Here is a 72,089-nt window from a genome sequence, read left to right as displayed (position 1 = left end):
ACATTTTGTTTTCTATCTCCAACATGCTCAAAGATGTCATTTGGCGTCTGAATAACACAAATACGGTCAACAGAATTATCGGAACCAAAAGTGATAGAAAGTTCAGATATGTCTCAGAACGGCGTATAACGTCATAATATCACGTTTTGGGCACATTTTGTTTTTTATCTCCATCATGCTCCAACATGTCATTTGGCGCCTGAATATCACAAATATGGTCAACAGAATTATCGGAACCAAAAGTGATAGAAAGTTCAAACATGTCTCAGAACGGCGTATAACGTCATAATATAACGTTTTGGGCACATTTTGTTTTTTATCTCCAACATGCTCCAACATGTCATTTGGCGCCTGAATATCACAAATATGGTCAACAGAATTATCGGAACCAAAAGTGATAGAAAGTTCAAACATGTCTCAGAACGGCGTATAACGTCATAATATAACGTTTTGGGCACATTTTGTTTTTTATCTCCAACATGCTCCAACATGTCATTTGGCGCCTGAATATCACAAATATGGTCAACAGAATTATCGGAACCAAAAGTGATAGAAAGTTCAAACATGTCTCAGAACGGCGTATAACGTCATAATATAACGTTTTGGGCACATTTTGTTTTTTATCTCCAACATGCTCCAACATGTCATTTGGCGCCTGAATATCACAAATATGGTCAACAGAATTATCGGAACCAAAAGTGATAGAAAGTTCAAACATGTCTCAGAACGGCGTATAACGTCATAATATAACGTTTTGGGCACATTTTGTTTTTTATCTCCAACATGCTCAAAGATGTCATTTGGCGTCTGAATATCACAAATATGGTCAACAGAATTATCGGAACCAAAAGTGATAGAAACTTCAAACATGTCTCAGAACGGCGTATAACGTCATAATATAACGTTTTGGGCACATTTTGTTTTTTATCTCCAACATGCTCAAAGATGTCATTTGGCGTCTGAATATCACAAATATGGTCAACAGAATTATCGGAACCAAAAGTGATAGAAAGTTCAAACATGTCTCAGAACGGCGTATAACGTCATAATATCACGTTTTGGGCACATTTTGTTTTTTATCTCCAACATGCTCCAACATGTCATTTGGCGCCTGAATATCACAAATATGGTCAACAGAATTATCGGAACCAAAAGTGATAGAAAGTTCAAACATGTCTCAGAACGGCGTATAACGTCGTAATATCACGTTTTGGGCACATTTTGTTTTTTATCTCCAACATGCTCAAAGATGTTATTTGGCGTCTGAATATCACAAATATGGTCAACAGAATTATCGGAACCAAAAGTGATAGAAAGTACAAACATGTCTCAGAACGGCGTATAACGTCATAATATCACGTTTTGGGCACATTTTGTTTTTTATCTCCAACATGCTCCAACATGTCATTTGGCGCCTGAATATCACAAATATGGTCAACAGAATTATCGGAACCAAAAGTGATAGAAAGTTCAAACATGTCTCAGAACGCGTATAACGTCATAATATAACGTTTTGGGCACATTTTGTTTTTTATCTCCAACATGCTCCAACATGTCATTTGGCGCCTGAATATCACAAATATGGTCAACAGAATTATCGGAACCAAAAGTGATAGAAAGTTCAAACATGTCTCAGAACGGCGTATAACGTCATAATATAACGTTTTGGGCACATTTTGTTTTTTATCTCCAACATGCTCCAACATGTCATTTGGCGCCTGAATATCACAAATATGGTCAACAGAATTATCGGAACCAAAAGTGATAGAAAGTTCAAACATGTCTCAGAACGGCGTATAACGACATAATATCACGTTTTGGGCACATTTTGTTTTTTATCTCCAACATGCTCAAAGATGTCATTTGGCGTCTGAATATCACAAATATGGTCAACTGAATTATCGGAACCAAAAGTGATAGAAAATTCAAACATGTCTCAGAACGGCGTATAACGTCATAATATCACGTTTTGGGCACATTTTGTTTTCTATCTCCAACATGCTCAAAGATGTCATTTGGCGTCTGAATAACACAAATACGGTCAACAGAATTATCGGAACCAAAAGTGATAGAAAGTTCAAATATGTCTCAGAACGGCGTATAACGTCATAATATAACGTTTTGGGTACATTTTGTTTTTTATCTCCAACATGCTCAAAGATGTCATTTGGCGTCTGAATATCACAAATATGGTCAACAGAATTATCGGAACCAAAAGTGATAGAAAATTCAAACATGTCTCAGAACGGCGTATAACGTCATAATATAACGTTTTGGGCACATTTTGTTTTTTATCTCCAACATGCTCCAACATGTCATTTGGCGCCTGAATATCACAAATATGGTCAACAGAATTATCGGAACCAAAAGTGATAGAAAGTTCAAACATGTCTCAGAACGGCGTATAACGTCATAATATAACGTTTTGGGCACATTTTGTTTTTTATCTCCAACATGCTCAAAGATGTCATTTGGCGTCTGAATATCACAAATATGGTCAACAGAATTATCGGAACCAAAAGTGATAGAAACTTCAAACATGTCTCAGAACGGCGTATAACGTCATAATATAACGTTTTGGGCACATTTTGTTTTTTATCTCCAACATGCTCAAAGATGTCATTTGGCGTCTGAATATCACAAATATGGTCAACAGAATTATCGGAACCAAAAGTGATAGAAAGTTCAAACATGTCTCAGAACGGCGTATAACGTCATAATATTACGTTTTGGGCACATTTTGTTTTTTATCTCCAACATGCTCCAACATGTCATTTGGCGTCTGAATATCACAAATATGGTCAACAGAATTATCGGAACCAAAAGTGATAGAAAGTTCAAACATGTCTCAGAACGGCGTATAACGTCATAATATCACGTTTTGGACACATTTTGTTTTTTATCTCCAACATGCTCAAAGATGTCATTTGGCGTCTGAATATCACAAATATGGTCAACAGAATTATCGGAACCAAAAGTGATAGAAAGTTCAAACATGTCTCAGAACGGCGTATAACGTCATAATATCACGTTTTGGGCACATTTTGTTTTTTATCTCCAACATGCTCCAACATGTCATTTGGCGCCTGAATATCACAAATATGGTCAACAGAATTATCGGAACCAAAAGTGATAGAAAGTTCAAACATGTCTCAGAACGGCGTATAACGTCATAATATCACGTTTTGGGCACATTTTGTTTTTTATCTCCAACATGCTCCAACATGTCATTTGGCGCCTGAATATCACAAATATGGGCAAGAGAATCATCGGAACCAAAAGTGATAGAAAATTCAAACATGTCTCAGAACGGCGTATAACGTCATAATATCACGTTTTGGGCACATTTTGTTTTCTATCTCCAACATGCTCAAAGATGTCATTTGGCGTCTGAATAACACAAATACGGTCAACAGAATTATCGGAACCAAAAGTGATAGAAAGTTCAAATATGTCTCAGAACGGCGTATAACGTCATAATATAACGTTTTGGGTACATTTTGTTTTTTATCTCCAACATGCTCAAAGATGTCATTTGGCGTCTGAATATCACAAATATGGTCAACAGAATTATCGGAACCAAAAGTGATAGAAAATTCAAACATGTCTCAGAACGGCGTATAACGTCATAATATAACGTTTTGGGCACATTTTGTTTTTTATCTCCAACATGCTCCAACATGTCATTTGGCGCCTGAATATCACAAATATGGTCAACAGAATTATCGGAACCAAAAGTGATAGAAAGTTCAAACATGTCTCAGAACGGCGTATAACGTCATAATATAACGTTTTGGGCACATTTTGTTTTTTATCTCCAACATGCTCAAAGATGTCATTTGGCGTCTGAATATCACAAATATGGTCAACAGAATTATCGGAACCAAAAGTGATAGAAACTTCAAACATGTCTCAGAACGGCGTATAACGTCATAATATAACGTTTTGGGCACATTTTGTTTTTTATCTCCAACATGCTCAAAGATGTCATTTGGCGTCTGAATATCACAAATATGGTCAACAGAATTATCGGAACCAAAAGTGATAGAAAGTTCAAACATGTCTCAGAACGGCGTATAACGTCATAATATTACGTTTTGGGCACATTTTGTTTTTTATCTCCAACATGCTCCAACATGTCATTTGGCGTCTGAATATCACAAATATGGTCAACAGAATTATCGGAACCAAAAGTGATAGAAAGTTCAAACATGTCTCAGAACGGCGTATAACGTCATAATATCACGTTTTGGACACATTTTGTTTTTTATCTCCAACATGCTCAAAGATGTCATTTGGCGTCTGAATATCACAAATATGGTCAACAGAATTATCGGAACCAAAAGTGATAGAAAGTTCAAACATGTCTCAGAACGGCGTATAACGTCATAATATCACGTTTTGGGCACATTTTGTTTTTTATCTCCAACATGCTCCAACATGTCATTTGGCGCCTGAATATCACAAATATGGTCAACAGAATTATCGGAACCAAAAGTGATAGAAAGTTCAAACATGTCTCAGAACGGCGTATAACGTCATAATATCACGTTTTGGGCACATTTTGTTTTTTATCTCCAACATGCTCCAACATGTCATTTGGCGCCTGAATATCACAAATATGGGCAAGAGAATCATCGGAACCAAAAGTGATAGAAAATTCAAACATGTCTCAGAACGGCGTATAACGTCATAATATCACGTTTTGGGCACATTTTGTTTTCTATCTCCAACATGCTCAAAGATGTCATTTGGCGTCTGAATAACACAAATACGGTCAACAGAATTATCGGAACCAAAAGTGATAGAAAGTTCAAATATGTCTCAGAACGGCGTATAACGTCATAATATAACGTTTTGGGTACATTTTGTTTTTTATCTCCAACATGCTCAAAGATGTCATTTGGCGTCTGAATATCACAAATATGGTCAACAGAATTATCGGAACCAAAAGTGATAGAAAATTCAAACATGTCTCAGAACGGCGTATAACGTCATAATATCACGTTTTGGGCACATTTTGTTTTCTATCTCCAACATGCTCAAAGATGTCATTTGGCGTCTGAATAACACAAATACGGTCAACAGAATTATCGGAACCAAAAGTGATAGAAAGTTCAAATATGTCTCAGAACGGCGTATAACGTCATAATATCACGTTTTGGGCACATTTTGTTTTTTATCTCCATCATGCTCCAACATGTCATTTGGCGCCTGAATATCACAAATATGGTCAACAGAATTATCGGAACCAAAAGTGATAGAAAGTTCAAACATGTCTCAGAACGGCGTATAACGTCATAATATAACGTTTTGGGCACATTTTGTTTTTTATCTCCAACATGCTCCAACATGTCATTTGGCGCCTGAATATCACAAATATGGTCAACAGAATTATCGGAACCAAAAGTGATAGAAAGTTCAAACATGTCTCAGAACGGCGTATAACGTCATAATATAACGTTTTGGGCACATTTTGTTTTTTATCTCCAACATGCTCCAACATGTCATTTGGCGCCTGAATATCACAAATATGGTCAACAGAATTATCGGAACCAAAAGTGATAGAAAGTTCAAACATGTCTCAGAACGGCGTATAACGTCATAATATAACGTTTTGGGCACATTTTGTTTTTTATCTCCAACATGCTCCAACATGTCATTTGGCGCCTGAATATCACAAATATGGTCAACAGAATTATCGGAACCAAAAGTGATAGAAAGTTCAAACATGTCTCAGAACGGCGTATAACGTCATAATATAACGTTTTGGGCACATTTTGTTTTTTATCTCCAACATGCTCAAAGATGTCATTTGGCGTCTGAATATCACAAATATGGTCAACAGAATTATCGGAACCAAAAGTGATAGAAACTTCAAACATGTCTCAGAACGGCGTATAACGTCATAATATAACGTTTTGGGCACATTTTGTTTTTTATCTCCAACATGCTCAAAGATGTCATTTGGCGTCTGAATATCACAAATATGGTCAACAGAATTATCGGAACCAAAAGTGATAGAAAGTTCAAACATGTCTCAGAACGGCGTATAACGTCATAATATCACGTTTTGGGCACATTTTGTTTTTTATCTCCAACATGCTCCAACATGTCATTTGGCGCCTGAATATCACAAATATGGTCAACAGAATTATCGGAACCAAAAGTGATAGAAAGTTCAAACATGTCTCAGAACGGCGTATAACGTCGTAATATCACGTTTTGGGCACATTTTGTTTTTTATCTCCAACATGCTCAAAGATGTTATTTGGCGTCTGAATATCACAAATATGGTCAACAGAATTATCGGAACCAAAAGTGATAGAAAGTACAAACATGTCTCAGAACGGCGTATAACGTCATAATATCACGTTTTGGGCACATTTTGTTTTTTATCTCCAACATGCTCCAACATGTCATTTGGCGCCTGAATATCACAAATATGGTCAACAGAATTATCGGAACCAAAAGTGATAGAAAGTTCAAACATGTCTCAGAACGCGTATAACGTCATAATATAACGTTTTGGGCACATTTTGTTTTTTATCTCCAACATGCTCCAACATGTCATTTGGCGCCTGAATATCACAAATATGGTCAACAGAATTATCGGAACCAAAAGTGATAGAAAGTTCAAACATGTCTCAGGACGGCGTATAACGTCATAATATCACGTTTTGGGCACATTTTGTTTTTTATCTCCAACATGCTCAAAGATGTCATTTGGCGTCTGAATATCACAAATATGGTCAACAGAATTATCGGAACCAAAAGTGATAGAAAGTTCAAACATGTCTCAGAACGGCGTATAACGACATAATATCACGTTTTGGGCACATTTTGTTTTTTATCTCCAACATGCTCAAAGATGTCATTTGGCGTCTGAATATCACAAATATGGTCAACTGAATTATCGGAACCAAAAGTGATAGAAAGTTCAAACATGTCTCAGAACGGCGTATAACGTCATAATATAACGTTTTGGGCACATTTTGTTTTTTATCTCCAACATGCTCCAACATGTCATTTGGCGCCTGAATATCACAAATATGGTCAACAGAATTATCGGAACCAAAAGTGATAGAAAGTTCAAACATGTCTCAGAACGGCGTATAACGTCATAATATCACGTTTTGGGCACATTTTGTTTTTTATCTCCAACATGCTCAAAGATGTCATTTGGCGTCTGAATATCACAAATATGGTCAACAGAATTATAGGAACCAAAAGTGATAGAAAGTTCTAGCATGTCTCAAAACGGCGTAAAACGTCATAATATAACGTTTTGGGCACATTTTGTTTTTTATCTCCAACATGCTCAAAGATGTCATTTGGCGTCTGAATATCACCAATATGGTCAACACAATTATCGGAACCAAAAGTGATAGAAAGTTCAAACATGTCTCAGAACGGCGTATAACGTCATAATATCACGTTTTGGGCACATTTTGTTTTTTATCTCCAACATGCTCCAACATGTCATTTGGCGCCTGAATATCACAAATATGGTCAACAGAATTATCGGAACCAAAAGTGATAGAAAGTTCAAACATGTCTCAGAACGGCGTATAACGACATAATATCACGTTTTGGGCACATTTTGTTTTTTATCTCCAACATGCTCAAAGATGTCATTTGGCGTCTGAATATCACAAATATGGTCAACTGAATTATCGGAACCAAAAGTGATAGAAAGTTCAAACATGTCTCAGAACGGCGTATAACGTCATAATATAACGTTTTGGGCACATTTTGTTTTTTATCTCCAACACGCTCAAAGATGTCATTTGGCGTCTGAATAACACAAATACGGTCAACAGAATTATCGGAACCAAAAGTGATAGAAATTTCAAAGATGTCTCAGAACGGCGTATAACGTCATAATATCACGTTTTTGACACATTTTGTTTTTTATCTCCAACATGCTCAAAGATGTCATTTGGCGTCTGAATATCACAAATATGGTCAACAGAATTATCGGAACCAAAAGTGATAGAAAGTTCAAACATGTCTCAGAACGGCGTATAACTTCATAATATAACGTTTTGGGCACATTTTGTTTTTTATCTCCAACATGCTCAAAGATGTCCTTTGGCGTCTGAATATCAAAAATATGGTCAACAGAATTATCGGAACCAAAAGTGATAGAAAGTTCAAACATGTCTCAGAACGGCGTATAACTTCATAATATAACGTTTTGGGCACATTTTGTTTTTTATCTCCAACATGCTCAAAGATGTCCTTTGGCGTCTGAATATCAAAAATATGGTCAACAGAATTATCGGAACCAAAAGTGATAGAAAGTTCAAACATGTCTCAGAACGGCGTATAACGTCATAATATCACGTTTTGGACACATTTTGTTTTTTATCTCCAACATGCTCAAAGATGTCATTTGGCGTCTGAATATCACAAATATGGTCAACAGAATTATCGGAACCAAAAGTGATAGAAAGTTCAAACATGTCTCAGAACGGCGTATAACGTCATAATATCACGTTTTGGGCACATTTTGTTTTTTATCTCCAACATGCTCATAGATGTCATTTGGCGTCTGAATATCACAAATATGGTCAACAGAATTATCGGAACCAAAAGTGATAGAAAGTTCAAACATGTCTCAGAACGGCGTATAACGTCATAATATAACGTTTTGGGCACATTTTGTTTTTTATCTCCAACATGCTCAAAGATGTCATTTGGCGTCTGAATAACACAAATACGGTCAACAGAATTATCGGAACCAAAAGTGATACAAAGTTCAAACATGTCTCAGAACGGCGTATAACGTCATAATATAACGTTTTGGGCACATTTTGTTTTTTATCTCCAACATGCTCCAACATGTCATTTGGCGCCTGAATATCACAAATATGGTCAACAGAATTATCGGAACCAAAAGTGATAGAAAGTTCAAACATGTCTCAGAACGGCGTATAACGTCATAATATCACGTTTTGGGCACATTTTGTTTTTTATCTCCAACATGCTCCAACATGTCATTTGGCGCCTGAATATCACAAATATGGTCAACAGAATTATCGGAACCAAAAGTGATAGAAAGTTCAAACATGTCTCAGAACGGCGAATAACGTCATAATATCACGTTTTGGGCACATTTTGTTTTTTATCTCCAACATGCTCCAACATGTCATTTGGCGCCTGAATATCACAAATATGGTCAACAGAATTATCGGAACCAAAAGTGATAGAAAGTTCAAACATGTCTCAGAACGGCGTATAACGTCATAATATCACGTTTTGGGCACATTTTGTTTTTTATCTCCAACATGCTCCAACATGTCATTTGGCGCCTGAATATCACAAATATGGGCAAGAGAATTATCGGAACCAAAAGTGATAGAAAATTCAAACATGTCTCAGAACGGCGTATAACGTCATAATATCACGTTTTGGGCACATTTTGTTTTCTATCTCCAACATGCTCAAAGATGTCATTTGGCGTCTGAATAACACAAATACGGTCAACAGAATTATCGGAACCAAAAGTGATAGAAAGTTCAAATATGTCTCAGAACGGCGTATAACGTCATAATATAACGTTTTGGGTACATTTTGTTTTTTATCTCCAACATGCTCAAAGATGTCATTTGGCGTCTGAATATCACAAATATGGTCAACAGAATTATCGGAACCAAAAGTGATAGAAAATTCAAACATGTCTCAGAACGGCGTATAACGTCATAATATCACGTTTTGGGCACATTTTGTTTTCTATCTCCAACATGCTCAAAGATGTCATTTGGCGTCTGAATAACACAAATACGGTCAACAGAATTATCGGAACCAAAAGTGATAGAAAGTTCAAATATGTCTCAGAACGGCGTATAACGTCATAATATCACGTTTTGGGCACATTTTGTTTTTTATCTCCATCATGCTCCAACATGTCATTTGGCGCCTGAATATCACAAATATGGTCAACAGAATTATCGGAACCAAAAGTGATAGAAAGTTCAAACATGTCTCAGAACGGCGTATAACGTCATAATATAACGTTTTGGGCACATTTTGTTTTTTATCTCCAACATGCTCCAACATGTCATTTGGCGCCTGAATATCACAAATATGGTCAACAGAATTATCGGAACCAAAAGTGATAGAAAGTTCAAACATGTCTCAGAACGGCGTATAACGTCATAATATAACGTTTTGGGCACATTTTGTTTTTTATCTCCAACATGCTCCAACATGTCATTTGGCGCCTGAATATCACAAATATGGTCAACAGAATTATCGGAACCAAAAGTGATAGAAAGTTCAAACATGTCTCAGAACGGCGTATAACGTCATAATATCACGTTTTGGACACATTTTGTTTTTTATCTCCAACATGCTCAAAGATGTCATTTGGCGTCTGAATATCACAAATATGGTCAACAGAATTATCGGAACCAAAAGTGATAGAAAGTTCAAACATGTCTCAGAACGGCGTATAACGTCATAATATCACGTTTTGGGCACATTTTGTTTTTTATCTCCAACATGTCATTTGGCGCCTGAATATCACAAATATGGTCAACAGAATTATCGGAACCAAAAGTGATAGAAAGTTCAAACATGTCTCAGAACGGCGTATAACGTCATAATATAACGTTTTGGGCACATTTTTTTTTTTATCTCCAACATGCTCCAACATGTCATTTGGCGCCTGAATATCACAAATATGGTCAACAGAATTATCGGAACCAAAAGTGATAGAAAGTTCAAACATGTCTCAGAACGGCGTATAACGTCATAATATAACGTTTTGGACACATTTTGTTTTTTATCTCCAACATGCTCAAAGATGTCATTTGGCGTCTGAATATCACAAATATGGTCAACAGAATTATCCGAACCAAAAGTGATAGAAAGTTCAAACATGTCTCAGAACAGCGTATAACGTCATAATATCACGTTTTGGGCACACTTTGTTTTTTATCTCCAACATGCTCCAACATGTCATTTAGCGCCTGAATATCACAAATATGGTCAACAGAATTATCGGAACAAAGTGATAGAAAGTTCAAACATGTCTCAGAACGGCGTATAACGTCATAATATAACGTTTTGGGCACATTTTGTTTTTTATCTCCAACATGTCATTTGGCGCCTGAATATCACAAATATGGTCAACAGAATTATCGGAACCAAAAGTGATAGAAAGTTCAAACATGTCTCAGAACGGCGTATAACGTTATAATATAACGTTTTGGGCACATTTTGTTTTTTATCTCCAACATGCTCCAACATGTCATTTGGCGCCTGAATATCACAAATATGGTCAACAGAATTATCGGAACAAAGTGATAGAAAGTTCAAACATGTCTCAGAACGGCGTATAACGTCATAATATAACGTTTTGGGCACATTTTGTTTTTTATCTCCAACATGTCATTTGGCGCCTGAATATCACAAATATGGTCAACAGAATTATCGGAACCAAAAGTGATAGAAAGTTCAAACATGTCTCGGAACGGCGTATAACGTCATAATATAACGTTTTGGGCACATTTTGTTTTTTATCTCCAACACGCTCCAACATGTCATTTGGCGCCTGAATATCACAAATATGGTCAACAGAATTATCGGAACCAAAAGTGATAGAAAGTTCAAACATGTCTCAGAACGGCGTATAACGTCATAATATCACGTTTTGGGCACATTTTGTTTTTTATCTCCAACATGCTCCAACATGTCATTTAGCGCCTGAATATCACAAATATGGTCAACAGAATTATCGGAACCAAAAGTGATAGAAAGTTCAAACATGTCTCAGAACGGCGTATAACGTCATAATATCACGTTTTGGACACATTTTGTTTTTTATCTCCAACATGCTCAAAGATGTCATTTAGCGTCTGAATATCACAAATATGGTCAACAGAATTATCGGAACCAAAAGTGATAGAAAGTTCAAACATGTCTCAGAACGGCGTATAACGTCATAATATCACGTTTTGGGCACATTTTGTTTTTTATCTCCAACATGCTCCAACGTGTCATTTGGCGCCTGAATATCACAAATATGGTCAACAGAATTATCGGAACCAAAAGTGATAGAAAGTTCAAACATGTCTCAGAACGGCGTATAACGTCATAATATCACGTTTTGGGCACATTTTGTTTTTTATCTCCAACATGTCATTTGGCGCCTGAATATCACAAATATGGTCAACAGAATTATCGGAACCAAAAGTGATAGAAAGTTCAAACATGTCTCAGAACGGCGTATAACGTCATAATATAACGTTTTGGGCACATTTTTTTTTTTATCTCCAACATGCTCCAACATGTCATTTGGCGCCTGAATATCACAAATATGGTCAACAGAATTATCGGAACCAAAAGTGATAGAAAGTTCAAACATGTCTCAAAACGGCGTATAACGTCATAATATAACGTTTTGGGCACATTTTTTTTTTATCTCCAACATGCTCCAACATGTCATTTGGCGCCTGAATATCACAAATATGGTCAACAGAATTATCGGAACCAAAAGTGATAGAAAGTTCAAACATGTCTCAGAACGGCGTATAACGTCATAATATAACGTTTTGGGCACATTTTGTTTTTTATCTCCAACACGCTCCAACATGTCATTTGGCGCCTGAATATCACAAATATGGTCAACAGAATTATCGGAACCAAAAGTGATAGAAAGTTCAAACATGTCTCAGAACGGCGTATAACGTCATAATATCACGTTTTGGGCACATTTTGTTTTTTATCTCCAACATGCGTCAACATGTCATTTGGCGCCTGAATATCACAAATATGGTCAACAGAATTATCGGAACCAAAAGTGATAGAAAGTTCAAACATGTCTCAGAACGGCGTATAACGTCATAATATCACGTTTTGGGCACATTTTGTTTTTTATCTCCAACATGCTCCAACATGTAATTTGGCGTCTGAATATCACAAATATGGTCAACAGAATTATCGGAACCAAAAGTGATAGAAAGTTCAAACATGTCTCAGAACGCCGTATAACGTCATAATATCACGTTTTGGGCACATTTTGTTTTTTATCTCCAACATGCTCAAACATGTCATTTGGCGCCTGAATATCACAAATATGGTCAACAGAATAATCGGAACCAAAAGTGATAGAAAGTTCAAACATGTTTCAGAACGGCGTATAACGTCAAAATATAACGTTTTGGGCACATTTTGTTTTTTATCTCCAACATGCTCAAAGATGTCATTTGGCGTCTGAATATCACAAATATGGTCAACAGAATTATCGGAACCAAAAGTGATAGAAAGTTGAAACATGTCTCAGAACGGCGTATAACGTCAGAATATCACGTTTTGGGCACATTTTGTTTTTTATCTCCAACAGGCTCCAACATGTCATTTGGCGCCTGAATATCACAAATATGGTCAACAGAATTATCGGAACCAAAAGTGATAGAAAGTTCAAGCATGTCTCAGAACGCCGTATAACGTCATAATACCACGTTTTGGGCACATTTTGTTTTTTATCTCCAACATGCTCAAAGATGTCATTTGGCGTCTGAATATCACAAATATGGTCAACAGAATTATCGGAACCAAAAGTGGTAGAAAGTTCAAACATGTCTCAGAACGGCGTATAACGTCATAATATAACGTTTTGGGCACATTTTGTTTTTTATCTCCAACATGCTCCAACATGTCATTTGGCGCCTGAATATCACAAATATGGTCAACAGAATTATCGGAACCAAAAGTGATAGAAAGTTCAAACATGTCTCAGAACGGCGTATAACGTCATAATATCACGTTTTGGGCACATTTTGTTTTTTATCTCCAACACGCTCCAACATGTCATTTGGCGCCTGAATATCACAAATATGGTCAACAGAATTATCGGAACCAAAAGTGATAGAAAGTTCAAACATGTCTCAGAACGGCGTATAACGTCATAATATAACGTTTTGGGCACATTTTGTTTTTTATCTCCAACATGCTCCAATATGTCATTTGGCGCCTGAATATCACAAATATGGTCAACAGAATTATCGGAACCAAAAGTGATAGAAAGTTCAAACATGTCTCAGAACGGCGTATAACGTCATAATATCACGATTTGGGCACATTTTGTTATTTATCTCCAACATGCTCCAACATGTCATTTATCGCCTGAATATCACAAATATGGTCAACAGAATTATCGGAACCAAAAGTGATAGAAAGTTCAAACATGTCTCAGAACGGCGTATAACGTCATAATATCACGTTTTGGGCACATTTTGTTTTTTATCTCCAACATGCTCAAAGATGTCATTTGGCGTCTGAATATCACAAATATGGTCAACAGAATTATCGGAAGCAAAAGTGATAGAAAGTTCAAACATGTCTCAGAACGGCGTATAACGTCATAATATAACGTTTTGGGCACATTTTTTTTTTTATCTCCAACATGCTCCAACATGTCATTTGGCGCCTGAATATCACAAATATGGTCAACAGAATTATCGGAACCAAAAGTGATAGAAAGTTCAAACATGTCTCAAAACGGCGTATAACGTCATAATATAACGTTTTGGGCACATTTTTTTTTTATCTCCAACATGCTCCAACATGTCATTTGGCGCCTGAATATCACAAATATGGTCAACAGAATTATCGGAACCAAAAGTGATAGAAAGTTCAAACATGTCTCAGAACGGCGTATAACGTCATAATATAACGTTTTGGGCACATTTTGTTTTTTATCTCCAACACGCTCCAACATGTCATTTGGCGCCTGAATATCACAAATATGGTCAACAGAATTATCGGAACCAAAAGTGATAGAAAGTTCAAACATGTCTCAGAACGGCGTATAACGTCATAATATCACGTTTTGGGCACATTTTGTTTTTTATCTCCAACATGCGTCAACATGTCATTTGGCGCCTGAATATCACAAATATGGTCAACAGAATTATCGGAACCAAAAGTGATAGAAAGTTCAAACATGTCTCAGAACGGCGTATAACGTCATAATATCACGTTTTGGGCACATTTTGTTTTTTATCTCCAACATGCTCCAACATGTAATTTGGCGTCTGAATATCACAAATATGGTCAACAGAATTATCGGAACCAAAAGTGATAGAAAGTTCAAACATGTCTCAGAACGCCGTATAACGTCATAATATCACGTTTTGGGCACATTTTGTTTTTTATCTCCAACATGCTCAAACATGTCATTTGGCGCCTGAATATCACAAATATGGTCAACAGAATAATCGGAACCAAAAGTGATAGAAAGTTCAAACATGTTTCAGAACGGCGTATAACGTCAAAATATAACGTTTTGGGCACATTTTGTTTTTTATCTCCAACATGCTCAAAGATGTCATTTGGCGTCTGAATATCACAAATATGGTCAACAGAATTATCGGAACCAAAAGTGATAGAAAGTTGAAACATGTCTCAGAACGGCGTATAACGTCAGAATATCACGTTTTGGGCACATTTTGTTTTTTATCTCCAACAGGCTCCAACATGTCATTTGGCGCCTGAATATCACAAATATGGTCAACAGAATTATCGGAACCAAAAGTGATAGAAAGTTCAAGCATGTCTCAGAACGCCGTATAACGTCATAATACCACGTTTTGGGCACATTTTGTTTTTTATCTCCAACATGCTCAAAGATGTCATTTGGCGTCTGAATATCACAAATATGGTCAACAGAATTATCGGAACCAAAAGTGGTAGAAAGTTCAAACATGTCTCAGAACGGCGTATAACGTCATAATATAACGTTTTGGGCACATTTTGTTTTTTATCTCCAACATGCTCCAACATGTCATTTGGCGCCTGAATATCACAAATATGGTCAACAGAATTATCGGAACCAAAAGTGATAGAAAGTTCAAACATGTCTCAGAACGGCGTATAACGTCATAATATCACGTTTTGGGCACATTTTGTTTTTTATCTCCAACACGCTCCAACATGTCATTTGGCGCCTGAATATCACAAATATGGTCAACAGAATTATCGGAACCAAAAGTGATAGAAAGTTCAAACATGTCTCAGAACGGCGTATAACGTCATAATATAACGTTTTGGGCACATTTTGTTTTTTATCTCCAACATGCTCCAATATGTCATTTGGCGCCTGAATATCACAAATATGGTCAACAGAATTATCGGAACCAAAAGTGATAGAAAGTTCAAACATGTCTCAGAACGGCGTATAACGTCATAATATCACGATTTGGGCACATTTTGTTATTTATCTCCAACATGCTCCAACATGTCATTTATCGCCTGAATATCACAAATATGGTCAACAGAATTATCGGAACCAAAAGTGATAGAAAGTTCAAACATGTCTCAGAACGGCGTATAACGTCATAATATCACGTTTTGGGCACATTTTGTTTTTTATCTCCAACATGCTCAAAGATGTCATTTGGCGTCTGAATATCACAAATATGGTCAACAGAATTATCGGAAGCAAAAGTGATAGAAAGTTCAAACATGTCTCAGAACGGCGTATAACGTCATAATATCACGTTTTGGGCACATTTTGTTTTTTATCTCCAACATGCTCAAAGATGTCATTTGGCGTCTGAATATCACAAATATGGTCAACAGAATTATCGGAAGCAAAAGTGATAGAAAGTTCAAACATGTCTCAGAACGGCGTATAACGTCATAATATAACGTTTTGGGCACATTTTGTTTTCTATCTCCAACATGCTCAAAGATGTCATTTGGCGTCTGAATATCAAAAATATGGTCAACAGAATTATCGGAACCAAAAGTGATAGAAAGTTCAAACATGTCTCAGAACGGCGTATAACGTCATAATATCACGTTTTGGGCACATTTTGTTTTTTATCTCCAACATGCTCCAACATGTCATTTGGCGCCTGAATATCACAATTATGGTCAACAGAATTATCGGAACCAAAAGTGATAGAAAGTTCAAACATGTCTCAGAACGGCGTATAACGTCATAATATAACGTTTTGGGCACATTTTGTTTTTTATCTCCAACATGCTCCAACATGTCATTTGGCGCCTGAATATCACAAATATGGTCAACAGAATTATCGGAACCAAAAGTGATAGAAAGTTCAAACATGTCTCAGAACGGCGTATAACGTCATAATATCACGTTTTGGGCACATTTTGTTTTTTATCTCCAACATGCTCAAAGATGTCATTTGGCGTCTGAATATCACAAATATGGTCAACAGAATTATCGGAAGCAAAAGTGATAGAAAGTTCAAACATGTCTCAGAACGGCGTATAACGTCATAATATCACGTTTTGGGCACATTTTGTTTTTTATCTCCAACATGCTCAAAGATGTCATTTGGCGTCTGTATGTCACAAATATGGTCAACAGAATTATCGGAACCAAAAGTGATAGAAAGTTCAAACATGTCTCAGAACGGCGTATAACGTCATAATATAACGTTTTGGGCACATTTTGTTTTTTATCTCCAACATGCTCAAAGATGTCATTTGGCGTCTGAATATCACAAATATGGTCAACAGAATTATCGGAACCAAAAGTGATAGAAAGTTCAAACATGTCTCAGAACGGCGTATAACGTCATAATATCACGTTTTGGGCACATTTTGTTTTTTATCTCCAACATGCTCCAACATGTCATTTGGCGCCTGAATATCACAAATATGGTCAACAGAATTATCGGAACCAAAAGTGATAGAAAGTTCAAACATGTCTCAGAACGGCGTATAACGTCATAATATCACGTTTTGGGCACATTTTGTTTTTTATCTCCAACATGCTCAAAGATGTCATTTGGCGTCTGTATGTCACAAATATGGTCAACAGAATTATCGGAACCAAAAGTGATAGAAAGTTCAAACATGTCTCAGAACGGCGTATAACGTCATAATATCACGTTTTGGGCACATTTTGTTTTTTATCTCCAACATGCTCAAAGATGTCATTTGGCGCCTGAATATCACAAATATGGTCAACAGAATTATCGGAACCAAAAGTGATAGAAAGTTCAAACATGTCTCAGAACGGCGTATAACGTCATAATATAACGTTTTGGGCACATTTTGTTTTTTATCTCCAACATGCTCCAATATGTCATTTGGCGCCTGAATATCACAAATATGGTCAACAGAATTATCGGAACCAAAAGTGATAGAAAGTTCAAACATGTCTCAGAACGGCGTATAACGTCATAATATCACGATTTGGGCACATTTTGTTATTTATCTCCAACATGCTCCAACATGTCATTTATCGCCTGAATATCACAAATATGGTCAACAGAATTATCGGAACCAAAAGTGATAGAAAGTTCAAACATGTCTCAGAACGGCGTATAACGTCATAATATCACGTTTTGGGCACATTTTGTTTTTTATCTCCAACATGCTCCAATATGTCATTTGGCGCCTGAATATCACAAATATGGTCAACAGAATTATCGGAACCAAAAGTGATAGAAAGTTCAAACATGTCTCAGAACGGCGTATAACGTCATAATATCACGATTTGGGCACATTTTGTTTTTTATCTCCAACATGCTCCAACATGTCATTTGGCGCCTGAATATCACAAATATGGTCAACAGAATTATCGGAACCAAAAGTGATAGAAAGTTCAAACATGTCTCAGAACGGCGTATAACGTCATAATATCACGTTTTGGGCACATTTTGTTTTTTATCTCCAACATGCTCAAAGATGTCATTTGGCGTCTGTATGTCACAAATATGGTCAACAGAATTATCGGAACCAAAAGTGATAGAAAGTTCAAACATGTCTCAGAACGGCGTATAACGTCATAATATAACGTTTTGGGCACATTTTGTTTTTTATCTCCAACATGCTCAAAGATGTCATTTGGCGTCTGAATATCACAAATATGGTCAACAGAATTATCGGAACCAAAAGTGATAGAAAGTTCAAACATGTCTCAGAACGGCGTATAACGTCATAATATCACGTTTTGGGCACATTTTGTTTTTTATCTCCAACATGCTCCAACATGTCATTTGGCGCCTGAATATCACAAATATGGTCAACAGAATTATCGGAACCAAAAGTGATAGAAAGTTCAAACATGTCTCAGAACGGCGTATAACGTCATAATATCACGTTTTGGGCACATTTTGTTTTTTATCTCCAACATGCTCAAAGATGTCATTTGGCGTCTGTATGTCACAAATATGGTCAACAGAATTATCGGAACCAAAAGTGATAGAAAGTTCAAACATGTCTCAGAACGGCGTATAACGTCATAATATCACGTTTTGGGCACATTTTGTTTTTTATCTCCAACATGCTCAAAGATGTCATTTGGCGCCTGAATATCACAAATATGGTCAACAGAATTATCGGAACCAAAAGTGATAGAAAGTTCAAACATGTCTCAGAACGGCGTATAACGTCATAATATAACGTTTTGGGCACATTTTGTTTTTTATCTCCAACATGCTCCAATATGTCATTTGGCGCCTGAATATCACAAATATGGTCAACAGAATTATCGGAACCAAAAGTGATAGAAAGTTCAAACATGTCTCAGAACGGCGTATAACGTCATAATATCACGATTTGGGCACATTTTGTTATTTATCTCCAACATGCTCCAACATGTCATTTATCGCCTGAATATCACAAATATGGTCAACAGAATTATCGGAACCAAAAGTGATAGAAAGTTCAAACATGTCTCAGAACGGCGTATAACGTCATAATATCACGTTTTGGGCACATTTTGTTTTTTATCTCCAACATGCTCCAATATGTCATTTGGCGCCTGAATATCACAAATATGGTCAACAGAATTATCGGAACCAAAAGTGATAGAAAGTTCAAACATGTCTCAGAACGGCGTATAACGTCATAATATCACGATTTGGGCACATTTTGTTTTTTATCTCCAACATGCTCCAACATGTCATTTGGCGCCTGAATATCACAAATATGGTCAACAGAATTATCGGAACCAAAAGTGATAGAAAGTTCAAACATGTCTCAGAACGGCGTATAACGTCATAATATCACGTTTTGGGCACATTTTGTTTTTTATCTCCAACATGCTCCAACATGTCATTTGGCGCCTGAATATCACAAATATGGTCAACAGAATTATCGGAACCAAAAGTGATAGAAAGTTCAAACATGTCTCAGAACGGCGTATAACGTCATAATATCACGTTTTGGGCACATTTTGTTTTTTATCTCCAACATGCTCAAAGATGTCATTTGGCGTCTGTATGTCACAAATATGGTCAACAGAATTATCGGAACCAAAAGTGATAGAAAGTTCAAACATGTCTCAGAACGGCGTATAACGTCATAATATCACGTTTTGGGCACATTTTGTTTTTTATCTCCAACATGCTCAAAGATGTCATTTGGCGCCTGAATATCACAAATATGGTCAACAGAATTATCGGAACCAAAAGTGATAGAAAGTTCAAACATGTCTCAGAACGGCGTATAACGTCATAATATAACGTTTTGGGCACATTTTGTTTTTTATCTCCAACATGCTCCAATATGTCATTTGGCGCCTGAATATCACAAATATGGTCAACAGAATTATCGGAACCAAAAGTGATAGAAAGTTCAAACATGTCTCAGAACGGCGTATAACGTCATAATATCACGATTTGGGCACATTTTGTTATTTATCTCCAACATGCTCCAACATGTCATTTATCGCCTGAATATCACAAATATGGTCAACAGAATTATCGGAACCAAAAGTGATAGAAAGTTCAAACATGTCTCAGAACGGCGTATAACGTCATAATATCACGTTTTGGGCACATTTTGTTTTTTATCTCCAACATGCTCCAATATGTCATTTGGCGCCTGAATATCACAAATATGGTCAACAGAATTATCGGAACCAAAAGTGATAGAAAGTTCAAACATGTCTCAGAACGGCGTATAACGTCATAATATCACGATTTGGGCACATTTTGTTTTTTATCTCCAACATGCTCCAACATGTCATTTGGCGCCTGAATATCACAAATATGGTCAACAGAATTATCGGAACCAAAAGTGATAGAAAGTTCAAACATGTCTCAGAACGGCGTATAACGTCATAATATCACGTTTTGGGCACATTTTGTTTTTTATCTCCAACATGCTCAAAGATGTCATTTGGCGTCTGTATGTCACAAATATGGTCAACAGAATTATCGGAACCAAAAGTGATAGAAAGTTCAAACATGTCTCAGAACGGCGTATAACGTCATAATATAACGTTTTGGGCACATTTTGTTTTTTATCTCCAACATGCTCAAAGATGTCATTTGGCGTCTGAATATCACAAATATGGTCAACAGAATTATCGGAACCAAAAGTGATAGAAAGTTCAAACATGTCTCAGAACGGCGTATAACGTCATAATATCACGTTTTGGGCACATTTTGTTTTTTATCTCCAACATGCTCCAACATGTCATTTGGCGCCTGAATATCACAAATATGGTCAACAGAATTATCGGAACCAAAAGTGATAGAAAGTTCAAACATGTCTCAGAACGGCGTATAACGTCATAATATCACGTTTTGGGCACATTTTGTTTTTTATCTCCAACATGCTCAAAGATGTCATTTGGCGTCTGTATGTCACAAATATGGTCAACAGAATTATCGGAACCAAAAGTGATAGAAAGTTCAAACATGTCTCAGAACGGCGTATAACGTCATAATATCACGTTTTGGGCACATTTTGTTTTTTATCTCCAACATGCTCAAAGATGTCATTTGGCGCCTGAATATCACAAATATGGTCAACAGAATTATCGGAACCAAAAGTGATAGAAAGTTCAAACATGTCTCAGAACGGCGTATAACGTCATAATATAACGTTTTGGGCACATTTTGTTTTTTATCTCCAACATGCTCCAATATGTCATTTGGCGCCTGAATATCACAAATATGGTCAACAGAATTATCGGAACCAAAAGTGATAGAAAGTTCAAACATGTCTCAGAACGGCGTATAACGTCATAATATCACGATTTGGGCACATTTTGTTATTTATCTCCAACATGCTCCAACATGTCATTTATCGCCTGAATATCACAAATATGGTCAACAGAATTATCGGAACCAAAAGTGATAGAAAGTTCAAACATGTCTCAGAACGGCGTATAACGTCATAATATCACGTTTTGGGCACATTTTGTTTTTTATCTCCAACATGCTCCAATATGTCATTTGGCGCCTGAATATCACAAATATGGTCAACAGAATTATCGGAACCAAAAGTGATAGAAAGTTCAAACATGTCTCAGAACGGCGTATAACGTCATAATATCACGATTTGGGCACATTTTGTTTTTTATCTCCAACATGCTCCAACATGTCATTTGGCGCCTGAATATCACAAATATGGTCAACAGAATTATCGGAACCAAAAGTGATAGAAAGTTCAAACATGTCTCAGAACGGCGTATAACGTCATAATATCACGTTTTGGGCACATTTTGTTTTTTATCTCCAACATGCTCCAACATGTCATTTGGCGCCTGAATATCACAAATATGGTCAACAGAATTATCGGAACCAATAGTGATAGAAAGTTCAAACATGTCTCAGAACGGCGTATAACGTCATAATATCACGTTTTGGGCACATTTTGTTTTTTATCTCCAACATGCTCCAACATGTCATTTGGCGCCTGAATATCACAAATATGGTCAACAGAATTATCGGAACCAAAAGTGATAGAAAGTTCAAACATGTCTCAGAACGGCGTATAACGTCATAATATCACGTTTTGGGCACATTTTGTTTTTTATCTCCAACATGCTCAAAGATGTCATTTGGCGTCTGAATATCACAAATATGGTCAACAGAATTATCGGAACCAAAAGTGATAGAAAGTTCAAACATGTCTCAGAACGGCGTATAACGTCATAATATAACGTTTTGGGCACATTTTGTTTTTTATCTCCAACATGCTCAAAGATGTCATTTGGCGCCTGAATATCACAAATATGGTCAACAGAATAATCGGAACCAAAAGTGATAGAAAGTTCAAACATGTCTCAGAACGGCGTATAACGTCATAATATCACGTTTTGGGCACATTTTGTTTTTTATCTCCAACATGCTCAAACATGTCATTTGGCGCCTGAATATCACAAATATGGTCAACAGAATAATCGGAACCAAAAGTGATAGAAAGTTCAAACATGTCTCAGAACGGCGTATAACGTCATAATATAACGTTTTGGGCACATTTTGTTTTTTATCTCCAACATGCTCCAACATGTCATTTGGCGCCTGAATATCACAAATATGGTCAACAGAATTATCGGAACCAAAAGTGATAGAAAGTTCAAACATGTCTCAGAACGGCGTATAACGTCATAATATAACGTTTTGGGCACATTTTGTTTTTTATCTCCAACATGCTCAAAGATGTCATTTGGCGTCTGAATATCAAAATTATGGTCAACAGAATTATCGGAACCAAAAGTGATAGGAAGTTCAAACATGTCTCAGAACGGCGTATAACGTCATAATATAACGTTTTGGGCACATTTTGTTTTTTATCTCCAACATGCTCAAAGATGTCATTTGGCGTCTGAATATCACAAATATGGTCAACTGAATTATCGGAACCAAAAGTAATAGAAAGTTCAAACATGTCTCAGAACGGCGTATAACGTCATAATATCACGTTTTGGGCACATTTTGTTTTTTATCTCCAACATGCTCAAAGATGTCATTTGGCGTCTGAATATCACAAGTATGATCAACAGAATTATCGGTAGCAAAAGTGATAGAATGTTCAAACATGTCTCAGAACGGCGTATAACGTCATAATATAACGTTTTGGGCACATTTTGTTTTTTATCTCCAACATGCTCAAAGATGTCATTTGGCGTCTGAATATCACAAATATGGTCAACAGAATTATCGGAACCAAAAGTGATGGAAAGTTCAAACATGTCTCAGAACGGCGTATAACGTCATAATATAACGTTTTGGGCACATTTTGTTTTTTATCTCCAACATGCTCAAAGATGTCATTTGGCGTCTGAATATCACAAATATGGTCAACTGAATTATCGGAACCAAAAGTGATAGAAAGTTCAAACATGTCTCAGAACGGCGTATAACGTCATAATATCACGTTTTGGGCACATTTTGTTTTTTATCTCCAACATGCTCAAAGATGTCATTTGGCGTCTGAATATCACAAATATGGTCAACTGAATTATCGGAACCAAAAGTGATAGAAAGTTCAAACATGTCTCAGAACGGCGTATAACGTCATAATATCACGTTTTGGGCACATTTTGTTTTTTATCTCCAACATGCTCCAACATGTCATTTGGCGCCTGAATATCACAAATATGGTCAACAGAATTATCGGAACGAAAAGTGATAGAAAGTTCAAACATGTCTCAGAACGGCGTATAACGTCATAATATCACGTTTTGGGCACATTTTGTTTTTTATCTCCAACATGCTCCAACATGTCATTTGGCGCCTGAATATCACTAATATGGTCAACAGAATTATCGGAACCAAAAGTGATAGAAAGTTCAAACATGTCTCAGAACGGCGTATAACGTCATAATATAACGTTTTGGGCACATTTTGTTTTTTATCTCCAACATGCTCAAAGATGTCATTTGGCGTCTGAATATCACAAATATGGTCAACTGAATTATCGGAACCAAAAGTGATAGAAAGTTCAAACATGTCTCAGAACGGCGTATAACGTCATAATATCACGTTTTGGGCACATTTTGTTTTTTATCTCCAACATGCTCAAAGATGTCATTTGGCGTCTGAATATCACAAGTATGGTCAACAGAATTATCGGAAGCAAAAGTGATAGAATGTTCAAACATGTCTCAGAACGGCGTATAACGTCATAATATCACGTTTTGGGCACATTTTGTTTTTTATCTCCAACATGCTCAAAGATGTCATTTGGCGTCTGAATATCACAAATATGGTCAACAGAATTATCGGAACCAAAAGTGATAGAAAGTTCAAACATGTCTCAGAACGGCGTATAACGTCATAATATAACGTTTTAGGCACATTTTGTTTTTTATCTCCAACATGCTCCAACATGTCATTTGGCGCCTGAATATCACAAATATGGTCAACAGAATTATCGGAACCAAAAGTGATAGAAAGTTCAAACATGTCTCAGAACGGCGTATAACGTCATAATATCACGTTTTGGGCACATTTTGTTTTTTATCTCCAACATGCTCCAACATGTCATTTGGCGCCTGAATATCACAAATATGGTCAACAGAATTATCGGAACCAATAGTGATAGAAAGTTCAAACATGTCTCAGAACGGCGTATAACGTCATAATATCACGTTTTGGGCACATTTTGTTTTTTATCTCCAACATGCTCCAACATGTCATTTGGCGCCTGAATATCACAAATATGGTCAACAGAATTATCGGAACCAAAAGTGATAGAAAGTTCAAACATGTCTCAGAACGGCGTATAACGTCATAATATCACGTTTTGGGCACATTTTGTTTTTTATCTCCAACATGCTCAAAGATGTCATTTGGCGTCTGAATATCACAAATATGGTCAACAGAATTATCGGAACCAAAAGTGATAGAAAGTTCAAACATGTCTCAGAACGGCGTATAACGTCATAATATAACGTTTTGGGCACATTTTGTTTTTTATCTCCAACATGCTCAAAGATGTCATTTGGCGTCTGAATATCACAAATATGGTCAACAGAATTATCGGAACCAAAAGTGATAGAAAGTTCAAACATGTCTCAGAACGGCGTATAACGTCATAATATCACGTTTTGGGCACATTTTGTTTTTTATCTCCAACATGCTCAAACATGTCATTTGGCGCCTGAATATCACAAATATGGTCAACAGAATAATCGGAACCAAAAGTGATAGAAAGTTCAAACATGTCTCAGAACGGCGTATAACGTCATAATATCACGTTTTGGGCACATTTTGTTTTTTATCTCCAACATGCTCAAACATGTCATTTGGCGCCTGAATATCACAAATATGGTCAACAGAATAATCGGAACCAAAAGTGATAGAAAGTTCAAACATGTCTCAGAACGGCGTATAACGTCATAATATAACGTTTTAGGCACATTTTGTTTTTTATCTCCAACATGCTCAAAGATGTCATTTGGCGTCTGAATATCACAAATATGGTCAACAGAATTATCGGAACCAAAAGTGATAGAAAGTTCAAACATGTGCCAGAACGGCGTATAACGTCATAATATAACGTTTTGGGCACATTTTGTTTTTTATCTCCAACATGCTCAAAGATGTCATTTGGCGTCTGAATATCAAAAATATGGTCAACAGAATTATCGGAACCAAAAGTGATAGAAAGTTCAAACATGTCTCAGAACGGCGTATAACGTCATAATATCACGTTTTGGGCACATTTTGTTTTTTATCTCCAACATGCTCAAAGATGTCATTTGGTGTCTGAATATCACAAATATGGTCAACAGAATTATCGGAACCAAAAGTGATAGAAAGTTCAAACATGTCTCAGAACGGCGTATAACGTCATAATATAACGTTTTGGGCACATTTTGTTTTTTATCTCCAACATGCTCAAAGATGTCATTTGGCGTCTGAATATCACAAATATGGTCAACAGAATTATCGGAACCAAAAGTGATAGAAAGTTTAAACATGTCTCAGAACGGCGTATAACGTCATAATATCACGTTTTGGGCACATTTTGTTTTTTATCTCCAACATGCTCCAACATGTCATTTGGCGCCTGAATATCACAAATATGGTCAACAGAATTATCGGAACCAAAAGTGATAGAAAGTTCAAACATGTCTCAGAACGGCGTATAACGTCATAATATCACGTTTTGGGCACATTTTGTTTTTTATCTCCAACATGCTCCAACATGTCATTTGGCGCCTGAATATCACAAATATGGTCAACAGAATTATCGGAACCAAAAGTGATAGAAAGTTCAAACATGTCTCAGAACGGCGTATAACGTCATAATATAACGTTTTGGGCACATTTTGTTTTTTATCTCCAACATGCTCCAACATGTCATTTGGCGCCTGAATATCACAAATATGGTCAACAGAATTATCGGAACCAAAAGTGATAGAAAGTTCAAACATGTCTCAGAACGGCGTATAACGTCATAATATCACGTTTTGGGCACATTTTGTTTTTTATCTCCAACATGCTCCAACATGTCATTTGGCGCCTGAATATCACAAATATGGTCAACAGAATTATCGGAACCAAAAGTGATAGAAAGTTCAAACATGTCTCAGAACGGCGTATAACGTCATAATATAACGTTTTGGGCACATTTTGTTTTTTATCTCCAACATGCTCCAACATGTCATTTGGCGCCTGAATATCACAAATATGGTCAACAGAATTATCGGAACCAAAAGTGATAGAAAGTTCAAACATGTCTCAGAACGGCGTATAACGTCATAATATCACGTTTTGGGCACATTTTGTTTTTTATCTCCAACATGCTCAAAGATGTCATTTGGCGTCTGTATGTCACAAATATGGTCAACAGAATTATCGGAACCAAAAGTGATAGAAAGTTCAAACATGTCTCAGAACGGCGTATAACGTCATAATATCACGTTTTGGGCACATTTTGTTTTTTATCTCCAACATGCTCAAAGATGTCATTTGGCGCCTGAATATCACAAATATGGTCAACAGAATTATCGGAACCAAAAGTGATAGAAAGTTCAAACATGTCTCAGAACGGCGTATAACGTCATAATATAACGTTTTGGGCACATTTTGTTTTTTATCTCCAACATGCTCCAATATGTCATTTGGCGCCTGAATATCACAAATATGGTCAACAGAATTATCGGAACCAAAAGTGATAGAAAGTTCAAACATGTCTCAGAACGGCGTATAACGTCATAATATCACGATTTGGGCACATTTTGTTATTTATCTCCAACATGCTCCAACATGTCATTTATCGCCTGAATATCACAAATATGGTCAACAGAATTATCGGAACCAAAAGTGATAGAAAGTTCAAACATGTCTCAGAACGGCGTATAACGTCATAATATCACGTTTTGGGCACATTTTGTTTTTTATCTCCAACATGCTCCAATATGTCATTTGGCGCCTGAATATCACAAATATGGTCAACAGAATTATCGGAACCAAAAGTGATAGAAAGTTCAAACATGTCTCAGAACGGCGTATAACGTCATAATATCACGATTTGGGCACATTTTGTTTTTTATCTCCAACATGCTCCAACATGTCATTTGGCGCCTGAATATCACAAATATGGTCAACAGAATTATCGGAACCAAAAGTGATAGAAAGTTCAAACATGTCTCAGAACGGCGTATAACGTCATAATATCACGTTTTGGGCACATTTTGTTTTTTATCTCCAACATGCTCCAACATGTCATTTGGCGCCTGAATATCACAAATATGGTCAACAGAATTATCGGAACCAAAAGTGATAGAAAGTTCAAACATGTCTCAGAACGGCGTATAACGTCATAATATAACGTTTTGGGCACATTTTGTTTTTTATCTCCAACATGCTCAAAGATGTCATTTGGCGTCTGAATATCAAAATTATGGTCAACAGAATTATCGGAACCAAAAGTGATAGGAAGTTCAAACATGTCTCAGAACGGCGTATAACGTCATAATATAACGTTTTGGGCACATTTTGTTTTTTATCTCCAACATGCTCAAAGATGTCATTTGGCGTCTGAATATCACAAATATGGTCAACTGAATTATCGGAACCAAAAGTAATAGAAAGTTCAAACATGTCTCAGAACGGCGTATAACGTCATAATATCACGTTTTGGGCACATTTTGTTTTTTATCTCCAACATGCTCAAAGATGTCATTTGGCGTCTGAATATCACAAGTATGATCAACAGAATTATCGGTAGCAAAAGTGATAGAATGTTCAAACATGTCTCAGAACGGCGTATAACGTCATAATATAACGTTTTGGGCACATTTTGTTTTTTATCTCCAACATGCTCAAAGATGTCATTTGGCGTCTGAATATCACAAATATGGTCAACAGAATTATCGGAACCAAAAGTGATGGAAAGTTCAAACATGTCTCAGAACGGCGTATAACGTCATAATATAACGTTTTGGGCACATTTTGTTTTTTATCTCCAACATGCTCAAAGATGTCATTTGGCGTCTGAATATCACAAATATGGTCAACTGAATTATCGGAACCAAAAGTGATAGAAAGTTCAAACATGTCTCAGAACGGCGTATAACGTCATAATATCACGTTTTAGGCACATTTTGTTTTTTATCTCCAACATGCTCAAAGATGTCATTTGGCGTCTGAATATCACAAATATGGTCAACTGAATTATCGGAACCAAAAGTGATAGAAAGTTCAAACATGTCTCAGAACGGCGTATAACGTCATAATATCACGTTTTGGGCACATTTTGTTTTTTATCTCCAACATGCTCCAACATGTCATTTGGCGCCTGAATATCACAAATATGGTCAACAGAATTATCGGAACGAAAAGTGATAGAAAGTTCAAACATGTCTCAGAACGGCGTATAACGTCATAATATCACGTTTTGGGCACATTTTGTTTTTTATCTCCAACATGCTCCAACATGTCATTTGGCGCCTGAATATCACTAATATGGTCAACAGAATTATCAGTAGTAGATAAAAGCCGATTCTAGAACCTCCTCTCAGAACCTCAGGTCAAGGTCAAGGCCAAGGTCACGTTGAGTGACCTTGACCTTGACCTTGCCCTGAGGTTCTGGGAGGAGGTTCCAGAATCGGCTATTGCAAAGGGGGTCGTTGACCAGTAACCTAGACCTAAACAATGACCTTTACTTTGAGCTCACCTCAGGTCAAGATCACGTTTAGTGACCATGACCTTGATCAGTAACCTTGACCTGAACAATGACCTTTACTTTGACCTCAACGGAGACCTTGAAGTCAACCTTAATTGTGACCATGACATTGACCTTGTACGTGACCTGAAATGAAGGTTACACGACGTGAGTTCATTGAAAACCCCACTTCGGAGGAGGTATGCTTTAAATAGCAGATAGAAAATCGTGTTCAACAGTATTGAAGTAAGAGTGTTGTGAACATGTTGACCTGCGACGTGTGTTACAAAGAGTTTACTAGACCAGATAATCTTGTGAGACATCAACGCACAGCATGTATTGGGAAACGTCGAAAGGTGGAAGAGGATCAACAAGGAGATGTTATAGTGTGTGAAATATGTGATGAACACGTAACCAGACAATGTTATTCCTCACATCTGCGCAGCAACAAACATAAACAGAAAGCCTTCGTAATAATAGATGATGGTGTAGAAAAAATAGATTCGATATTTGGAGATAAAATATGTAGTTTTAGAGTGAGCGATCATGAACGGAAGTACGTAGACATGAAGGAATTCAGTAACCGAATTAGAGAAAAAGTTATCAGTTTGATACAGTCCGTGAGGAATGTAAATGGTAGTTTAAAAGTGAATACGGAAATTTTTGGATTGTATTTCATAAATACGAAGGAAGAAGTGGAAATCAAATCATTCAACACAAAAAATAAAATTATAACAGTAGCCGTAGACTTGTACCAAACATACGAGGACTTTATGGACGAGATTATGGTGAAAATGTCGGAATTCCAAGAACGGGACTCAGGTAAGAGTATAAGAATAGAAAAGTAGTAAAATGCGAAACTAAAGGCGTTAATACTGCAGGTTGGACCTTGTTGGAAATATTATATCTTGAAGTGAACTGTAACAAGTTTAATCCTACAAGAGCATCGAGCTACATCGACTTACCGACATCCATAAAAGGGAAGAGAGCGGTAATAAATGTGCAAAATAACGATAATAAGTGCTTTGCTTGGGCACTGATGTCCGCGCTGTACCAACCCACAGGTTTACCGCAAAGAATATCATCATACCCAGATTATAGGGAAACAGAATTAAAGTTTGACTGCGTAACATTCCCAGTACCCATCAGAGACATACCAAAATTTGAGGAAGAAAATAACATTTCAATTAACGTCTATGGTATAAATTCTTGGTATAATGGAGAGAAAATGGTAGATGATATTGTAACTGTATGTATATGTAAACAGAAACGGGAGCGTCATGTAAACTTATTAGTAGTCAGCGACAATTTCGGGAATAACCACTATTGTTGGATAAAAAACTTATCTCGACTGATAAATACACAATCATCGACTCATGAACATCAAAGATATATTTGTGAGGGTTGTTTGCAATACTTTTCAACTGAAGACAAGTTGGTACGACATCAGATGGATGACTGTAAAAAAGTGAAAGCAACAGTACCAAGCGAACAAATAAAAGTGAATAAGTTCGGACATCTAGAAAAGGAAAATGTTTTACAATTTGAAGGATTTGAAAAAAAAATGAAAGTTCCGTTTGTGGTGTACGCCGATTTCGAGGCGATTCTGAAACCCTTAACGCCCGAAGAAGGAAAAGTTTACGATGATAATAAACCATATACGGCCCGATGTTTTGAACACGAACCATACGCGTTTGCGTACTACATTAAGTGTGCTTACGATGATAACTTATCGAAATTCCGAATATACCGAGGGCGAAACGCTGCTCTGGAATTTATTATAAGATTGGAGAAGGATGTAATAGAGATCTATAAACAACATTTGAGGCAAACAAAGGATATGATACCGCTAAGCTGTCTGGACCAATTTGTACATGAACTGAGTTCCGTATGTCACATTTGTGATAAACCAATAAACAAAGAAGAGAAAGTGTGTGATCACGATCACTTGACAGGATTGTATAGGGGTCCTGCGCATTCCGTCTGCAATATAAATTATAAATTACCGATGTTTATCCCTGTGTTTTTCCACAACCTGTCGAATTACGATGCCCACATGTTTGTGAAAAGTATTGCCCTAAACAAGGAGGAAGTAGAGGTGATAGCACAAAACAAAGAAAAATATATTTCTTTTTCCAAAAAAATAGTTGTCGGAGAAACAACCGATAACAAGGGAAAGAAACGCAAAGTGTTTATGAAAATAAGATTCGTCGACTCGTTTAGATTTATGGCGAGTTCTTTGGAAAAGTTGGTTTCATATTTGGATGATAAGGATTGTGTGGAAGTGAAAAAAAAATTCAAAGACTCTGAAGAATTTAGATTGATGAGCCAGAAAGGTGTATTTCCATATTCGTTCGTAGATTCGTTTGAAAAGTTGGAGTATAGTAAATTGCCTGATCATACACAGTTTTACGACATATTGAGTTCAAGTAATATTTCAAAGGAACAATACTCTAGAGCACAGACTGTATGGAATAAATTTAAGTGTACAACGTTGGGAGAATACAGTGACCTGTATTTGACGTCAGATGTGTTAATGTTGACTGACGTCTTTGAAAATTTCAGGACAATATCTTTGGAGAATTACAATCTGGATCCTTGCCATTATTATACTGCGCCCGGGTTTGGGTGGGATGCTCTGTTAAAAATGACAGGTGTAAAATTAGAATTGTTATCAGACATTGACATGTTACACTTTTTTAAGAAAGGAATTAGAGGCGGTCTCTGTATGTGTGTAAAACGATCTGCAATAGCAAACAACAAGTTCCTTGACGATTTTAACCCGGAAAAACCATCATCATATATTCTATACTTGGATGCTACCAATTTGTATGGGTATGCAATGAGTTGTAAATTACCAACAGGCGGTTTTCGATGGTTGTCGAACCAAGAAATAGCAGATATAGATGTGGAGTGTTTAGATGATGAACACCTTGGTTATGTCTTTGAAGTGGATTTGGAGTATCCCGAAAGGTTACACAACCAGCATGATGATCTACCGTTTTGTCCCGAAAACATAATCGCTCCCGGATCGAAGCATCCTAAGTTGATTGCGAACTTACAAAATAAATCGAAATACATAATTCACTATGTAAACCTACGTGAATGTGTGAAAAAAGGTCTTAAGCTAACCAAAATACACCGTGCATTGCAATTTCAACAATCGCCGTGGATGAAACCATATATCGATTTTAACTCTGAGAAACGAATGAATGCTACGAATGAATTTGGGAAAAATCATTATAAACAAATGAATAATATCGTGTATGGGAAAACGATGGAAAATGTTGAAAATAGAGTCGATATACGATTAGTGTCACATTGGGAGAATCGTTACAGGAGACCCGGTGCAGAAGCTCTTATCGCAAAGCCGACTTTCAAGTCATCGAAAATTTTCTGCCATAATTTGGTAGCCATTGAAATGCAGAAGGTGGAGGTCAAATATAACAAACCTCTGTATGTAGGGTTTAGCGTACTGGAATTGTCGAAAGCGGTCATTTATAACTTTTTTTATAATTTTTTAAAAGAGAAATATGGTGAAAACGTATTATTGTTATATACAGATACGGATTCGTTAATTCTCGAAATATTTACTGAGAATGTATACCAGGATATCAAAGAAAATATAGAGATGTTCGATACCTCTAATTACAAGTTAAACAACAGACATAATATTCCTCCAGGGCCGCCGATAGTTGGAAAAATGAAAGATGAGTACCCAAATACGATATTAACATCGTTTTATGGTACAGGAGCTAAAGCTTATTGTATTAACACTTTGGAAGGAGTTGTCAAGCGTGCCAAGGGTGTGAAAAAGTATGTTATCGATAAAAACTTAAGTGTTTCAGAATATAAACGGATTATCGAAGATGGAGGTTCTGTGCGAAAAAAGATGTATGTCTTTCGCTCCTCCTATCACACGATGTATACAGAACTAAAGAATAAAGTGGCGCTCTCTGCACATGACGATAAACGTTACGTGATGGAGGATGGATGTCATACGTTAGCTTGGGGAAACTATCTTATTGAAGATCTACGCAGGGAAGATCTTTTGGACAACTTATTGGAGTTGTTAAACGTAAACATGTATGGCTAGTTAAATTGCGATCAGTTAATTTGTAAAAAAAAAAAATACTTGCTTGTATCACAAAACTTGTATATAAAGTAGAAAGTAGGTTGTTAAAAAGGTTACTTGAAATAAAATCAACGAAATTAAAAAAAAGTTTTTTATTTTCTTAGTGTAAAAATTATAATACATCCTTTTTTGCAATCCAAGAATTATGAGAGCTATCCATTCCCAACCATTTCACTCGGACTTTATTTCCTTTTCGACGAAGAACTTTTTCAATTAAAAATACATCCGGGTGTTTCACACGTTGTAATTCTTCGTCGTAAAATGCTCCAAGAATGGGTTCTCCTCTACCATCTTTAATAAGGTAAGTCCTGGGATTAGTATTTTGAACTGTCGCTATGGTGAAAATTTCATTGGACCAAGTTGGTTGGTAACCTTTAGCAAAAGCGTGTCTGTACTTGCTAATTCGCACGTGTTCCCCCACATTAAATTTATGGTGGTTGGGGTCGACAACTTTAATGGAATTGTATACAGTATTTAACAGAGCAGATTCATTTCGTCGATTAACAGCTGAAGGTTTCATGTGAATGGTGCGATGTATTGTGTTGTTGTAAGATTTTAGTAATTTGGGTAGTAAGTCTAACCAGCGATAATTTCCTTGCATACTAAATTCTTTCCACATTTTATTTTTTAGGGTTCTATTAAACCGTTCGATAATCGAGCTTTTTAAAGTGGAATAGGTGCTGTAATGATTAATGTTAAGTTGTTCCATTAATTTTTGAAAATCGCTATTGTAAAACTCTTTCCCATTATCGGTTTGTAAGTTGCTCGGAGTAATATTCTTTTTACTATGCAAAATGTCCTTCATAGCTTGAGTAACCTCTTTCCCAGTTTTGGTTTTGAGTGGTAAGGCCCATGCGTATTTTGAAAAAGCGTTGATAACAGTCAGTATATACTTGTAACCTTTATTGACCGACGCATATGGGATCATTTCAACCAAATCAGCTTGATAAAGATCCAATAGTCCGTGAAGCAGAACGCGGCGTCGCCGATAATGTCGTCTCGCAGGTGCATGTAGTTCGTTAACGAGATCTCGCTTAACACTAACCATTACTCTACAACCCCTTCAATCAACAACTCTACAAGAAAAGGTAGTCCTCCTATCGGTGCATTATTTTTACACTTAATGGTATCTCCGCGTTTGAGTTGGACTCCCTGGAGCGACTTAATAACGATATCGTTAACAAGTAACTGAACATGAGCGGACTTTACAACATCTTTTATCATACCTTCGTAGAAAGAATTGATGTAATCCGTAATTCCACTTTTGTTTGTGATTTTATAAAGTTTTGTTTTTGGATCAACATCTCCATCACCACGTAAAGTTAAAATAAATGTTGATGAAGGTTGTAGAACTTCGGATCTTGCTATGTGGTTCTGTATAACATGGTGGTGAACATGCTTACCAAATTTATCGATAGATGTAGAACCATGTTCACCAAAACGGTTTAAAGGCATATTGGCTTCTGAAGCGTCACAGAAACAGAAAAAAGTTTATATACCCTTAACGAATGACTTGCGCTTCCCGTAATTCCTCTATGAGGGATATAATTTCGTTATGATGAGCAGTATGACCTGCTGCTTCGGAAGCAAGTAGTAAACGCAACCGATCAACTAATTCGTTCACGTCGTCCCAGTATTCGTACTCTTTAATTGCAGCAGGTACTAACAACTTATTTAAGTGACCTGATCCAGTTTTAGGTTTTGGCCAATATCGAGCCCAGTACACATTTGGTCTTTGACCCAAGGAAATTGGTTTGATTATGTTCACAAACTTTTCATTTTCATCATCAGTTATGATACTTTTTGAAGCGTCATAATCTCTTTTATGTACATTCGAACGTTGTAAGATATCTTTGTAATTTCTCGCATCTGGTAAAGTAAATTTACCCGGTTTATTTTTGAATAACAACTCGTATAACCCCGGTGTTCCTGTATAAGTAAATTCACCCACCAAAATGTTTTTCCCGTCAAACGTTATTGGTTGATTTGCGATATACAATCCATCGGTAAGTGCACGAACACCGTAAGTTTGATCGAACTCGTTATTTACATCTACTGTTAAACCCGTAACATAGGTACGTGGTAAGGGGTCCAGCTGCCCTAAAGCTTCTCTAATAACTGTCTGTTCCATCATTCCCTCCATATTCTCTTTCATGCGCGCCAACTGCTCCCTAGCGTCCCGCTCGTAGACATCTAAAGATGTGTCTGACTCACGAACAGAAACCTCAGGTGTAGTATCTCGACCCTCGAACACCTCTTCGTCGCTGAGAAATTGCGGACTCCGTGCGAGTTCCGGTGAAACATCCATGCTAGCTCCCGGTTTAATGGGTGTTGACGTAACTCTACGTTTAGGTTTCACTCTAGGAGTTTCCAGTTTAAGTCCTTTAGAAGGTTTCTGCAAGTCAGCCAGTAAGGCTGAGATATCTGGTGACTGCTCCTTTTTCGGGGTAAATAAATCACGTTTTATCCCGAATTTATTGTCGAGCGCTAATAAATTGACAGTTTGTAATTTTTTGGAAATATCTGTCAGAGGTTCTTTCAGTGGAGCGAGTTGAGCTTCGGCAATGGACTGCTTCTGTTTTATATCTCCTTTCAAAGTGCGTATTTTATGTTTAACATCTTCTCGCGCAGCTATTAACTGTTGTGCAACATTACGATTCATAGTTCAACGTGATAGTGTAATGATCGCACAGAGACTGAGCATGCAGTCGTAAAGTCAATGGTTTTACAGTATAATGTACTCATCGAAACCTTTCCGATAGCGTCCGTTATTTTTATCGCAATCTAAATCAATAACTAATATACCGTGCGGTGTATCCCAACAAGTTCGACAAATTCTGACAAAATCATCCCACGTAATGTCCCCTAGCAAATGATCGTTGTAAATATGTTTCAAGTTAGTGAGATCTTGTTTAAATAAAACTAAAAGGTTGCAATTGTCACGTAAAAGCTGCTTGGAAATGGCGCTATAACTTTGAGCGAGTAAAAAAGTATCAACGTTTCTATGACGACCGTATGAAAAATATTCCTTGATAATCTGTTGCTCTGTAGGAGCAATATCATCAAAAATAATAATTGAATATTCTTTCACCTTTGACGGTGGTAGAAATCGTCCGACATCTGAGTATTCATAATAGCCGCAAGAGCGGATAGGTTTAAGTAATTGTCGTAGAAATTCGTATTTGATTTGGTAGAGTGAATTAGAGCACAAATATACATTCAAAAAGCGCAACCCGTTGAGAGCTGTCAATAAAGTTAACATTACGTTTGTTTTTCCGGCACCCGAAGAACCAATTATCAAACCACGTTTACATTCCCCACCAAATAATTCGCTATGTCGTTTAAATTTATTTGCAGCGAAGTCGTTATGAAGATTACAGATTGGTAGTGTTAAAGGTTGGCTAACAAACTTAACGTCTTCAACCATGCTGACGGGTGATACTTGAACGGGAGATTAACAAGAAATGAAGTCGTAGTAGAAAACAATGTTTATTTTATCATAAAATGTAGCATACAAAAAATTTCAGCAGATTATTTATTATCATTGTTTCAAAATAATGGTTTACAACACTTTAACTATATAAACTGTTAACATTGAGTTTGAAAGTTATTTAAAGCGTGCGTAATATTACACAATATTTATTTTACAATAAGACGTGGTATACATAAATTTACAAAATTATTTATTATCATGATTTCAAAAGTATCTGTATGGTTGATGTAGTAGAACCACCAGTGGGTTATTCACATACAGATGTTATGTGATTAAACAAAATAAAGCAGTGTAAGTCACAGTACAATTTACACTACTTAGTATTAAATTAACAATAAGTAGATACGGTAAATATTCAAATAAGTAATTAATAATACATATTAACAAAAGCATGGGAGCGGTAACAATAAGTAGATACGGTAAATATTCAAATAAATAATTAATAATACATATAAACAAAAGCATGGGAGCGGAAAAGGTGAAAAGGAAGCGAACTTGTTGTCATATCATCAATTCGAACGATTTTCAGTATCATACAAGGATGGTGTACAAATTTGAAAAAACCACCTACAACATATTAGTTGCTGAGACATCCCTCCGACAATTCCTCAGTACTTTGATCCTCCTCAAGTTGTGGTTTAAAACAGACTCGAAACAAAGACACACGACAACACATCGCACACCAATATTTTTTATTTAAAATAATAGTCTGCAATCGTTCAGAAGATGCATACTTTATTTTCGAGCGCAATTTCACACGACAATCCAGTTGTAAAACGTTCGTTATACTAATATGGTGTAGGCGGCGTCGACAACGATAGCAAAGGTTGCCCAAATGTGATTCATAAAAAACATACCTTGCTTGATACTGAAGACCCACTCCGAAAGTTGAACTCCAATCAACCGGAGAACCGTGGAACAACTTATGTACGGTGCCTTGCGACATTTTCTTTCCAAAGCGTTCCACGGTGGGGAAGCAAACCTCCCCAAGATTGATTCGATCGCCCTTTCGGGATATTCGACGCCAGAAGCATATGTCCCAGCTGTACATTACGTTTAGTAGTAGAGTCTTTGGTAAAACATCTACTAACCGCAACGTACGGTCTTTACGGGAAATCGTCGAATTAACGCTCTCCATAGCCAACTCCTGCAACGTTAACACTGCAAGAGACAAAAAAACTGAACGAGCTTCAAAAAAAAAACGCTATTAACCGTTGTCAGGCAGCAGCCTGAGAAGGGACTTATACAGGTTAATTTTGGTGTTGTACATGTTAAGGATGTTTGAAGAAGCAGCAAAGCAGACGGTGGGATTCTGGTTTACTGCATTCAACGCGTTCACGAAGTGGCGCTTATGATGTTCCAAAGTCGTCACTTTGGTTTGCAATTGAGGTTTCAAGCCCAAGATGAAAAAATCCTCTTGGGACAAAAGACTGCTTGCCAAGTTGGTTGTTGAATGCAGAAACGCATCAACCCATGGGTCGGGATGTGCGGTATTTACAGCTGGAAGATTTTGCCTCTGCGGGATAGTAGGGATAGGTAAAGGTGGTGGGAACACCACATTTTGTGGTGGGATAGTTGTGATAGTTGGCGGGCTGTCACGGATGTCGATGGTCACCTCTGGTGGAGATGTAACCACCGTTGCAGGTCTGGTTACTGTAGCGAGTGTAGGTACTCTTCGTGTGTTACGGGGAGGTTTGGCTAATGCGTTTCGCAGCAATCTACAGGAGTCTTGTGAAGCAGGAGAAGGGTTTGGGCGGGTAGTTTGTTTCACGCAACCCCTTGACAACAAGTTGACGCGTTTTTTTATACGGCGGGATGTGTACCGTATGGGTCCACTCGAGAAGACAGGCGAAACACATATCCTATCGGAGGGTTGGGATACGTCTTCCGTCGCTGGTACAGACGGTGCCGCAAGCACCTGGTTTTCAGCAGGTGCTTGACTTGTGACATCCGTATGTACAATATCTGGAAGTGGTTGTACCACGTCGGCCTGATTGGTAGCAGGTTCAGGTGGCACAACAACTTCCTGATATGTTCCTTCTTCTCGTATCTCCATACTGATGCGAGTTAAGCCGTAGGACGACAAGGTTGGACTGGTGGTAACAATCGCACCATTGTCGTTCCCTGGCTGTGACCGGAGCTCATTCATTATTTGCTCGTACAGTGGTGGGTCTGTAGTGAAATCCTGCATGGTACGACTCAAACCGTCAAAGTTGCCGCTGCAATATAATGGTAACGACGGTAGGCTTGACTCAACAACATTCGTACTGTCGTTATTGCGTGGCAGCACGGCAACCAGTGGGTCGGTCATACCATCGGTATTATCGCTTGCACGAGCGTGGCTGTTACCAATTAAGTGAAGCATAATGGGAAAGACTTCAAGGAATCAAAAGGGTTACAAAAAATTTGGATTATTTTATTAAAATTATACGTTCGCTCACGTCTGACAAGTTTGCAATCCGCTGAAGAACCACTTTTCTCAGCGTATAACAATTAATGTCTGAAATCATCACAAACATACATGAAGAAAACCGATAAAAATTGTATTGATGTAACTTACTTTTCAAATGGTTTTCTATCACGTCTGACAGGTTTGCAATGCGCTGAAGAACCACTTTTCTCAGCGTATAACAATTAATACCTGAAATCATCACAAACATACATGAAGAAAACCGATAAAAATTGTATTGATGTAACTTACTTTTCAAATGGTTTTCTAGCAGAAGGCGATTTCTTCGTGGTCGGAAAAACACAGTTTTTAACAAAATCTGTTATTATTGTAAACACACTTTTTAAGGAATTATCGTCTTTTGTACACTACTATATCACTCAGCGACTGCTGTACACGGAGTGAGGAGTAACCCACTTTCCACTACCTTTAAGTACGGGTTAGTGAACAGGTATTTGTCCGGTCAACTGTCTGGGAATGCGAGGTCGTTTAGGTCTTCTCCTTGTTATCGCCTGTGACTGAAGGGGAGGTCATACTGTCTGGGAATGCGAGGTTGTCCAGGTTTTCTCCTTGTTATCGCCTGTGGCCCAAGGGGAGGTCATACTGTCTGAGAATGCGAGGTCGTTCGGACCTTATCTTCGCCCGTGACTCAAGGGGGGTTACAATCCCCCCTCCCCCCTCCCCCTCCCCTCCCCCTCCCCTGCCCCACCCCTGCCCCACCCCCCCGCGCGGGCGGTCGCGCGAAGCGCGGTACGGAGCGGAGCGAAGCGGAGCGTAGTTGAGCCCGCGCGGGGGGGTGGGGCAGGGGTGGGGCAGGGGAGGGGGAGGGGAGGGGGGAGGGGGGAGGGGGGAGGGGGAAGGGGAGGTGAAGAGGTTTCTTTAAATAAAACTCATCAATATGGATAAAAAAATAACATTTATTTCTTTTCTAACGTACATTTAATACAATGCATTTTTTTTTTTGTTTGCAGTATTCCTATATTTAGATGGTAATGAAGCTATACTGCTACTCGGTTGAAAAACGTGGTGGGTTATGCATTTGTTACTATCACATGATGCTAATTCTTTAGGTACGAACTGATCTTCGTTGACCATGAAACCTTGTATATCGAGAATTATGTATTGAGTTTTATTTGAATACATCTTGCTTCCGTACATCAACACGATTATCCATACTATGCAGCCGTAGAAATCTGTCGCACAACTTATACTCTACGACTTTTTTTTTTGTTTACGCTGAATATAGAAGTCTCACATTTCGGATGATGAGCTACGGGTGCGATGCGGCTCAGGATCCGATCCAACTACACACTACCAACCCTTCTTTCCCCATACTCAAGTCATTTGTTTGACGATTTTTGTTAGTGGAGAATATTGAAACGCCTTATCATGTAAAACTAAACAGTATGCTGTGGTACCATCAGGAATCGGATTTTTTGTCGTAAATTCTATCCGTATTTCTACCCCACTTTTGTGTAGCGCTTCTGCTTGATATGTACAATCAATTCCAATCAGTGGATAATTTTCAATAAATTGTTTCGGAGTGAGTAATGGTTCTCCTTCCTTCCCATAGTAGGACTTTTGAAAGCGTGTATACATGTCATATAACACTGCGACACGATTACTATCAAAGTCCACGTTCAGATTATCGTATGGGTAGCGTTCACCGTTTAGGAATACCGTCAAATTGGTGAGTTTTACATTATCAAAGGTTGCCATGTTCGCCAACTGTTTTCCTTTCTTCTTTGTTTGAAACCCAATTATTATAAATCTAGGTGTTTCCAACTGCGGAGCTGTTTTCACAGCCCATGAATGCTTTGTTGTTTGAGGTAAAGAAGGATATTCATGTACTTCCCAACTGCGAAAAGGTATTTGCAGATCAATATTTCGTCCTGCTATTTTTGTTAGAGCTAATTGTTCTCGTAAGCCTACGGCTAGATGGGGCATTCTCCACACAACTTTATCGATTTTTAACTGTAACGGTTCTTCTACCGTATTCACAAGCACATCATTATCATCATTATTACGAATTAACACTAGCTCTTGTCTCACATTCATCACAATTGTTTTAAAATCTTCAGCAAACCCTATTAATGTCTTTAGCGGTACACTCAATCCAAAATTTCCATTTTTATCCATTATTGCATCCGTTACAGGGGATGTTGGGACCACTTGACCTAGCAGATCCTCGCCCATGTTCCAACCTGCGTTCGCCAACTTTATTATATCGTGAGGGGTATACGAAAAGTATCCTTTCATACATGATGTTAACCCCACGTTTCTCACTCCATCTATTTGAACACCATTTATAAGATAGCGAATATCACTGAACATAAACGCTACAGGATTATTTATCAATTTTGCAGTTGCACTAGCATCTTTTGTTGCTTTACCACTCGCATCCAGTTTACGTACGCTCCCTTCCACATACAAAAAACTTTCATGAGGCAATGTGTAATTGTCTATTTCGGGTATGCCTATACGAATTTCATCATTGTTACCGAAGCTAGTAGAACCAAACGGTTGATGGGAATGATATTCGTAACTTACAATCGAGTTATCTACTTTTATTTTCTCCGTGACGTTTAAGGACTCCATTTATAGTAGTTGAAAACCTAAGTTGCTTAAATACTGACGATTGACGCGTGTTAACTGGGTAGTTGATTTTCGCTTACTGTTAGGTTTTACATCCTTTCGTACCGTTTTATACATTACTCTATCACCCAGATTTTCCTGTGCTTTTCTTCGAACGTCGTACACTATACCCATATTAAATACCCTACTACTCACACCGATTTCAAGTGCACTCTCACGGTCACTTCTTCGTCTCTGAAGTTTACCAACTGACCGTCCTGATCAAGTATGCGTACTATTAATGTACTAATCACGTTCGTTGTAACAGGTAAGTAAATCGGTTGTTGCGGAGCTTCTATTATTTTAAAACCAGCCGGTACGTTCGGGAAGAAATGATACAACACGTGCATGGGTTGTCCATTCGTATACGATCCGGAGCTCAAATTACAATAAATTTGTAATGCATTCGTTTTATTTATATTCACGATATGATCCGATTCTGTTATCGTGTTTTTAGGTATAACTTTAGGGTTAAAACCAAGTAAGGAACCGATTGAATTATCGCTAGCAAAATTTATTCGCCGGTTTGTTTTTATCTCAGCACGTTGCGTATTATTATTACCTCTTATGCGTATCTGTGTACCCGGTGTAGTCACGCTGAGAATATTCCTCGCTGTTAATGTTTTTTTAACGTATTCGTTAATATCGTTAATATCGTATGTTCCTAGCGGTATTTCAATATTCTCTGTAAAATTTCCCATATGATCTTCATATTGTAAAATATTGTTTGTTGAATCGATATTAGGTAACGTATTGAACGTTTCGAAATTTAAAAGAGCTAACTCGTATGTACCGAGTTCATTCAAATAAATCGGTGGGTTAAAGTTACAAGACAACTCCGACCCCCTTCCGGTGAGCGTAAATGTATAACTTGTATGTATTGTATCTTGTTCCATTGTTGTTCTCAAGACTAATCTTACACGGATACTTCCTTGGTATTTAAACTATCTAAGAAATGCAGACACAATTGTCCACAATTTGTTTGATCTTCTTTTTGATATCGTCGATAATTATACCTCACAATATTTCTCCCCCCATCCGATATAAAATACTTCTCCACTTCAATCGGTGGTCGTAAATCTCCATAACTGTCAAAGTAGTTAACATTTACACCATCCTTGTTGTAAGCTGTCCAGTGAGTACCGGGACCCGTACGATTATCAAGATTTATTATCCCACTCTCTCGTTTTCGGATTTTCTTCGGTAAATTGTTTCTCATGTACACCCCACGAAAGTTTAACAGATCAAGCGCTCGTGCATATCGCCTTAACTCTACATCCGTTAAAGAATGTTGGGGTATTTTTATTAGTTTTTTGCTACAGTTTTATAACCACAACCCTTTTTATATGGATTAATAAACATTCCTGTACCAATTTTGTTCGCCCTCTTGGGGCGTTTTAGTCGCTTTGATTTTCGTGATACCGTTTTCATGACTAGTCCGCAACCTTGCTTATATGGTTTAATATACAAACCGCTGCCGATCGCTTTTGGTTCCATAGCCCGATTGTGACGTTGGGCTTCTTGTAACTGCTCCCTTGCTATTTTTGCTTCGTTTACGGTTTTTGCAATAGCTGCTGCACCTCCGCCTAAAGAACCGAGAGCACCCAAAGCTGCAAGTATTAAGGGTAAAAAACCTCCCGTCTTGGGAATCTTGATTATTTTTCCGCGCGGTTTAAGTATTCTACCTTGATAAGGTTTCAACAGATTGTAACCCACTTGTACATCTCCCTTTGTATTCGTACTGTTGGTCTGTGCAATCGCTCGCCGCACTAAGTTCATTGCCTGCGTAAACGACAACTTACCGCCACGTTTCAACTTCTGACGAGTTGTCCCTCTACGTCTTAGGGCACGAATTTGCATTCCCATACCCATTATTGTTTTTCCTTTCATTATCGTTGACACTAACGCCGACGATAGTCGCTCTCCTAAGCTTGCGTCTTTACTTCTCAACCGCTCTTTCGCCGTCTTATACAACTCTTTATCGGCTATGTGTCGCTCAGCTAAATTCGATGTCGCTGCGTAGGCAATATCATGCGTTTTACAGGCGTCGTCTAATTTATTCACTCCCCGATCTCCACGAACTAATCTCTTTACCAATTTGGTTCCCGGACCGCAATAATTATAACCTGGCAAATGTAGTTCTATCGGAAGCTTATTGATTAATGTATTCACAATACCTCGACCAGACCGTTTGCTTGATCGATGCATACTGTTTCACTGTCCTAACATTCATACCATTATATTTAATAGCTTTCGCACATTATTCGGTGAATATTGGATGGTTAATAATACGCTCACATTTGAAAAAAAATTTTATTTATTTTAAGTCATTACATATTTAAATCTTTCATGAAAAATCTTATTTCTAAATTCGCTGCTTAAGTACAGGTGTAACATATCATTTACATAACTTATTCTATTCTTAAATCTAAGACGATCTAAATACATTTCCTCCCAATTACACTTTCGTGATTGTCTATACGCATAAGTCCATGCATACATTCTATGCATCTCATTTTTACTCTCATCAATCCGCACCTTACCCATGTCTTTATTGATTGTGAAATAATTTAAACAAATCTACATCCAACAAGATTTTATCGAAATTGTACAACATCACTTCCTTACTTATACATATTTGTTCAGAACACGATTCATTGAGCATCGTTAACATATTACGTTTCACATCTCCATCCATTGCAGCTAACGCGTTTATAACACTATCATAATATGCTTTGTAATTCACAGTTCTCAATAATTTCAGTCGAGTTGCTACTAAATCTGCTACGTTCCAAAGCTCATGCAACGATTCATATGCAATATATACATATTCTCCACCCCTCTCCAACTTTAAAATCTTGCAAACGTTTTCCATCCAATCGCACGATATACTGACACCACACAACACTATCTGCGACGGAGACTGATTAGCAAAACTGTTTGTGATTGTTGACTTATACATAATAATGTTGTGCCAATCGTTTTCCGTTAATGTTAAACATTGACCTTTTCCCATTAACCTTACCACTGGTTCAAAATGTAAGTCAGCACTTAATCCTATTGCCACACATTTCGTGCGGCTCTTATTTAGTGCATACACTGTTTCCGAAAATAGAGGACCTCTACTTGCTCTTACTGTACTGTCCGACATGTTGGTTAAGCTCTCCATGTTATCTATTCTCGAAACTACTTCATTATTACCGTTAACACTTTGCGTCATAATAAAAGGGCTTAAGTCTGCAAACGAATCTTTTCCATCAGCGACCGCTTGCATATTGTTACCACACTCTATAACTGTATTAAACTTTTCTTGTTTTAACACCTCTTCAGATGCCACGGGTGTCAACGAGGGTTTTATCACCTTTGGACTTATGCTCGCTTTTTTGGACACCGCCTGTTGAACCTCGAGACTTCTCTTCGGTGCTTTTGTATATTGTTGTCTGGAACCCACTAAGTATATATAACATTAATACTTCTGCTGTAAGACAAGTGTTTATGGACTTACTTGTTCTGCGTTGTTATGTCACCACTACGTCGGATGATTTCAATGAAACTAATCTTTTATGAACCTGACTTGCTATTTATGCACATCATTTTAGGTGGGGACGTCACGGTCACAATTAAGGTTGACTTCAAGTTCTCCGTTGAGGTCAAAGTAAAGGTCATTGTTCAGGTCAAGGTTACTGATCAATGTCATAGTCACTCAACGTGATCTTGACCTGAGGTGAGCTCAAAGTAAATCCAACCCGGTCATGCTCCACTCCTCCGGGAGCACCCGAGAAGAGTCATCACTCGACTTGAGTACACCAAAAAAAAACATCATGAACTGCTAACTCGGGGGCGTCGAGTTGACACCATAAATAATACGTTAAAAAGATATGCAATTGTTTATCATTTATTAAAGACGAGTTCAATAAATTAAATGAAATTTAATTCGGTTGTTTTTCTTTTCCATTTTATATATTAGGATTAGGAATGTGATACATTTAAATTGAATAAAAAAAGTCAGTACAATAAAAATTAATTTATTTAAATTTTAAATTTTAACACTAATCTAAATCCATTTTTAAAAATTTTAAAATTAATTTAACATTTTCAATTGCACAACTGCTTTCCGATTTATAATGATATGCGCAAGAATTTTGACTCAACGAAAGCAAAGGGCAATATATATTATCTTGTAAATTAATAATCACTGGCTTTACCGATGATAATAGGTCTCTCAATACCTTTTCTTTTTGAGATCCCTTTACAAACACCACCTCCACTCCGCATGTATGCTGTTCCAGAATGTCTTTCAGTTGATTATAGGGCACATATCCATTCTCGTAATGCAAATGGTGTAAGTTATTCTCCTCCCAACGCACTTGTCGACATTCTCGCTTATTGAGTCTTTCATAACTTATATCAGGTTGAAATATGAAATGGGAAATCGACTCACCATCACCGATAGCCAATTCTTTAACTCGAAATCCCGAAGATAAAGTAAACCCTTGCATATCGATGACTTTAATTGGATTTCTCGATGCCATTATATTTAAGCGATGTAAACTGCTTAAAATAGGAGCTACAAGTTCCTCAATTTCTTTATGTTCACAACACTCTTACTTCAATACTGTTGAACACGATTTTCTATCTGCTATTTAAAGCATACCTCCTCCGAAGTGGGGTTTTCAATGGCCTCACGTCGTGTAACCTTCATTTCCGGTCACGTACACGGTCAATGTAATGGTCACAATTAAGGTTGACTTCAAGGTCTCCGTTGAGATCAAAGTAAAGGTCATTGTTCAGGTCAAGGTTACTGATCAAGGTCATGGTCACTAAACGTGATCTTGACCTGAGGTGAGCTCAAAGTAAAGGTCATTGTTTAGGTCAAGGTTACTGGTCAACGACCCCCTTTGCAATAGCCGATTCTGGAACCTCCTCCCAGAACCTCAGGGCAAGGTCAAGGTCATGGTCACTCAACGTGACCTTGGCCTTGACCTTGACCTGAGGTTCTGAGAGGAGGTTCTAGAATCGGCTTTTATCTACTACTATTATCGGAACCAAAAGTGATAGAAAGTTCAAACATGTCTCAGAACGGCGTATAACGTCATAATATAACGTTTTGGGCACATTTTGTTTTTTATCTCCAACATGCTCAAAGATGTCATTTGGCGTCTGAATATCACAAATATGGTCAACTGAATTATCGGAACCAAAAGTGATAGAAAGTTCAAACATGTCTCAGAACGGCGTATAACGTCATAATATCACGTTTTGGGCACATTTTGTTTTTTATCTCCAACATGCTCAAAGATGTCATTTGGCGTCTGAATATCACAAGTATGGTCAACAGAATTATCGGAAGCAAAAGTGATAGAATGTTCAAACATGTCTCAGAACGGCGTATAACGTCATAATATCACGTTTTGGGCACATTTTGTTTTTTATCTCCAACATGCTCAAAGATGTCATTTGGCGTCTGAATATCACAAATATGGTCAACAGAATTATCGGAACCAAAAGTGATAGAAAGTTCAAACATGTCTCAGAACGGCGTATAACGTCATAATATAACGTTTTGGGCACATTTTGTTTTTTATCTCCAACATGCTCCAACATGTCATTTGGCGCCTGAATATCACAAATATGGTCAACAGAATTATCGGAACCAAAAGTGATAGAAAGTTCAAACATGTCTCAGAACGGCGTATAACGTCATAATATCACGTTTTGGGCACATTTTGTTTTTTATCTCCAACATGCTCCAACATGTCATTTGGCGCCTGAATATCACAAATATGGTCAACAGAATTATCGGAACCAATAGTGATAGAAAGTTCAAACATGTCTCAGAACGGCGTATAACGTCATAATATCACGTTTTGGGCACATTTTGTTTTTTATCTCCAACATGCTCCAACATGTCATTTGGCGCCTGAATATCACAAATATGGTCAACAGAATTATCGGAACCAAAAGTGATAGAAAGTTCAAACATGTCTCAGAACGGCGTATAACGTCATAATATCACGTTTTGGGCACATTTTGTTTTTTATCTCCAACATGCTCAAAGATGTCATTTGGCGTCTGAATATCACAAATATGGTCAACAGAATTATCGGAACCAAAAGTGATAGAAAGTTCAAACATGTCTCAGAACGGCGTATAACGTCATAATATAACGTTTTGGGCACATTTTGTTTTTTATCTCCAACATGCTCAAAGATGTCATTTGGCGTCTGAATATCACAAATATGGTCAACAGAATTATCGGAACCAAAAGTGATAGAAAGTTCAAACATGTCTCAGAACGGCGTATAACGTCATAATATCACGTTTTGGGCACATTTTGTTTTTTATCTCCAACATGCTCAAACATGTCATTTGGCGCCTGAATATCACAAATATGGTCAACAGAATAATCGGAACCAAAAGTGATAGAAAGTTCAAACATGTCTCAGAACGGCGTATAACGTCATAATATCACGTTTTGGGCACATTTTGTTTTTTATCTCCAACATGCTCAAACATGTCATTTGGCGCCTGAATATCACAAATATGGTCAACAGAATAATCGGAACCAAAAGTGATAGAAAGTTCAAACATGTCTCAGAACGGCGTATAACGTCATAATATCACGTTTTGGGCACATTTTGTTTTTTATCTCCAACATGCTCCAACATGTCATTTGGCGCCTGAATATCACAAATATGGTCAACAGAATTATCGGAACCAAAAGTGATAGAAAGTTCAAACATGTCTCAGAACGGCGTATAACGTCATAATATCACGTTTTGGGCACATTTTGTTTTTTATCTCCAACATGCTCCAACATGTAATTTGGCGTCTGAATATCACAAATATGGTCAACAGAATTATCGGAACCAAAAGTGATAGAAAGTTCAAACATGTCTCAGAACGCCGTATAACGTCATAATATCACGTTTTGGGCACATTTTGTTTTTTATCTCCAACATGCTCAAAGATGTCATTTGGCGTCTGAATATCACAAATATGGTCAACAGAATTATCGGAACCAAAAGTGATAGAAAGTTCAAACATGTCTCAGAACGGCGTATAACGTCATAATATAACGTTTTGGGCACATTTTGTTTTTTATCTCCAACATGCTCAAAGATGTCATTTGGCGTCTGAATATCAAAAATATGGTCAACAGAATTATCGGAACCAAAAGTGATAGAAAGTTCAAACATGTCTCAGAACGGCGTATAACGTCATAATATCACGTTTTGGGCACATTTTGTTTTTTATCTCCAACATGCTCAAAGATGTCATTTGGCGTCTGAATATCACAAATATGGTCAACTGAATTATCGGAACCAAAAGTAATAGAAAGTTCAAACATGTCTCAGAACGGCGTATAACGTCATAATATCACGTTTTGGGCACATTTTGTTTTTTATCTCCAACATGCTCAAAGATGTCATTTGGCGTCTGAATATCACAAGTATGATCAACAGAATTATCGGTAGCAAAAGTGATAGAATGTTCAAACATGTCTCAGAACGGCGTATAACGTCATAATATAACGTTTTGGGCACATTTTGTTTTTTATCTCCAACATGCTCAAAGATGTCATTTGGCGTCTGAATATCACAAATATGGTCAACAGAATTATCGGAACCAAAAGTGATGGAAAGTTCAAACATGTCTCAGAACGGCGTATAACGTCATAATATAACGTTTTGGGCACATTTTGTTTTTTATCTCCAACATGCTCAAAGATGTCATTTGGCGTCTGAATATCACAAATATGGTCAACTGAATTATCGGAACCAAAAGTGATAGAAAGTTCAAACATGTCTCAGAACGGCGTATAACGTCATAATATCACGTTTTGGGCACATTTTGTTTTTTATCTCCAACATGCTCAAAGATGTCATTTGGCGTCTGAATATCACAAATATGGTCAACTGAATTATCGGAACCAAAAGTGATAGAAAGTTCAAACATGTCTCAGAACGGCGTATAACGTCATAATATCACGTTTTGGGCACATTTTGTTTTTTATCTCCAACATGCTCCAACATGTCATTTGGCGCCTGAATATCACAAATATGGTCAACAGAATTATCGGAACGAAAAGTGATAGAAAGTTCAAACATGTCTCAGAACGGCGTATAACGTCATAATATCACGTTTTGGGCACATTTTGTTTTTTATCTCCAACATGCTCCAACATGTCATTTGGCGCCTGAATATCACTAATATGGTCAACAGAATTATCGGAACCAAAAGTGATAGAAAGTTCAAACATGTCTCAGAACGGCGTATAACGTCATAATATAACGTTTTGGGCACATTTTGTTTTTTATCTCCAACATGCTCAAAGATGTCATTTGGCGTCTGAATATCACAAATATGGTCAACTGAATTATCGGAACCAAAAGTGATAGAAAGTTCAAACATGTCTCAGAACGGCGTATAACGTCATAATATCACGTTTTGGGCACATTTTGTTTTTTATCTCCAACATGCTCAAAGATGTCATTTGGCGTCTGAATATCACAAATATGGTCAACAGAATTATCGGAACCAAAAGTGATAGAAAGTTCAAACATGTCTCAGAACGGCGTATAACGTCATAATATAACGTTTTGGGCACATTTTGTTTTTTATCTCCAACATGCTCCAACATGTCATTTGGCGCCTGAATATCACAAATATGGTCAACAGAATTATCGGAACCAAAAGTGATAGAAAGTTCAAACATGTCTCAGAACGGCGTATAACGTCATAATATAACGTTTTGGGCACATTTTGTTTTCTATCTCCAACATGCTCAAAGATGTCATTTGGCGTCTGAATATCACAAATATGGTCAACAGAATTATCGGAACCAAAAGTGATACAAAGTTCAAACATGTCTCAGAACGGCGTATAACGTCATAATATCACGTTTTGGGCACATTTTGTTTTTTATCTCCAACATGCTCAAAGATGTCATTTGGCGTCTGAATATCACAAATATGGTCAACAGAATTATCGGAACCAAAAGTGATAGAAAGTTCAAACATGTCTCAGAACGGCGTATAACGTCATAATATAACGTTTTGGGCACATTTTGTTTTTTATCTCCAACATGCTCCAACATGTCATTTGGCGCCTGAATATCACAAATATGGTCAACAGAATTATCGGAACCAAAAGTGATAGAAAGTTCAAACATGTCTCAGAACGGCGTATAACGTCATAATATCACGTTTTGGGCACATTTTGTTTTTTATCTCCAACATGCTCCAACATGTCATTTGGCGCCTGAATATCACAAATATGGTCAACAGAATTATCGGAACCAATAGTGATAGAAAGTTCAAACATGTCTCAGAACGGCGTATAACGTCATAATATCACGTTTTGGGCACATTTTGTTTTTTATCTCCAACATGCTCCAACATGTCATTTGGCGCCTGAATATCACAAATATGGTCAACAGAATTATCGGAACCAAAAGTGATAGAAAGTTCAAACATGTCTCAGAACGGCGTATAACGTCATAATATCACGTTTTGGGCACATTTTGTTTTTTATCTCCAACATGCTCAAAGATGTCATTTGGCGTCTGAATATCACAAATATGGTCAACAGAATTATCGGAACCAAAAGTGATAGAAAGTTCAAACATGTCTCAGAACGGCGTATAACGTCATAATATAACGTTTTGGGCACATTTTGTTTTTTATCTCCAACATGCTCAAAGATGTCATTTGGCGTCTGAATATCACAAATATGTTCAACAGAATTATCGGAACCAAAAGTGATAGAAAGTTCAAACATGTCTCAGAACGGCGTATAACGTCATAATATCACGTTTTGGGCACATTTTGTTTTTTATCTCCAACATGCTCAAACATGTCATTTGGCGCCTGAATATCACAAATATGGTCAACAGAATAATCGGAACCAAAAGTGATAGAAAGTTCAAACATGTCTCAGAACGGCGTATAACGTCATAATATCACGTTTTGGGCACATTTTGTTTTTTATCTCCAACATGCTCAAACATGTCATTTGGCGCCTGAATATCACAAATATGGTCAACAGAATAATCGGAACCAAAAGTGATAGAAAGTTCAAACATGTCTCAGAACGGCGTATAACGTCATAATATCACGTTTTGGGCACATTTTGTTTTTTATCTCCAACATGCTCCAACATGTCATTTGGCGCCTGAATATCACAAATATGGTCAACAGAATTATCGGAACCAAAAGTGATAGAAAGTTCAAACATGTCTCAGAACGGCGTATAACGTCATAATATCACGTTTTGGGCACATTTTGTTTTTTATCTCCAACATGCTCCAACATGTAATTTGGCGTCTGAATATCACAAATATGGTCAACAGAATTATCGGAACCAAAAGTGATAGAAAGTTCAAACACGTCTCAGAACGCCGTATAACGTCATAATATCACGTTTTGGGCACATTTTGTTTTTTATCTCCAACATGCTCAAAGATGTCATTTGGCGTCTGAATATCACAAATATGGTCAACAGAATTATCGGAACCAAAAGTGATAGAAAGTTCAAACATGTCTCAGAACGGCGTATAACGTCATAATATAACGTTTTGGGCACATTTTGTTTTTTATCTCCGACATGCTCAAAGATGTCATTTGGCGTCTGAATATCAAAAATATGGTCAACAGAATTATCGGAACCAAAAGTGATAGAAAGTTCAAACATGTCTCAGAACGGCGTATAACGTCATAATATCACGTTTTGGGCACATTTTGTTTTTTATCTCCAACATGCTCAAAGATGTCATTTGGCGTCTGAATATCACAAATATGGTCAACAGAATTATCGGAACCAAAAGTGATAGAAAGTTCAAACATGTCTCAGAACGGCGTATAACGTCATAATATAACGTTTTGGGCACATTTTGTTTTTTATCTCCAACATGCTCCAACATGTCATTTGGCGCCTGAATATCACAAATATGGTCAACAGAATTATCGGAACCAAAAGTGATAGAAAGTTCAAACATGTCTCAGAACGGCGTATAACGTCATAATATCACGTTTTGGGCACATTTTGTTTTTTATCTCCAACATGCTCCAACATGTCATTTGGCGCCTGAATATCACAAATATGGTCAACAGAATTATCGGAACCAAAAGTGATAGAAAGTTCAAACATGTCTCAGAACGGCGTATAACGTCATAATATCACGTTTTGGGCACATTTTGTTTTTTATCTCCAACATGCTCCAACATGTAATTTGGCGTCTGAATATCACAAATATGGTCAACAGAATTATCGGAACCAAAAGTGATAGAAAGTTCAAACATGTCTCAGAACGCCGTATAACGTCATAATATCACGTTTTGGGCACATTTTGTTTTTTATCTCCAACATGCTCAAACATGTCATTTGGCGCCTGAATATCACAAATATGGTCAACAGAATAATCGGAACCAAAAGTGATAGAAAGTTGAAACATGTCTCAGAACGGCGTATAACGTCATAATATAACGTTTTGGGCACATTTTGTTTTTTATCTCCAACATGCTCAAAGATGTCATTTGGCGTCTGAATATCAAAAATATGGTCAACAGAATTATCGGAACCAAAAGTGATAGAAAGTTCAAACATGTCTCAGAACGGCGTATAACGTCATAATATCACGTTTTGGGCACATTTTGTTTTTTATCTCCAACATGCTCAAAGATGTCATTTGGCGTCTGAATATCACAAATATGGTCAACAGAATTATCGGAACCAAAAGTGATAGAAAGTTCAAACATGTCTCAGAACGGCGTATAACGTCATAATATAACGTTTTGGGCACATTTTGTTTTTTATCTCCAACATGCTCAAAGATGTCATTTGGCGTCTGAATATCAAAAATATGGTCAACAGAATTATCGGAACCAAAAGTGATAGAAAGTTCAAACATGTCTCAGAACGGCGTATAACGTCATAATATCACGTTTTGGGCACATTTTGTTTTTTATCTCCAACATGCTCAAAGATGTCATTTGGCGTCTGAATATCACAAATATGGTCAACAGAATTATCGGAACCAAAAGTGATAGAAAGTTCAAACATGTCTCAGAACGGCGTATAACGTCATAATATAACGTTTTGGGCACATTTTGTTTTTTATCTCCAACATGCTCAAAGATGTCATTTGGCGTCTGAATATCACAAATATGGTCAACAGAATTATCGGAACCAAAAGTGATAGAAAGTTCAAACATGTCTCAGAACGGCGTATAACGTCATAATATCACGTTTTGGGCACATTTTGTTTTTTATCTCCAACATGCTCCAACATGTCATTTGGCGCCTGAATATCACAAATATGGTCAACAGAATTATCGGAACCAAAAGTGATAGAAAGTTCAAACATGTCTCAGAACGGCGTATAACGTCATAATATCACGTTTTGGGCACATTTTGTTTTTTATCTCCAACATGCTCCAACATGTCATTTGGCGCCTGAATATCACAAATATGGTCAACAGAATTATCGGAACCAAAAGTGATAGAAAGTTCAAACATGTCTCAGAACGGCGTATAACGTCATAATATCACGTTTTGGGCACATTTTGTTTTTTATCTCCAACATGCTCCAACATGTCATTTGGCGCCTGAATATCACAAATATGGTCAACAGAATTATCGGAACCAAAAGTGATAGAAAGTTCAAACATATCTCAGAACGGCGTATAACGTCATAATATAACGTTTTGGGCACATTTTGTTTTTTATCTCCAACATGCTCCAACATGTCATTTGGCGCCTGAATATCACAAATATGGTCAACAGAATTATCGGAACCAAAAGTGATAGAAAGTTCAAACATGTCTCAGAACGGCGTATAACGTCATAATATAACGTTTTGGGCACATTTTGTTTTTTATCTCCAACATGCTCAAAGATGTCATTTGGCGTCTGAATATCAAAATTATGGTCAACAGAATTATCGGAACCAAAAGTGATAGGAAGTTCAAACATGTCTCAGAACGGCGTATAACGTCATAATATCACGTTTTGGGCACATTTTGTTTTTTATCTCCAACATGCTCCAACATGTCATTTGGCGCCTGAATATCACAAATATGGTCAACAGAATTATCGGAACCAAAAGTGATAGAAAGTTCAAACATGTCTCAGAACGGCGTATAACGTCATAATATCACGTTTTGGGCACATTTTGTTTTTTATCTCCAACATGCTCCAACATGTCATTTGGCGCCTGAATATCACAAATATGGTCAACAGAATTATCGGAACCAAAAGTGATAGAAAGTTCAAACATGTCTCAGAACGGCGTATAACGTCATAATATAACGTTTTGGGCACATTTTGTTTTTTATCTCCAACATGCTCCAACATGTCATTTGGCGCCTGAATATCACAAATATGGTCAACAGAATTATCGGAACCAAAAGTGATAGAAAGTTCAAACATGTCTCAGAACGGCGTATAACGTCATAATATCACGTTTTGGGCACATTTTGTTTTTTATTTCCAACATGCTCCAACATGTCATTTGGCGCCTGAATATCACAAATATGGTCAACAGAATTATCGGAACCAAAAGTGATAGAAAATTCAAACATGTCTCAGAACGGCGTATAACGTCATAATATAACTTTTTGGGCACATTTTGTTTTTTATCTCCAACATGCTCCAACATGTCATTTGGCGCCTGAATATCACAAATATGGTCAACAGAATTATCGGAACCAAAAGTGATAGAAAGTTCAAACATGTCTCAGAACGGCGTATAACGTCATAATATAACGTTTTGGGCACATTTTGTTTTTTATCTCCAACATGCTCAAAGATGTCATTTGGCGTCTGAATATCAAAATTATGGTCAACAGAATTATCGGAACCAAAAGTGATAGGAAGTTCAAACATGTCTCAGAACGGCGTATAACGTCATAATATCACGTTTTGGGCACATTTTGTTTTTTATCTCCAACATGCTCCAACATGTCATTTGGCGCCTGAATATCACAAATATGGTCAACAGAATTATCGGAACCAAAAGTGATAGAAAGTTCAAACATGTCTCAGAACGGCGTATAACGTCATAATATAACGTTTTGGGCACATTTTGTTTTTTATCTCCAACATGCTCCAACATGTCATTTGGCGCCTGAATATCACAAATATGGTCAACAGAATTATCGGAACCAAAAGTGATAGAAAGTTCAAACATGTCTCAGAACGGCGTATAACGTCATAATATAACGTTTTGGGCACATTTTGTTTTTTATCTCCAACATGCTCAAAGATGTCATTTGGCGTCTGAATATCAAAATTATGGTCAACAGAATTATCGGAACCAAAAGTGATAGGAAGTTCAAACATGTCTCAGAACGGCGTATAACGTCATAATATCACGTTTTGGGCACATTTTGTTTTTTATCTCCAACATGCTCCAACATGTCATTTGGCGCCTGAATATCACAAATATGGTCAACAGAATTATCGGAACCAAAAGTGATAGAAAGTTCAAACATGTCTCAGAACGGCGTATAACGTCATAATATCACGTTTTGGGCACATTTTGTTTTTTATCTCCAACATGCTCCAACATGTCATTTGGCGCCTGAATATCACAAATATGGTCAACAGAATTATCGGAACCAAAAGTGATAGAAAGTTCAAACATGTCTCAGAACGGCGTATAACGTCATAATATCACGTTTTGGGCACATTTTGTTTTTTATCTCCAACATGCTCCAACATGTAATTTGGCGTCTGAATATCACAAATATGGTCAACAGAATTATCGGAACCAAAAGTGATAGAAAGTTCAAACATGTCTCAGAACGCCGTATAACGTCATAATATCACGTTTTGGGCACATTTTGTTTTTTATCTCCAACTTGCTCAAAGATGTCATTTGGCGTCTGAATATCACAAATATGGTCAACAGAATTATCGGAACCAAAAGTGATAGAAAGTTCAAACATGTCTCAGAACGGCGTATAACGTCATAATATAACGTTTTGGGCACATTTTGTTTTTTATCTCCAACATGCTCAAAGATGTCATTTGGCGTCTGAATATCAAAAATATGGTCAACAGAATTATCGGAACCAAAAGTGATAGAAAGTTCAAACATGTCTCAGAACGGCGTATAACGTCATAATATCACGTTTTGGGCACATTTTGTTTTTTATCTCCAACATGCTCAAAGATGTCATTTGGCGTCTGAATATCACAAATATGGTCAACAGAATTATCGGAACCAAAAGTGATAGAAAGTTCAAACATGTCTCAGAACGGCGTATAACGTCATAATATATCGTTTTGGGCACATTTTGTTTTTTATCTCCAACATGCTCCAACATGTCATTTGGCGCCTGAATATCACAAATATGGTCAACAGAATTATCGGAACCAAAAGTGATAGAAAGTTCAAACATGTCTCAGAACGGCGTATAACGTCATAATATAACGTTTTGGGCACATTTTGTTTTTTATCTCCAACATGCTCCAACATGTCATTTGGCGCCTGAATATCACAAATATGGTCAACAGAATTATCGGAACCAAAAGTGATAGAAAGTTCAAACATGTCTCAGAACGGCGTATAACGTCATAATATAACGTTTTGGGCACATTTTGTTTTTTATCTCCAACATGCTCAAAGATGTCATTTGGCGTCTGAATATCAAAATTATGGTCAACAGAATTATCGGAACCAAAAGTGATAGGAAGTTCAAACATGTCTCAGAACGGCGTATAACGTCATAATATCACGTTTTGGGCACATTTTGTTTTTTATCTCCAACATGCTCCAACATGTCATTTGGCGCCTGAATATCACAAATATGGTCAACAGAATTATCGGAACCAAAAGTGATAGAAAGTTCAAACATGTCTCAGAACGGCGTATAACGTCATAATATCACGTTTTGGGCACATTTTGTTTTTTATCTCCAACATGCTCCAACATGTCATTTGGCGCCTGAATATCACAAATATGGTCAACAGAATTATCGGAACCAAAAGTGATAGAAAGTTCAAACATGTCTCAGAACGGCGTATAACGTCATAATATCACGTTTTGGGCACATTTTGTTTTTTATCTCCAACATGCTCAAAGATGTCATTTGGCGTCTGTATGTCACAAATATGGTCAACAGAATTATCGGAACCAAAAGTGATAGAAAGTTCAAACATGTCTCAGAACGGCGTATAACGTCATAATATCACGTTTTGGGCACATTTTGTTTTTTATCTCCAACATGCTCAAAGATGTCATTTGGCGCCTGAATATCACAAATATGGTCAACAGAATTATCGGAACCAAAAGTGATAGAAAGTTCAAACATGTCTCAGAACGGCGTATAACGTCATAATATAACGTTTTGGGCACATTTTGTTTTTTATCTCCAACATGCTCCAACTTGTCATTTGGCGCCTGAATATCACAAATATGGTCAACAGAATAATCGGAACCAAAAGTGATAGAAAGTTCAAACATGTTTCAGAACGGCGTATAACGTCATAATATAACGTTTTGGGCACATTTTGTTTTTTATCTCCAACATGCTCAAAGATGTCATTTGGCGTCTGAATATCACAAATATGGTCAACAGAATTATCGGAACCAAAAGTGATAGAAAGTTCAAACATGTCTCAGAACGGCGTATAACGTCATAATATAACGTTTTGGGCCCATTTTGTTTTTTATCTCCAACATGCTCCAACATGTCATTTGGCGCCTGAATATCACAAATATGGTCAACAGAATTATCGGAACCAAAAGTGATAGAAAGTTCAAACATGTCTCAGAACGGCGTATAACGTCATAATATCACGTTTTGGGCACATTTTGTTTTTTATCTCCAACACGCTCCAACATGTCATTTGGCGCCTGAATATCACAAATATGGTCAACAGAATTATCGGAACCAAAAGTGATAGAAAGTTCAAACATGTCTCAGAACGGCGTATAACGTCATAATATAACGTTTTGGGCACATTTTGATTTTATCTCCAACATGCTCCAATATGTCATTTGGCGCCTGAATATCACAAATATGGTCAACAGAATTATCGGAACCAAAAGTGATAGAAAGTTCAAACATGTCTCAGAACGGCGTATAACGTCATAATATCACGATTTGGGCACATTTTGTTATTTATCTCCAACATGCTCCAACATGTCATTTATCGCCTGAATATCACAAATATGGTCAACAGAATTATCGGAACCAAAAGTGATAGAAAGTTCAAACATGTCTCAGAACGGCGTATAACGTCATAATATCACGTTTTGGGCACATTTTGTTTTTTATCTCCAACATGCTCAAAGATGTCATTTGGCGTCTGAATATCACAAATATGGTCAACAGAATTATCGGAACCAAAAGTGATAGAAAGTTCAAACATGTCTCAGAACGGCGTATAACGTCATAATATCACGTTTTGGGCACATTTTGTTTTTTATCTCCAACATGCTCCAACATGTCATTTGGCGCCTGAATATCACAAATATGGTCAACAGAATTATCGGAACCAAAAGTGATAGAAAGTTCAAACATGTCTCAGAACGGCGTATAACGTCATAATATCACGATTTGGGCACATTTTGTTTTTTATCTCCAACATGCTCAAAGATGTCATTTGGCGTCTGTATGTCACAAATATGGTCAACAGAATTATCGGAACCAAAAGTGATAGAAAGTTCAAACATGTCTCAGAACGGCGTATAACGTCATAATATCACGTTTTGGGCACATTTTGTTTTTTATCTCCAACATGCTCAAAGATGTCATTTGGCGCCTGAATATCACAAATATGGTCAACAGAATTATCGGAACCAAAAGTGATAGAAAGTTCAAACATGTCTCAGAACGGCGTATAACGTCATAATATCACGTTTTGGGCACATTTTGTTTTTTATCTCCAACATGCTCAAAGATGTCATTTGGCGCCTGAATATCACAAATATGGTCAACAGAATTATCGGAACCAAAAGTGATAGAAAGTTCAAACATGTCTCAGAACGGCGTATAACGTCATAATATAACGTTTTGGGCACATTTTGTTTTTTATCTCCAACATGCTCAAAGATGTCATTTGGCGTCTGAATATCACAAATATGGTCAACAGAATTATCGGAACCAAAAGTGATAGAAAGTTCAAACATGGCTCAGAACGGCGTATAACGTCATAATATCACGTTTTGGGCACATTTTGTTTTTTATCTCCAACATGCTCCAACATGTAATTTGGCGTCTGAATATCACAAATATGGTCAACAGAATTATCGGAACCAAAAGTGATAGAAAGTTCAAACATGTCTCAGAACGCCGTATAACGTCATAATATCACGTTTTGGGCACATTTTGTTTTTTATCTCCAACATGCTCAAAGATGTCATTTGGCGTCTGAATATCACAAATATGGTCAACAGAATTATCGGAACCAAAAGTGATAGAAAGTTCAAACATGTCTCAGAACGGCGTATAACGTCATAATATAACGTTTTGGGCACATTTTGTTTTTTATCTCCAACATGCTCAAAGATGTCATTTGGCGTCTGAATATCACAAATATGGTCAACAGAATTATCGGAACCAAAAGTGATAGAAAGTTCAAACATGGCTCAGAACGGCGTATAACGTCATAATATCACGTTTTGGGCACATTTTGTTTTTTATCTCCAACATGCTCCAACATGTAATTTGGCGTCTGAATATCACAAATATGGTCAACAGAATTATCGGAACCAAAAGTGATAGAAAGTTCAAACATGTCTCAGAACGCCGTATAACGTCATAATATCACGTTTTGGGCACATTTTGTTTTTTATCTCCAACATGCTCAAAGATGTCATTTGGCGTCTGAATATAACAAATATGGTCAACAGAATTATCGGAACCAAAAGTGATAGAAAGTTCAAACATGTCTCAGAACGGCGTATAACGTCATAATATCACGTTTTGGGCACATTTTGTTTTTTATCTCCAACATGCTCAAAGATGTCATTTGGCGTCTGTATATCACAAATATGGTCAACAGAATTATCGGAACCAAAAGTGATAGAAAGTTCAAACATGTCTCAGAACGGCGTATAACGTCATAATATCACGTTTTGGGCACATTTTGTTTTTTATCTCCAACATGCTCCAACATGTCATTTGGCGCCTGAATATCACAAATATGGTCAACAGAATTATCGGAACCAAAAGTGATAGAAAGTTCAAACATGTCTCAGAACGGCGTATAACGTCATAATATCACGTTTTGGGCACATTTTGTTTTTTATCTTCAACACGCTCCAACATGTCATTTGGCGCCTGAATATCACAAATATGGTCAACAGAATTATCGGAACCAAAAGTGATAGAAAGTTCAAACATGGCTCAGAACGGCGTATAACGTCATAATATCACGTTTTGGGCACATTTTGTTTTTTATCTCCAACATGCTCAAAGATGTCATTTGGCGTCTGAATATCACAAATATGGTCAACAGAATTATCGGAACCAAGAGTGATAGAAAGTTCAAACATGTCTCAGAACGGCGTATAACGTCATAATATAACGTTTTGGGCACATTTTGTTTTTTATCTCCAACATGCTCCAACTTGTCATTTGGCGCCTGAATATCACAAATATGGTCAACAGAATTATCGGAACCAAAAGTGATAGAAAGTTCAAACATGTCTCAGAACGGCGTATAACGTCATAATATCACGTTTTGGGCACATTTTGTTTTTTATCTTCAACACGCTCCAACATGTCATTTGGCGCCTGAATATCACAAATATGGTCAACAGAATTATCGGAACCAAAAGTGATAGAAAGTTCAAACATGGCTCAGAACGGCGTATAACGTCATAATATCACGTTTTGGGCACATTTTGTTTTTTATCTCCAACATGCTCAAAGATGTCATTTGGCGCCTGAATATCACAAATATGGTCAACAGAATTATCGGAACCAAAAGTGATAGAAAGTTCAAACATGTCTCAGAACGGCGTATAACGTCATAATATAACGTTTTGGGCACATTTTGTTTTTTATCTCCAACATGCTCCAACTTGTCATTTGGCGCCTGAATATCACAAATATGGTCAACAGAGTAATCGGAACCAAAAGTGATAGAAAGTTCAAACATGTTTCAGAACGGCGTATAACGTCATAATATAACGTTTTGGGCACATTTTGTTTTTTATCTCCAACATGCTCAAAGATGTCATTTGGCGTCTGAATATCACAAATATGGTCAACAGAATTATCGGAACCAAAAGTGATAGAAAGTTCAAACATGTCTCAGAACGGCGTATAACGTCATAATATAACGTTTTGGGCCCATTTTGTTTTTTATCTCCAACATGCTCCAACATGTCATTTGGCGCCTGAATATCACAAATATGGTCAACAGAATTATCGGAACCAAAAGTGATAGAAAGTTCAAACATGTCTCAGAACGGCGTATAACGTCATAATATCACGTTTTGGGCACATTTTGTTTTTTATCTCCAACACGCTCCAACATGTCATTTGGCGCCTGAATATCACAAATATGGTCAACAGAATTATCGGAACCAAAAGTGATAGAAAGTTCAAACATGTCTCAGAACGGCGTATAACGTCATAATATAACGTTTTGGGCACATTTTGTTTTTTATCTCCAACATGCTCCAATATGTCATTTGGCGCCTGAATATCACAAATATGGTCAACAGAATTATCGGAACCAAAAGTGATAGAAAGTTCAAACATGTCTCAGAACGGCGTATAACGTCATAATATCACGATTTGGGCACATTTTGTTATTTATCTCCAACATGCTCCAACATGTCATTTATCGCCTGAATATCACAAATATGGTCAACAGAATTATCGGAACCAAAAGTGATAGAAAGTTCAAACATGTCTCAGAACGGCGTATAACGTCATAATATCACGTTTTGGGCACATTTTGTTTTTTATCTCCAACATGCTCAAAGATGTCATTTGGCGTCTGAATATCACAAATATGGTCAACAGAATTATCGGAACCAAAAGTGATAGAAAGTTCAAACATGTCTCAGAACGGCGTATAACGTCATAATATCACGTTTTGGGCACATTTTGTTTTTTATCTCCAACATGCTCCAACATGTCATTTGGCGCCTGAATATCACAAATATGGTCAACAGAATTATCGGAACCAAAAGTGATAGAAAGTTCAAACATGTCTCAGAACGGCGTATAACGTCATAATATCACGTTTTGGGCACATTTTGTTTTTTATCTCCAACATGCTCAAAGATGTCATTTGGCGTCTGTATGTCACAAATATGGTCAACAGAATTATCGGAACCAAAAGTGATAGAAAGTTCAAACATGTCTCAGAACGGCGTATAACGTCATAATATCACGTTTTGGGCACATTTTGTTTTTTATCTCCAACATGCTCAAAGATGTCATTTGGCGCCTGAATATCACAAATATGGTCAACAGAATTATCGGAACCAAAAGTGATAGAAAGTTCAAACATGTCTCAGAACGGCGTATAACGTCATAATATCACGTTTTGGGCACATTTTGTTTTTTATCTCCAACATGCTCAAAGATGTCATTTGGCGCCTGAATATCACAAATATGGTCAACAGAATTATCGGAACCAAAAGTGATAGAAAGTTCAAACATGTCTCAGAACGGCGTATAACGTCATAATATAACGTTTTGGGCACATTTTGTTTTTTATCTCCAACATGCTCAAAGATGTCATTTGGCGTCTGAATATCACAAATATGGTCAACAGAATTATCGGAACCAAAAGTGATAGAAAGTTCAAACATGGCTCAGAACGGCGTATAACGTCATAATATCACGTTTTGGGCACATTTTGTTTTTTATCTCCAACATGCTCCAACATGTAATTTGGCGTCTGAATATCACAAATATGGTCAACAGAATTATCGGAACCAAAAGTGATAGAAAGTTCAAACATGTCTCAGAACGCCGTATAACGTCATAATATCACGTTTTGGGCACATTTTGTTTTTTATCTCCAACATGCTCAAAGATGTCATTTGGCGTCTGAATATCACAAATATGGTCAACAGAATTATCGGAACCAAAAGTTATAGAAAGTTCAAACATGTCTCAGAACGGCGTATAACGTCATAATATAACGTTTTGGGCACATTTTGTTTTTTATCTCCAACATGCTCAAAGATGTCATTTGGCGTCTGAATATCACAAATATGGTCAACAGAATTATCGGAACCAAAAGTGATAGAAAGTTCAAACATGGCTCAGAACGGCGTATAACGTCATAATATCACGTTTTGGGCACATTTTGTTTTTTATCTCCAACATGCTCCAACATGTAATTTGGCGTCTGAATATCACAAATATGGTCAACAGAATTATCGGAACCAAAAGTGATAGAAAGTTCAAACATGTCTCAGAACGCCGTATAACGTCATAATATCACGTTTTGGGCACATTTTGTTTTTTATCTCCAACATGCTCAAAGATGTCATTTGGCGTCTGAATATAACAAATATGGTCAACAGAATTATCGGAACCAAAAGTGATAGAAAGTTCAAACATGTCTCAGAACGGCGTATAACGTCATAATATCACGTTTTGGGCACATTTTGTTTTTTATCTCCAACATGCTCAAAGATGTCATTTGGCGTCTGTACATCACAAATATGGTCAACAGAATTATCGGAACCAAAAGTGATAGAAAGTTCAAACATGTCTCAGAACGGCGTATAACGTCATAATATCACGTTTTGGGCACATTGTGTTTTTTATCTCCAACATGCTCCAACATGTCATTTGGCGCCTGAATATCACAAATATGGTCAACAGAATTATCGGAACCAAAAGTGATAGAAAGTTCAAACATGTCTCAGAACGGCGTATAACGTCATAATATCACGTTTTGGGCACATTTTGTTTTTTATCTTCAACACGCTCCAACATGTCATTTGGCGCCTGAATATCACAAATATGGTCAACAGAATTATCGGAACCAAAAGTGATAGAAAGTTCAAACATGGCTCAGAACGGCGTATAACGTCATAATATCACGTTTTGGGCACATTTTGTTTTTTATCTCCAACATGCTCAAAGATGTCATTTGGCGTCTGAATATCACAAATATGGTCAACAGAATTATCGGAACCAAAAGTGATAGAAAGTTCAAACATGTCTCAGAACGGCGTATAACGTCATAATATAACGTTTTGGGCACATTTTGTTTTTTATCTCCAACATGCTCCAACTTGTCATTTGGCGCCTGAATATCACAAATATGGTCAACAGAATTATCGGAACCAAAAGTGATAGAAAGTTCAAACATGTCTCAGAACGGCGTATAACGTCATAATATCACGTTTTGGGCACATTTTGTTTTTTATCTTCAACACGCTCCAACATGTCATTTGGCGCCTGAATATCACAAATATGGTCAACAGAATTATCGGAACCAAAAGTGATAGAAAGTTCAAACATGTCTCAGAACGGCGTATAACGTCATAATATAACGTTTTGGGCACATTTTGTTTTTTATCTCCAACATGCTCAAAGATGTCATTTGGCGTCTGAATATCACAAATATGGTCAACAGAATTATCGGAACCAAAAGTGATAGAAAGTTCAAACATGGCTCAGAACGGCGTATAACGTCATAATATCACGTTTTGGGCACATTTTGTTTTTTATCTCCAACATGCTCCAACATGTAATTTGGCGTCTGAATATCACAAATATGGTCAACAGAATTATCGGAACCAAAAGTGATAGAAAGTTCAAACATGTCTCAGAACGCCGTATAACGTCATAATATCACGTTTTGGGCACATTTTGTTTTTTATCTCCAACATGCTCAAAGATGTCATTTGGCGTCTGAATATCACAAATATGGTCAACAGAATTATCGGAACCAAAAGTGATACAAAGTTCAAACATGTCTCAGAACGGCGTATAACGTCATAATATAACGTTTTGGGCACATTTTGTTTTTTATCTCCAACATGCTCAAAGATGTCATTTGGCGTCTGAATATCACAAATATGGTCAACAGAATTATCGGAACCAAAAGTGATAGAAAGTTCAAACATGGCTCAGAACGGCGTATAACGTCATAATATCACGTTTTGGGCACATTTTGTTTTTTATCTCCAACATGCTCCAACATGTAATTTGGCGTCTGAATATCACAAATATGGTCAACAGAATTATCGGAACCAAAAGTGATAGAAAGTTCAAACATGTCTCAGAACGCCGTATAACGTCATAATATCACGTTTTGGGCACATTTTGTTTTTTATCTCCAACATGCTCAAAGATGTCATTTGGCGTCTGAATATCACAAATATGGTCAACAGAATTATCGGAACCAAAAGTGATAGAAAGTTCAAACATGGCTCAGAACGGCGTATAACGTCATAATATCACGTTTTGGGCACATTTTGTTTTTTATCTCCAACATGCTCCAACATGTAATTTGGCGTCTGAATATCACAAATATGGTCAACAGAATTATCGGAACCAAAAGTGATAGAAAGTTCAAACATGTCTCAGAACGCCGTATAACGTCATAATATCACGTTTTGGGCACATTTTGTTTTTTATCTCCAACATGCTCAAAGATGTCATTTGGCGTCTGAATATAACAAATATGGTCAACAGAATTATCGGAACCAAAAGTGATAGAAAGTTCAAACATGTCTCAGAACGGCGTATAACGTCATAATATCACGTTTTGGGCACATTTTGTTTTTTATCTCCAACATGCTCAAAGATGTCATTTGGCGTCTGTATATCACAAATATGGTCAACAGAATTATCGGAACCAAAAGTGATAGAAAGTTCAAACATGTCTCAGAACGGCGTATAACGTCATAATATCACGTTTTGGGCACATTTTGTTTTTTATCTCCAACATGCTCCAACATGTAATTTGGCGTCTGAATATCACAAATATGGTCAACAGAATTATCGGAACCAAAAGTGATAGAAAGTTCAAACATGTCTCAGAACGCCGTATAACGTCATAATATCACGTTTTGGGCACATTTTGTTTTTTATCTCCAACATGCTCAAAGATGTCATTTGGCGTCTGAATATCACAAATATGGTCAACAGAATTATCGGAACCAAAAGTGATAGAAAGTTCAAACATGTCTCAGAACGGCGTATAACGTCATAATATCACGTTTTGGGCACATTTTGTTTTTAATCTCCAACATGCTCAAAGATGTCATTTGGCGTCTGTATATCACAAATATGGTCAACAGAATTATCGGAACCAAAAGTGATAGAAAGTTCAAACATGTCTCAGAACGGCGTATAACGTCATAATATCACGTTTTGGGCACATTTTGTTTTTTATCTCCAACATGCTCCAACATGTCATTTGGCGCCTGAATATCACAAATATGGTCAACAGAATTATCGGAACCAAAAGTGATAGAAAGTTCAAACATGTCTCAGAACGGCGTATAACGTCATAATATCACGTTTTGGGCACATTTTGTTTTTTATCTTCAACACGCTCCAACATGTCATTTGGCGCCTGAATATCACAAATATGGTCAACAGAATTATCGGAACCAAAAGTGATAGAAAGTTCAAACATGGCTCAGAACGGCGTATAACGTCATAATATCACGTTTTGGGCACATTTTGTTTTTTATCTCCAACATGCTCAAAGATGTCATTTGGCGTCTGAATATCACAAATATGGTCAACAGAATTATCGGAACCAAAAGTGATAGAAAGTTCAAACATGTCTCAGAACGGCGTATAACGTCATAATATCACGTTTTGGGCACATTTTGTTTTTTATCTCCAACATGCTCAAAGATGTCATTTGGCGTCTGTATATCACAAATATGGTCAACAGAATTATCGGAACCAAAAGTGATAGAAAGTTCAAACATGTCTCAGAACGGCGTATAACGTCATAATATCACGTTTTGGGCACATTTTGTTTTTTATCTCCAACATGCTCCAACATGTCATTTGGCGCCTGAATATCACAAATATGGTCAACAGAATTATCGGAACCAAAAGTGATAGAAAGTTCAAACATGTCTCAGAACGGCGTATAACGTCATAATATCACGTTTTGGGCACATTTTGTTTTTTATCTTCAACACGCTCCAACATGTCATTTGGCGCCTGAATATCACAAATATGGTCAACAGAATTATCGGAACCAAAAGTGATAGAAAGTTCAAACATGGCTCAGAACGGCGTATAACGTCATAATATCACGTTTTGGGCACATTTTGTTTTTTATCTCCAACATGCTCAAAGATGTCATTTGGCGTCTGAATATCACAAATATGGTCAACAGAATTATCGGAACCAAAAGTGATAGAAAGTTCAAACATGTCTCAGAACGGCGTATAACGTCATAATATCACGTTTTGGGCACATTTTATTTTTTATCTCCAACATGCTCCAACATGTCATTTGGCGCCTGAATATCACAAATATGGTCAACAGAATTATCGGAACCAAAAGTGATAGAAAGTTCAAACATGTCTCAGAACGGCGTATAACGTCATAATATCACGTTTTGGGCACATTTTGTTTTTTATCTTCAACACGCTCCAACATGTCATTTGGCGCCTGAATGTCACAAATATGGTCAACAGAATTATCGGAACCAAAAGTGATAGAAAGTTCAAACATGTCTCAGAACGGCGTATAACGTCATAATATAACGTTTTGGGCACATTTTGTTTTCTATCTCCAACATGCTCAAAGATGTCATTTGGCGTCTGAATATCAAAAATATGGTCAACAGAATTATCGGAACCAAAAGTGATAGAAAGTTCAAACATGTCTCAGAACGGCGTATAACGTCATAATATCACGTTTTGGGCACATTTTGTTTTTTATCTCCAACATGCTCCAACATGTCATTTGGCGCCTGAATATCACAAATATGGTCAACAGAATTATCGGAACCAAAAGTGATAGAAAGTTCAAACATGTCTCAGAACGGCGTATAACGTCATAATATCACGTTTTGGGCACATTTTGTTTTTTATCTCCAACATGCTCCAACATGTCATTTGGCGCCTGAATATCACAAATATGGTCAACAGAATTATCGGAACCAAAAGTTATAGAAAGTTCAAACATGTCTCAGAACGGCGTATAACGTCATAATATAACGTTTTGGGCACATTTTGTTTTTTATCTCCAACATGCTCCAACATGTCATTTGGCGCCTGAATATCACAAATATGGTCAACAGAATTATCGGAACCAAAAGTGATAGAAAGTTGAAACATGTCTCAGAACGGCGTATAACGTCATAATATCACGTTTTGGGCACATTTTGTTTTTTATCTCCAACATGCTCAAAGATGTCATTTGGCGCCTGAATATCACAAATATGGTCAACAGAATTATCGGAACCAAAAGTGATAGAAAGTTCAAACATGTCTCAGAACGGCGTATAACGTCATAATATCACGTTTTGGGCACATTTTGTTTTCTATCTCCAACATGCTCAAAGATGTCATTTGGCGTCTGAATAACACAAATACGGTCAACAGAATTATCGGAACCAAAAGTGATAGAAAGTTCAAACATATCTCAGAACGGCGTATAACGTCATAATATATCGTTTTGGGCACATTTTGTTTTTTATCTCCAACATACTCCAACATGTCATTTGGCGCCTGAATATCACAAATATGGTCAACAGAATTATCGGAACCAAAAGTGATAGAAAGTTCAAACATGTCTCAGAACGGCGTATAACGTCATAATATCACGTTTTGGGCACATTTTGTTTTCTATCTCCAACATGCTCAAAGATGTCATTTGGCGTCTGAATAACACAAATACGGTCAACAGAATTATCGGAACCAAAAGTGATAGAAAGTTCAAACATGTGCCAGAACGGCGTATAACGTCATAATACCACGTTTTGGGCACATTTTGTTTTTTATCTCCAACATGCTCCAACATGTCATTTGGCGCCTGAATATCACAAATATGGTCAACAGAATTATCGGAACCAAAAGTGATAGAAAGTTCAAACATGTCTCAGAACGGCGTATAACGTCATAATATCAAGTTTTGGACACATTTTGTTTTTTATCTCCAACATGCTCAAAGATGTCATTTGGCGTCTGAATATCACAAATATGGTCAACAGAATTATCGGAACCAAAAGTGATAGAAAGTTCAAACATGTCTCAGAACGGCGTATAACGTCATAATATCACGTTTTGGGCACATTTTGTTTTTTATCTCCAACATGCTCAAAGATGTCATTTGGCGTCTGAATATCACAAATATGGTCAACAGAATTATCGGAACCAAAAGTGATAGAAAGTTCAAACATGTACCAGAACGGCGTATAACGTCATAATATCACGTTTTGGGCACATTTTGTTTTTTATCTCCAACATGCTCAAAGATGTCATTTGGCGCCTGAATATCACAAATATGGTCAACAGAATTATCGGAACCAAAAGTGATAGAAAGTTCAAACATGTCTCAGAACGGCGTATAACGTCATAATATCACGTTTTGGGCACATTTTGTTTTCTATCTCCAACATGCTCAAAGATGTCATTTGGCGTCTGAATAACACAAATACGGTCAACAGAATTATCGGAACCAAAAGTGATAGAAAGTTCAAACATATCTCAGAACGGCGTATAACGTCATAATATATCGTTTTGGGCACATTTTGTTTTTTATCTCCAACATACTCCAACATGTCATTTGGCGCCTGAATATCACAAATATGGTCAACAGAATTATCGGAACCAAAAGTGATAGAAAGTTCAAACATGTCTCAGAACGGCGTATAACGTCATAATATCACGTTTTGGGCACATTTTGTTTTCTATCTCCAACATGCTCAAAGATGTCATTTGGCGTCTGAATAACACAAATACGGTCAACAGAATTATCGGAACCAAAAGTGATAGAAAGTTCAAACATGTGCCAGAACGGCGTATAACGTCATAATACCACGTTTTGGGCACATTTTGTTTTTTATCTCCAACATGCTCCAACATGTCATTTGGCGCCTGAATATCACAAATATGGTCAACAGAATTATCGGAACCAAAAGTGATAGAAAGTTCAAACATGTCTCAGAACGGCGTATAACGTCATAATATCACGTTTTGGACACATTTTGTTTTTTATCTCCAACATGCTCAAAGATGTCATTTGGCGTCTGAATATCACAAATATGGTCAACAGAATTATCGGAACCAAAAGTGATAGAAAGTTCAAACATGTCTCAGAACGGCGTATAACGTCATAATATCACGTTTTGGGCACATTTTGTTTTTTATCTCCAACATGCTCAAAGATGTCATTTGGCGTCTGAATATCACAAATATGGTCAACAGAATTATCGGAACCAAAAGTGATAGAAAGTTCAAACATGTACCAGAACGGCGTATAACGTCATAATATCACGTTTTGGGCACATTTTGTTTTTTATCTCCAACATGCTCCAACATGTCATTTGGCGCCTGAATATCACAAATATGGTCAACAGAATTATCGGAACCAAAAGTG

General features: G+C 37.1%; 3 protein-coding genes across 5 annotated transcripts; 1 reads left to right on the top strand and 2 right to left on the bottom strand.

The window, feature by feature from the left end:
• The first annotated feature begins 29,774 nt into the window (after nt 1-29,774).
• LOC139432310 (uncharacterized) lies at nt 29,775-33,949 on the top strand. The gene is made up of 2 exons (XM_071200803.1): nt 29,775-30,675; nt 30,735-33,949. Exons 1-2 carry the CDS (start codon nt 30,117-30,119, stop codon nt 33,947-33,949), a joined length of 3,774 nt encoding a protein of 1,257 aa, XP_071056904.1. The 5' UTR covers nt 29,775-30,116.
• Nucleotides 33,950-37,458: 3,509 nt separating this feature from the next.
• Nucleotides 37,459-40,600, bottom strand: LOC139432290 (uncharacterized). Of its 3 annotated transcripts, XM_071200782.1 has the most exons (3): nt 40,183-40,600; nt 40,042-40,122; nt 37,459-39,981 (listed from the first exon to the last, which is right to left on the bottom strand). In XM_071200782.1, the coding sequence occupies exon 3, from the start codon at nt 39,844-39,846 to the stop codon at nt 38,689-38,691; it is 1,158 nt and encodes a 385-aa protein (XP_071056883.1). In that variant the 5' UTR covers nt 39,847-39,981; nt 40,042-40,122; nt 40,183-40,600; the 3' UTR covers nt 37,459-38,688. The 3 variants fall into 3 exon arrangements, with proteins under 3 accessions (XP_071056883.1, XP_071056882.1, XP_071056884.1); XM_071200781.1 differs by having other exon boundaries at nt 37,459-40,122; XM_071200783.1 differs by lacking the exon at nt 40,042-40,122.
• Nucleotides 40,601-41,265: 665 nt separating this feature from the next.
• On the bottom strand, nt 41,266-42,528 carry LOC139432309 (uncharacterized). Its single transcript, XM_071200802.1, has one exon. The coding sequence runs from the start codon at nt 42,526-42,528 to the stop codon at nt 41,266-41,268; it is 1,263 nt and encodes a 420-aa protein (XP_071056903.1).
• Between the last annotated feature and the right edge of the window lie 29,561 nt (nt 42,529-72,089).

Source organism: Onthophagus taurus, unplaced genomic scaffold (genome assembly GCF_036711975.1).
Source record: "Onthophagus taurus isolate NC unplaced genomic scaffold, IU_Otau_3.0 ScKx7SY_14, whole genome shotgun sequence".
NCBI lineage: Eukaryota > Metazoa > Arthropoda > Insecta > Coleoptera > Scarabaeidae > Onthophagus > Onthophagus taurus.
This window is presented reverse-complemented; position numbering and strand designations above follow the sequence as displayed.

Bases quoted from the DNA above. Each gene is read 5' to 3' on its own strand.
- LOC139432290 (XM_071200781.1), bottom strand. From the start codon at position 39,846: ATGCTTCACTTAATTGGTAACAGCCACGCTCGTGCAAGCGATAATACC.
- LOC139432310 (XM_071200803.1), top strand. From the start codon at position 30,117: ATGTTGACCTGCGACGTGTGTTACAAAGAGTTTACTAGACCAGATAAT. The intron at 30,676-30,734 runs GTAAGAGTATAA...TTAATACTGCAG, and splicing joins ATTCCAAGAACGGGACTCAG to GTTGGACCTTGTTGGAAATA.
- LOC139432309 (XM_071200802.1), bottom strand. From the start codon at position 42,528: ATGGAGTCCTTAAACGTCACGGAGAAAATAAAAGTAGATAACTCGATT.